Source organism: Benincasa hispida, chromosome 3, assembly GCF_009727055.1.
Source record: "Benincasa hispida cultivar B227 chromosome 3, ASM972705v1, whole genome shotgun sequence".
Lineage (NCBI taxonomy): Eukaryota > Viridiplantae > Streptophyta > Magnoliopsida > Cucurbitales > Cucurbitaceae > Benincasa > Benincasa hispida.
Window position 1 is genome coordinate 41460962 of NC_052351.1, and position 72089 is coordinate 41533050.

Sequence of the window (72089 nt, forward strand, 5' to 3'; positions counted from 1 at the left end):
AATTTATTATAGAATTATAAGTTATAGTACAAAAAATATGCATAAACATAGAATTTATAGCATGCTAAAATAGAAGAGGAAGAAGGGTTAGAAATTGAGTTAACCTTGAAGAAATCTAAATCTTCTAAAAAAATCCTCCCAAATGGTCACGAACACTTCGAAACACCAATCTTCCAAAAATACAACAAACCAAGAAGAAGGATACCACCATTAGGGAAATCTCTGTATTCTCCTTTGGGGTAGGGTTAGAATTCAGAAGTTGTGGGCTCTGAAATCTTTTTAGAAGAGGGAAAAAAATTTCATTGCGTTAGAAGAATCTACCAGACCCTCTGTGATTCTTCAGGGAAGAAGACAGGAAAACTAAAAAAACTTTCAACTACCACTTACTGCCATCAGAGAGAAAAGAGGGGGAGGGAGTTGTAACTCACTTCCAAATTAATTTGATGATGATGATGATGATGATGAAATGTAAGTCTATCTTATTAAGGGTGTTATATAATGAGATTATTCATTTTGTGGTCCGGACTTATACAAACCCCTTTGTATAGACCACCCCCGCTCACATGTCTCTACATGAATGATCAGGATCAGATCATTTGTAGTACTTTACAATAATTGTAACATCTACAAAGTGGATCGTATTCGTTGTGTCACCAAAGATAAGATACCCAGTTTTATCCATCTACTACGGACCATTTAGGTTATCACTTAAACATGATCCACCTATATATCTCTATATGCATGTTTAAGCTACAGAAGATAACTTCAGATGTTAGTTTATTGGTTTTGTGAGTTAATGCTACTAATTATCAAATAAAATACCTCAAATTTTATTAAATAAATAAATTGTTTGTACATTACAATTACAAACTACAGGATTCATGATTTAGGGCATCAACCCTAACAATAACACACTCCACGTACTTTTTTTGATGAAGCATGCTAATATCAATGGGTTGATCAAGTCCATAAACTTTCTGGCTCAAATATCTTCCTTCTAGAAGATGTAGAGAGTGTCTTCATATGCTAATCGGTTTGTAAAGAGGCCCACGATGGATGCCTAGGACGACCCAACATTTGTCCTCAACTATGATTTAATCTAGCTATATTTTAACACAAATGGTTACCAAATAGAGTCATAAGTTTAAAAAACATGTTTTTGTTTTTGAAATTTTGTAAAGAATTCAATTCTTGTATTAAAAAAAAAGATAAAAATTATTATTAAAAAATTAAGAGAAAATAAGTTTATTTTATTTTATTTTTTTTTTAAAAGAAGCTAAGTGTTAACCAATCATATTCAAAATAGCATCAATAGGGAAAAAAAAAGAGTTTGGGGGTTAAATTCTTAATAAAAATGGTGGTGGTTTAGAGAAAGGCATTTATTGTGGGAAAAAGACTATGCACAATAAAAATAAAAGACTTTAATAGCTATGAAAAGCTAGCTATTGGAAAGTTGAGTAGATAATAGGGTCAAAATAGGTAAAATACATTAATCAAATTAAATGAAATTTGAGGTTAGCTTATTGTTGCATTGAATGATACATGAAATTTGAAAAAATATAATGTTAGAATAGTTGGGGTTGGGTGTGGAGATAGGGATTGGGAATGGTCCATTCCCAGGTAGATATTGATAGAGAGTAGTTTATTTATGAATGGACCAATTATTTTCTCTGTTGTACTAGGAACTTTCAAAGTATAAAATACATTATTTTGAATCCTTCATTATTTAATATTCTATTATTGTATATTTTTTAAATATCAATTTGGTAGAAAAAGCTTCTCATTTAACTCCTAATTGATATCCCATTACATTTTGAATATCAAATCTCTCAAGTCCAATACTACTTTAAATGACGATCAGGAATGATTTTACCTTCTATCATCTTGAATATTTAATTGTTAATCTTTTTAAATTTATATAATACAAAAAATTACCAAAATATTTCCACCATGGTTATCGCAGGCTACCATTGTCCTCACTCGACCATCATCGACAACCTAAACTAGTGACCAACTCAAGCATCTGCCTTTGAGAACTATCGCCAAAGATAAAAAATGTCACCTTCAACGACCACCATCGACGGTCAACTCTAGTAACCACCATCACTAACTCCGACAACCAACTCCAATACCACTTCTAAAGGACCACCTCCAGTGATCCAATCCCAACAATCAACACCAATAATCACCTCCGATGATCAATTCCAACAATGACCACCTCCAACAGTCGGTTTTAATAACCAACTACATCGATTATATCCAATGACCAAATACAACAACTAACTCTAATGACTAGCTAGCTAGATCATATGCTAAAAACAATACCCGACTACTGAAAGTGTTTTTAAATTATTAATTCATAATTTTTAATAGTTGTCATTTATAGTAAATTAACATTAATAGAAAAGCTTAATATATAATAAACCAACCTTGTATATAAAAATATTTTTGAGAAAGTGTAACAAAACACATGAGTATATTTTGAAAAAATACTTTTTTTTTCGAGGTCAATTCGAACATATTTTAAGATTTTTTTTTTAGAATAGATGATATTATTATACAACAACAAGGAGAATCCCACCGCCCGAGATCAAGGCATCAAAGCAACAAAGCACAAGCAAAGATAGGGCATTAAAACAAAAACAAAGCCAACAGGATAAGACCAGAACAAAACCAACACATAGACGCAAACTCGCAAACCACCAGGAAGAAAGGCAGAGAAAAGAACCCAAAACCCCACAAACTAGGGGCCACAACAAAACAGAGAACAACGTGAAGTTCAAAAGGAAAAAACATCCGTACATACTAGATAAGACCAAGAAGGTCAACCCGCCAAGAAGTAGCACGAACACGAACCGTAGAGACCATAAGGTAAACCAAAGCAGACACCGACCTCGGTCGACCTCCATGCAGCCGCCGAATATGCTCTTGCCAGATATGTTATATAGACGCACACCAGAAAACACGGAACAACTTATTATGCACCCCCTTACCCGACCTCACTCGGCACAACCAACTTAATTCTACATCCCAACCAGCCACCCGATGCGTCGAATCCAACTGATGCAACACACTAGACCACACCTCTCTTCCAAACCCACACTCAAAAAATAAATGATCTTGCGACTCCACACCTCCTCCACATAGAAGACACCCCCAATCAGACAACACCAACTCCTGAACCAATCCTGTGTACCCAACCTGTCCCTCACTGCTAACCACGCACAGAAGTGATGCGGAATACCACCCCCCGCCCACAAAATACCAGCCCAAGACACCCTAGAACGACGAGGACGTATACTCTCCCAAGCACTAGCGATAGAAAACTAACCACTAGTATCCGACACCTAAAACCAATAATCCTCTCTCCTCACCCTAGGCTCCACTGCCTGGATAAAACCCCATATCTCAAGCAGCTCCCAAGACACCGTAGGCCATCTCCAACATCCCTCACCATCCAAGAACTCCGACAACCACGCTTCCAAACTACTCCTTGCATCATGAACCATTGTAGACCCGTATGAATCCAAAATCGCGCCCCCCGACAGCCAATGATCCCACCAAACAAAACAAGGTCGTTCATTGCCAATCATCAAACGAACCAGATGTTTGAATCTATCTCTACTTCACAAGATAGCCCTCAAACACCAAGACCTCCCAACCTCACTCCGAATAGCCCACAACGACCGCCCACGCAAAACATACGCCTCCTTTTAAGTGTATATTATTAATACAAGGAAAAGCAAAACATACACCTCCTTTTAAGATTTTATTTAATATGCATAGAAGTTTATTAATAGTTTTTTTTTTCTTGAAAAAACTTTATTAGTAGTTTGCTTTGAAGGATTACTATTAGTTATTTTTTTTTTTAGAATAGGTAAAGGTTGTTAGCTTGTTCGATTACTAGTAGTTATTGCGACTACATTGTGAGACAAATTGAATGTGCTTATTAAAATCTAATTTATGTCTGTTTAGTGTTTTACCTGTCCAAATAACGGTGGGTTAAAGAAAAAAAGACTTAAACCATTAATGCTTGATGGGTGTTTTAAATTTCAAGTTTTTAAATAGTTTTTTTGGTATAATATTTAATTATATATTAATTCATAAGGTTGGACCCATTTACATCAATTTACTCCTTGAAGCTAATTTTTTTTTTCTCAAAGCGTGAGATGGGAGGAACCTTAGACTATGAGATTAATAGTATGAATACTATGTTAGTTGAGCTATACTCTTGTTGGCATGAAGCTAATTTTTTCCTCATCAAACTATGAACTAATTTATTATCAATTTAGTTAAATATATGTTTAACTCATCTAACATAAAGTACATATCTTTGATTAAGAATTAGATTATTTGAATCTTACCTAAAATTATTGAACATAAAAATAGTTTTTTCTTTAATTTTTTTTTAATATATCAGTATTAGTGGTGCAAAATCTTTTCTATTTCAAATTGTAACAACTTTGTCCAATCTATTTTATATTAGGGAATAGCAATGGAAGGATTTACAATGAAATTAATCAAGCAATATAATTTTGTTTTTAATCTGAGTGTTTAGATCAATTTTGTGAACATATTGACTAATCTCATGAGGCAACCCAATTGACGCTAAAATATTTTGTTGCCAAAAAAGCTTGTAAAGGATATAAGATTTTAAGTAGTTGATTACCATTGAATTTATTCTCTCTAGATCCTTTATTTGATAACTTTTGTTGATGACAAAATTGAGTCAAACGAACTCACCTGACTTTTGCATATTGCCAACGATAAATTTATAATTTGGAGGAAATGTCACATGCAAAACAATCAAAGTAACACACTGGTGTGGTGCTTACCACAGACGTTACGATACTTAAGTCAGTATTTTACACAAAGATCAAGACAAATAGTTTGATTTTTTAAGAAGTTGAGGTTACCTTCAATAGAACCATCATGTCCTATCTATAGCTGAGTTTTAGAGGTATTTCTTGTCCATTTTGGAGGACATCTATTCCCTTCTCCTATTACGAAATCAGAGACTTAGGGCATGAGCCAGATCGCTGCGGATGTTCCAAATACATGAGGGTCAATCCAGATCGGCCTTATTGGAGAGGTCAATGGGCCTCGGCCTCGACGGGCCTTGGGCTTAAAAGGCCCCTCTTGGCCTGGACCTTGGAGGGCCAATTGGGCTCTCTTTGGCCCAATTCCTTTTTCCTTTGTTCGTTGGTATTCTCCCAAGCCTGCTTCTAGTCGGTCTAAGATCTGCTTTCAAGGTGAGGTATTTCACTCGATTTTATTGGTCCGAAATTACATATAATAACTTTCACTCGTTAAATACGCGTTCAACACACCTTTGGTTGAGTTCTCTATAGCTTTCTTTATTTCGTATATAATATGCAACAATTTTTAATTTAATAATAGATTTAGATGGATTTGATATTTTTTTTTTTTTCTTGATAGACCAACTTATTCTTGGTGATTATTATTATTATTTATCAAACTCAATTTTGACCCCCGAAAACCCAGTCCTTTGTTTCCACCCTATTCTATATCTTTGTTAAAGATGACAAGTAAACAAATCTGTATATTTGCAATATTTCAATTTAATAATAAGTTTATCGGTCAACAGGTCGATTTGAGTCTTCGTCCAATTTTTACTCTTTTTTAGTATAATTGGGTCCTAAAGTGTGGTTTTCAACTCGAGTTTTACCAATTTCTTGATGCAACCGTTTGCAAACTCCATAAAGTTGACTATGCCTCCTAGTCCATTTTATTCATGGTTAGTATTTAACAACATTTTGTTAAATCAATTTAACGATTTCCAACTATTTTTCCAAATAGATAACGATTTCCATTTAAGGCCAAATAGATAATAACGATTTCCAACTATTTTTCAAACATCAAAGATAAAAATAGTTCCTTTCAAAATCTCATGGACTAATGACATGTTTAATTGTGATTTTAAAATTGTCAAAATAACTTTTATCATAATTGTTGAAAAAATGATTTTATTCCTTCAAAATTAAGTTTATACCATGAGAAATGCGTTTAAACATCTAAGATAAACATTGAATTGATTTTGAATGTGATAAGTGTTTCAAAATGATTTTAAACGTGACAAAAGTGTTTTTGATCGTTTCAAAACTACTCTCAAACATGTACTTAATAGACAAATTTACACTTAGAGATATATCTGCAACATTTTTTTCCCCCATTAAAATAAATTGCAAGTGATTATTATTACTAATATCAATTAGAGATATATCTGCAACATTTTGAAAATTCAAAATAATAATTGAGTTAAATTGGATTATAAGGTATTCATAGGGTACCATGCATTCCAAAAAGAAAAAAGTCAGGTCTTTGGGTTATGGGTGATCAGTCAAACTCAATAGTGAAGGATTGTAATAGCAACAATGAAAGCAACAAGGATTATTAAGTACTCTAATTCATTAATTTTGACAAAATATAAAGCATGCTCTTACAGAAACATGTGAGTTTCATGACATACCTTTCTAGAACTTTTTTCAAAGCTCGATCTCCAGCTGTAATCTTCTCCAAATCTCGTTGCAGACTACCTCAAGATCTTTCTCACTATTCTCTTGGTGCTCTAGATTGAGTTGTGGGACTCAAAACAAGTTTGAATCAAGGGATTATTGAGAAGTACTCACATCAACAATCTGGTTGAAGAACACATTCTTTACCACAAATTTTCAGCTAAAATTCTCTTGATTGCATGTCTCAAAATCACTCTATTCTTCTTTATTTATTGCAGGTGAACATGCAAAAAAGAATGTTGCATGACTTGCAGCTCATGCTTGAAGTTAATGAAGAAGAGAAATGAATTTTGTGTGAGCATGAAGAAGATGGATAATGGAACATCTCAATATTCCATTGGTGCATGGTTTTTTCAATTTTCCAATTTATTTGAAAATCAAAACTTGATTTTAAAATCCATTTTGATTTTAAAACTGAAAAATTTTAATTTTATAAAATTAAATCTTACACATCCATCTTTATATATTTAAATCATATTTAAATATAAATTCTCTTGTTGCATTTAATTCTCAAATTAAACACGTAATTATGTCTCATATAATTACTAATTCCATTAATTCTAATTTGAACAATTCAAATTAACTTATTCTAGAGCTAATCCATTTACGAGCTAGTAGGGGAACCTCGTGGACCTACAGATCATGGGCTGGCTCCAACAATCCAAGATTAATTGGCTAAACTCGTTAGACCAAATTAACACCTATTCGTTAATTAATGAGTTATTTCACTAAAGCCCATAGTTGCACTCCAGATATATTATATCCACATGATTTAACCATAATTAGTAAGTCGACCATTCATAGGTTGTTCGTAATAACAACTGGGTCAAATATCTATGTTACCCCCGAGATTACTTCTTGTTCCTTAAGTTCTTACTGATCCTCTAATGAACAACTGATTTGTGATCCAATCACTAAACCAAACTCTCTCAGCCCAGCGAGAGAATGGGCCCCTTGTTCAAGACCTGGATTCAGTACTTGAGAGAAAAACCTTTCTCCTATCCCTAAATTGGATAGGCGTGAACTTCGTCTTGCACCTTATATCCCCAGCTATCTATTAGGTCTTACCCCTGAAATGGGAGGCTTATTGAGCCGGTGTTGTTGAGTCAATCCTCATTAATGCAAATCTAAGGATAATATCAAATAAACAGGAGTTCATAGTTAGATTAAGATCAAGTTACCTACGTCATCTAAGTGAAATAGTCAGTCTTATACAGTAAACAAAAAGTAAGTGTGACTTATTTCTTGGTCCGATCTTATGCAAACTTATTGCATAGGATGTCCACACTTCTCATGTCATAACATATACGAATTAGGATCACATCGTATGTAGCATTTTACAACTCTTTGTAACAACTACAGAGTAGGCCGCATCCAAAAGTGTTACTAGAATAAAACCCAACCTTATTCATGTACTATAAATCATTTTGACTATTTACTCGAACCTGATCTACTCTTATATCTCCACATAAAGTTCAAGTACTCATGTAATAGTCACGAGTCTTAATTTATTGGATTTAGACTTTAATGTAAACAATTTATAAAATCAATAATAAGTTTATTTACTATAGAAAATGTTTATCATCTTACAAACAACGAGTTTTAGGATATAAAACCCAACAAATAGATTATACAAAAATGAAAATAATTGAGCAAACATTATATGTAATCTCAAAGAGGTGTTAGAGGAAAGATCTTATAAATTGTTCCATATCAACAACTCTAAAGGAGGAGGAAAGTAAGTGTCTCTAACCTTCTTTTGGTAATTAGATGAGCTAAATACTCTTTATATTAACTTAGACATTAGAATAAACTAATACTCTTTATACTAACTTAGACATTAGAATGCCGGGAAATTTCAACTATGTCTGAACGAGAGAAGTACCATAGATCCCGCGTGCAGAGTTTCTCACGCCAAAATCTTCAACTACATGTATTTTAAAATTATTGATTTGTAAAACACAAGTTTCAATGGTATTAAAGAATGTGGAAGCATTAAAATTTAGGTACAGAGATGTGGAAGAGTGCAAATCTGTCACATAGAAAATAGAGAAATGAGGAATCAAAGGCAGCTTAAAAAACATATAATTTTAATATTATCAGACACGTCTCACCAACCTTACTTACATTTGCTTTCCATTTAAATCATTGGATAAATATGCAAAATTATCTCATCCTCATCTTTTTAAGTTAATTGACCTATATTGCCATTTTAATAATAACCTACATCTAAATACTTCATAATTATTAATATACATTATAAAAGATAAGCTTAATGGTATAGCAGATATGAATTTATATCTCACGACTTTATAGATTATCCTATTTTTAATGAATCAATTTAGACTTTTCTAATAGTTTATGTTCTTTTTCACTTGAATCTAAATCATCGAAATAAAATTTTCTTAAAAAATTTCTAACAAGAAAAATTTTCTTTTTAAATAAATAGAGAAATATAGAGAAGAAAAAAAATAAGAAAAACTGTCGGGTCACTACTTGATATAATTGTAATTAATTTGTATAAAAAATATAACCATAATTAATTTAGAATTTTAATCGATACATCTTTTAAAATGTAACAATTTAAAATTTTTTGGACTGCTTTCTAATATAGGAAAATGAATTAAAATATTTATAAATATAGTAAAATTTAACTGTCTATTTGTAATAGACTACGATGGATTACTACGTAATCTATTATAGATAGAATGTGATATTTTACAGTTATTTATAAAAATTTTCAGTAGCTTTTTCATTTAAAATAATTTCTTAAAATTTTAATGGATGAAACACAAAAATTGAAAATGAACTCAATGTGTTTAACATGTTTAACCAAAAATTATTGAATAGAATGGTCCCAAGTCCAGTTATTTGATTTATTATTGGGTTTTTCTATCCATTAAATAATTTGTGTTTGATCTAATTTAATACTTAATACGGAAGCTCATGTTTCAAAATGTAATAATAATTTATGAAGCCACAAGCTTCATCTTATTCCTAAATTAATGAAGTTGCTTCATCGAAGGTCAAAGAGCTTATACTTTTTTTTTTTTTTTTAATTAATTGTGATTTATCATATATTGAATAAGAGATCCTACTTCAAACTTTTTGTAATGTCTATTGATTTTTATTTTTCAAACTTTAATTTTCACAAAATGTCAAGTCTATAAATAAAAGAATTGTTTAGTATATATAAGTAAATTACAGGATAATCATTTTAAATAGTAAAAATGTTAAATTTGTTTTATGTAAATGTTTACTTTTACAAAACATTTTGCTATTTTATAAATAAGTTGACTCATTTTCTTCTATTTAAAAATAATCACCATAAATTTATCATTTTGAACTGATTTGGACACAAATATTATTATTATTAGACTAATAATTTAACTATTCAAGCGACAAAGATGGTAATTAATTTGACTTATTTGATTAAATTCAATTTAGTTTACATGTTGCCAATTTGTTGTCTATTTTTACGTTTTTCATAATTTTTTTTACTATATAATAAAAATATTGATCCACATTATATAGATATCAAAATCCTAGACATATAATCGATGAAAATGTAGATATATTGACGAGAATTAAATTTAATAGCATTTTATATTTGATGTAGAAATAATGAATTCTCAGCTCATAAAATATGATTGTAGTCATATAATTTTCATATGAAATAGGTTATAATATTTAATTATAAAATCATTTAATTGATGATATTTATTTGCAACCTAACCCCTACCCTTCGTCTAGAGTCTTTCTCAATAATTTCAAAAGTAATAAATAAATAAATAAATATTTTCCCACCAACCACACCATTTATTTTTGCATGTCCACCAAAGTTCTCTCTCTCACTAAATTTAAAATATATTATAATAATAAAAATGAGTTTTTGTTTTTTTTTTTTAATTTATGAAAAGGTAGTTTAAACTTTAGGGAAAAAACATTTCATAATTATACATATAATGATACCATACGTCACTGTGTTTTTTTTTAAAAAAAAACAAAATTTATATTTTGGAGTTATTTCTTGCGGTAGTGATGAAAATGACAGTGACTGAACCTTTGTGACATCGTTTTTCTCCGTCTCCTTGCATTTTTATATTTTGGTAAATAATAATGTATTTAATTTAGAGTTTTTTTTTTCCTTTCTTCTTTCTTTCTTTCTTTCTTTCTTTCTTTTTTTTTTTTTTTTTTTTTTCAAAGGTATTTGATTTAGAGTTAAAACAACCTTTTTCAGTTGTCTACCTTGAAATTGTTCTATTTAAGTCTTCATATTTAAGAATTCCAAATTAGATTCTCATACTATAATCAATTTCAAAATTACAGTTTCTATCACTTCTCCATTACAAATTATAATTGTATATTCACACATTTTTTAATAGTTTTTGTTATTTTTTTTTATCCCACAATTTTATTTCTATTAAGTTCTTTTTTTTAGGGTATATTGAGATAAAATATATATAAATGTTGCAAAATTGAGGAGCCTAACGAAAATCTGGATATGGAGAAAATATAATAACATAATAAATAAAATAAAATAAAATATCAAAATATAAGAAATTATGTAAATAGAAAATATGAAAAATAGAATTTTGAAGTGAATTTTCTCNATAAATAAAATAAAATAAAATATCAAAATATAAGAAATTATGTAAATAGAAAATATGAAAAATAGAATTTTGAAGTGAATTTTCTCATCAATGTGTGTGTCTACAAAATCCACAAATGACCACTTATTTATAGGGATTTTGGCAGGTAGGATGTGACACACATGGACACTGAACATGAGTTATTGTATGACACATGGTCGACACATGGTCGATTCATGGGGTAATGGAGAAGTGACACTTGGAATTTGAACACTAAGCATGAACATCTAATTTACGCATATTTTATGATATTTTTTTATACTTCCCTTTAGATGACCATTATATATATGAAATATGTCTCATCAAAATCTAACTAGGAAAAACCCAATGGGAAAAAATTTAGTGAATGAAAAAGAGTACATATTTTATTTAATTTATATTCCTAAAAGAATAATTTATATTTGCTCCCCCTCGTGAAAAGACTACTTAAGATCTTTGAGTCGTCACATTCTAATGTTGTGTACTAATTTTTCAAAAGTTGCAATTGGTAATGATTTTTTAAATAAGTTAGGTTATCATTCAAATAAATTTGTTTTAAGTGATGTCACCATTTTCTGCAAGAAGATTTAGTTTTTTTGGATCAGAAATATCTATAATCCGCATAAGCAACAAAATCAAGATTTGATTTATTTGAATAAAATAAACTCCATATCAATCATTCCTTGGAGATAATAGAATATATGCTTAATTCCATTTCAATGTTTTTTCGTTGGAGAAAAATTGTATCTAGCTAATAAATTTACTGAAAATGCAATATTTAGTCTTATATTATTAGCAAGATACATAAGTGCACCAATTGCACTAAGATATGGTACTTCAGGACCAAGAAGTTTTTCATTATCATCTCGAGGTCGAAATATATCTTTCTTTATGTCCAGTAAACGAACTTCCATTGGAATGTTTAATGGATGTGTTTTGTCTATATAAAACCTTTTCAAAACTTTTTCTGTATAAGTTGACTGATGAACAAATATCTCATCTACTAAATACTCAATTTGCAAGCCAAGAAAAAATTTTGTTTTCAGATCTTTCACTTTAAATTATTCTTAAGATATTATATTGTCTTTGAAAGCTCTTCAAGAGTTCCATATTTAAATCTCAACATACACAGTTATAATAATAAATCCTGACTGTGATTTCTTTATAGAAATACGTGGACATATTTGATTGTTTTGATATGCTTCTTTCAACAAATATCTACTCAGGCGATTGTTCCACATCTTTCCTAATTGTTTTGATCCATATAGTGATCTTTGTAACTTTATTGAAAACAATTCTCGACAACTTGATTTATATGTTTCAGGTATCTTAAATTCTTATGAGATTTTCATATAAATGTCATTATCAAGAGATCTATATAAATATTTTGTGACTACATCCATAAGTTGCATGTCCAGACTTTCATACACAGTCAGACCAATTAAATATCTTAGTGTAATTGCTTCTACCACCAGAGAATGTGTCTCCTCATTATCAATGTTAGATCTTTGTGAAAAACCTTGCGTAACTAGCCTTGCTTTATATCTTGTGACTGAAGGAATCGAACTCCCGATGCAGAAGCGATTTATCACTTGTGTCACTGAATTTAATTTAAAAAATATAAAAGTAGAGAAGTACAAAACAAAGTGATAAACATTAAATCTTAGCATGCTTTCTACTAAAATGATAGAGAGGAATGAGAAAGAGAAAACATTTACTCTTGAAGAACTTTTCTTCGCGAATTTCCTCTCTTGTGAGATCACAAACAGAAAATCTCCCACGAACTCATCAATGTGCAGTAAGATGAACACCACAAAAAATATTCCTTCCTATTCTCAAGGTGAGAACCAAAGGCAGAGTGTGTGGGCTTGCCTTCTTAGTTTTGGTGGGGGATAAGGGATTTTTCTTGAGAGAATTTTCACATAGAATCAAGAGGATATAGAGAGGTTCCCAATTGATTTTTCACGTAATGAATGGATCACCACCCTTCATAACTTCCTCTCAACACGTAAAATAACTCTTTTTGGGGTTATTTTACTTTTAGTAACTAACCTTATATTCTTTAATATAACCTATAATTTTAATATCAATCATATTCACATGAATTTGAACCTATATTGTTTATATGAAGCTCATTCATATAATTAATATTCAAATATTTATCTCTCACTAAACCTTATATTATACTTTATCCAAATACATTATATTAATTGTCTCTCAGACAATTAATTCCCTTTAATTAACTCGAACAATTTAAATTATCTAAAATTAATTAATTATCATTAACCCTTATTGAGTAAGCAAAGGGATTTCATGGTCAATGATACGACTTTGATTAATTAAAACCTTTAATTGAATTAATCAATATTCATTAACTGTCAGTCACTCTATTAAAGACCAACAGTTGCACTCTTCGCACTATGGATATGTTTCTGTGACCATTGGATATAACTATTAACAGTAAGTTAACCCTACAAAAATTACTCATAACTACAGCTGGGTCAAAATTACCATTTTACCCCTGTAGTTACATCTAAGTCTTTAAGTACCATTGATCCATGTAATGAACAATTAGCATAGTCCAACTATAACTAGACCTCTCTTTGGCCAGTGAGATATGAGACGCCTCATTGTTCAAGATTCGGAATCAGCCTTTAAGGGAGCAATTTATCTACTTACGTTATGTAATGGAAATGAGTGAATTCATTCTTGTGTAGCCGTATTCCCAACTCTTCTCTCGGACTAATCCCCAAAATGGTACGCTTATTGAGTTGGCGAAACTGGTCATTCTCACCCATACAGATCAAAGGACCACCTTTATAGGCAAGAGTTCACAACTCACTCAGAATTAAGGATAAGTCACATATGGTCATCCTAATAAAATATAAGTCTTTTCAAGTAACGGTGTTACAAAGAAAGACTAATCATTTCGTGGTCCAGTCTTATACAAACTCTTTGTATAGGATATCCCAACTCACATGTCTCCACATGAATGTTCAAGATCAGATCATTTTTAATACTTTTCAACAATTGTAGGAATTACAAAGTGGGTCATATCCATAGTATCACTAGGATAAGATACCCAACTTTATCCATCTACTACAAATCTTTTAGGTTATTATGTAAATATGATTCACTTGTACATCACCATATACATGTATAAACTACATATTTAACCTAGGATCTTAGTTTATTGGTTTCGGTTAAATAAATAATTCGTTTGTACAAATAAATTTACAAACTATGAAACCACGAGATTTAAGGTATCAACCCCAACAATTTCCCACTTGTCCTAAAGCTAGTGGGGTGTACAAATACAAAGCATAAAAAAAGTACAATACACAAAACAATAAACTATGACATAGAACACGCGTCTATTAACATCTCTCACTTGCCTTAGACTAGATTATCCATGTCTTGTAGACCCAAACTCTCCATGTGACCCTCAAACACTTAAGCCGTGAGAGCCTTTGTCAATGGCTCAGCAAAATTGTGCTTCGAAGCAATCTTTGTGACAATTGCGTCCCCTTGATGAACAATCTCCCAGATGAGAAAATATTTGCATTTAATGTGTTTTCCTCTCTTGTGGCTCTTAGGCTCTCTTGTGGCTTTTAGGCTCTCTTGGATTAGCCACAGTACCATTATTATCACTATAAAGGGTGATGTGCTTTAACATGTCTGGAACAACTTCCAGATCAGTAAAAAAATTTCTTAATCCAGATAACCTTCTTGGCAACTTCACAAGCTGCTACATACTTTATCTCCATGGTAGAGTTAGCAATGCAACCTTGTTTTGTGCTTCTTCAGAATTCTTCTCATCCATTAAGAGTAAACACTAATCCTGATATAGATTTCCTGGAATCCCTATCAGTCTGAAAATCAGAGTCAGTGTATTCTATAAGGATTAAATCCTTAGCTTTATACACAAGCATGTAGTCCCTTATTCTCCGAAGATACTTGAGGATGGTTTTAACAGTTGTCCAGTGACCTAATCCTAGATTGGACTGATATCTACTGAATCCCTACTGCATAACAAATGTTAAGTCTAGTACATAATATTGCATACATCAGGCTGCCAATAGCTGATGCATAGGGGATTCATCTCATTTCCTCAACTTCGTGAGCTGTCTTAGGATACTGTTCCTTAGTCCCCATATGAAAGACACGTGTACTAACAAATACAGAGTCATCAACCAAGCTTCTTTCAACTTGAGTCTTTGAGTGGTAGAGCAACAGTATAGTCGTCTTCTGGGAAATGACCGCTAGTTAAGGAAAATTTTTTTTGAAAACCATGAGCTAGAAGCCCAATTAGTGACTAACTTTTAAAATATAAGTATAATATAAAACTGATAATAGAACTTAAAGCTTTAACCGGAAACATAAACATAAGTAAACAACATTCATAATAAACATTATAACATATCAAATCATATCTATGCATGACTGAACTATTCCTCAATTGAGAGTGGCCCTCTTACTCAACTCTCAATTCTTATCTTCCTATCTGAGGCTGGGTGAACCCTCTTATCTGCTCTCTACTGTAAACTTCTTAATTGCTTTACTATTTAGCTGAGAGAAGAAACTCTCTTGTCCAAATCTTCATACTATTTTAGGTTAAGGTGTTCGCCTTTGTCCACTACCCTTCACCTCCTCATACTAACCCAGGTTAAGATGTGTCACCTTTGCCCATCACCTTACCTAGTTTCCCTTATGGTTTCCTAGGATAAAGTGTGTCACCTTTGTCCATTACCTTTTTAAAATATATCATACCTTAAAACATAACTGAACTGGTACTAGGTTGAGAAAAGGAACCCTTTTGTCCAACTCTCATTATAAACTAGGCTAAGGTGTGGACCCTTTTGTCATCACCTATTCACTGATCTTCATGTGAGGGAGAGACTCTTTTGCTCAGCCCTTTATCTTAAGCCTTCATACTTGACCTTCTTGCTCGTATATCTAGCCTGGATCCTGACATCAAGGATCATAACTAGAACTAAGCTCAGATATCTTCTCCTAGTACTTCAGTATTGAGTTGTTCATTCATCAAAAGAAAATACTTTCATAAAAAGACTTAGTGAAAGCATGGTATCATAGATATAACATTCATAAGAACTTTGCACCCAACGCATGCTCATAAACATTAAAAGCTCATTAACTGAATTCATACTCTATACCTTTGTAACCTAGCATGTGGTGAGCTCTTCATAATTGTTAAGTAAATCACTCCATTAACAAGCTTACTTAAGTGATGTATCATAGCACATAACAACCAACACATAACTTTTATGTTAGAAACTTTCTTTTAAAATTAGCATGCGTTGACATTCTTTCTAAACTTGGTTTGCTTGGAAAACTTGCTCTAGAATAAGCTAGCATGAGAATAAACTTTAACTAAAACATTCAGAACATTTATAAAATGTTTATAATCACTCACAACCTTGGTCAATTGAGTTTCTCCTATTGATGTCAACCTTGAGCACATAACAACGTACTTTAGCTACTAGATATGGTCTCCCTTTTGAGACTAGCTTTTGATGAAATATAAGAAAAGAGAGACCAACACACAGTTTACGTGGAAACTCTAAAACAGAGAGAAAAACCACGATACAAATCTTTTTCTTATTACTTTAATTGATACACTGAATACAAGAGAATAGGGTGAATAAATAGACAGTAGAGAACCCTAGGGTAGAAGAAAATTACAATAATACCCTTAGGGAAAAACCTTACTTTTAACACTTCCCTCAAGTTGGGACATAAATATCAATAAGACCCAACTTGCTGATACAGTAGTCAAAATTTGGTCTAAGTAACCCTTTAGTGAGAACATCTGCCACTTGTTGACTTGAGGGAATATAAAGGATGGAAACGCTCCCATTATCCAGTCTTTCTTTAATGAAGTGTCTGTCAATCTCTACATGTTTGGTTCTATCATGCTGGATTGGATTGTTTGCGATGCTTATTGCTCCGTTATTATCACAGAACAATTTCATTGGAAGCTTACTACTTGGTAAAGATCAGACAACACCTTCTTCAACCAGATTTCTTCACATATCCCTAAACTCATTGCCCTGTACTCAGCTTCAACGATACTCCTAGCCACCACTCCCTGTTTCTTACTTCCCAGGTGACAAGGTTACCCCAGATAAAGGTGCAATATTCAGAGGTTGACTTTCTATCAACGACAGAGCCTACCCAATCAGAATCGGTATATGCTTCAATAGTACTTTTTTCAGACTTCCTGAACATCAAACCCTTACCAGGAGTCCGCTTCAAGTATCGAAGAATACGCTCAATCGCAATTATATGCTTCTCATAGGGAGCTTGCATAAATTGGCTTACCACGCTTACTGCATATGAAATATATGTTCTTGTATGGGATAGGTAGATCAACTTTCCAACCAACCTCTGATACCTTTCCTTGTTAACAGGAACTTTGTTGTTTATAACACCAAGTTTTGCATTATACTCCACGGGTGTGTCAGGGGGTTTACACCCAGTCATGCCTGTTTCTTTGAGTAAGTCCAGTGTATATTTCCGTTGCAATACTAAAATACCTTCTCTTGATCGAGCTACTTCTATTCCAAGGAAGTATCTCAGCTTGCCAAGGTCTTTAATCTCAAATTCTCTGGCCATTCTTGTTTTGAGCCTTGTAATTTCACCCTCATCATCGCCAGACAGAACAATATCATCAACATACACTATGAGGACTGCAATCTTCCCGGAGTCAGATCTTTTCGTAAACAGTGTATGATCTGAATGCCCTTGTTTATATCCCTATGCTTTAACAAATGTGGTAAACCTATCAAACCAAGCCTTTGGAGACTGTTTCAGTTCATATAACGACTTTCTCAGTTTGCAAACCCTCTGCTTGAACTGACTCTCGAATCCAGGAGGAGGGCTCATATAGACTTCTTCTTTAAGTTCTCCATTCAGGAATGAATTTTTAACATCTAATTGTTGAAGTGGCCAATCTTTATTTACTGCAATCGACAACAAAACTCGAATAGTGTTGATTTTGGCCACGGGAAAGAATGTTTCAGAGTAATCGACTCCGTAGGTCTGGGTGAAACATTTAGCAATCAGTTTGGCCTTATATCGGTCAATTGTCCCATCTAATTTGTATGTTGGTGAACACCCATTTGCATTCAACTGTCTTGTGCCCTTCAGGTAGAGGCACTTGTTCCCACGTCGCATTTTTCTACAGAGCCCTAATTTCTTCCATAACATCCATTTTCCATTCAGAACTCTCAATTGCTTCACAAATACTACTTGGGACCATGATAGTGTCCAAGCTGGTAGTGAGAGTTTAAATTCGGGAGACAAATTGCTATATATCATGTAGCTGTGCATAGAGTACTTCGCGCATGAACAAGTACCTTTCCTCAGTGCTATTGGAAGATTGAGAGAGGCATCATGATTTTCCAACTCTCTAGGTTTCCAAGCATGATCGGTCATATGTATATCAAGGATTTCAATAGTATCTTCTACTTTCTTATAAAAAAGTGGCATTTTTCCTTTACTGCTATGATTTTTAGTTGTCTTCTCGTCTGTCACATTTTCAGTATTGCCACCACTTCCTTCATCCTTATCTTCCCTGCACTTGTCAGTCTCCATACATATATCAACATCATTAGTTTCTAGGATACACGTACCTGGAACAGATGCAGGGTTTGATTCATGGACCGGAGCCGTCTGTTCAACAGGTGGCGTCCCTTCCTTTATAAGATTCTTCCTATAGTAGGTTATCCATGGAATCTGGTTGGTAGGGAGGACAGGACAAGCTTTTTCAGAACTAGGTAAAGGAATCGGGGTGGATTCCCTAAAGGGATATCATAAGAGGACCAGTTAGGCTCTTCACTTAAGCTCTCCCCCTGAAGATGACTAACAGGGAAGAAGGGCTGATTTTCAATGAAAGTAATGTCCATGGAGACAAAATACTTATGAGAGGACGGATGATAGCATTTATACCCACGTTGGTGGAGAAGGTACCCAAGAAAAATACATTTCTGAGCACGAGGGGTGAATTTTGTGCGATTTGGGCCATGGGAGTGGACAAACGCGACATAGCCGAAGACACGAAGGGGTACATCAGAAATAAGGTGGGTAGTCAGATAGGATTCTTTGAATAGGTCCAAGGGATTATGAAAGTCAAGGACACGAGAGGCCATGCGATTAATGAGGTGAGCCGCAGTAAAAATGACATCTCCCCACAGATAGGACGTAAGAGTGGTATACAACATTAAGGACAGGGCAACTTCCACCAAATGACGAATTTTACGCTCGGCTACTCCATTCGGTTTGGGAGTATAAGCACACGAGCTATGGTGGACAATCCCCTTAGACACAAGAAAGTCACAGAAAGAGGTGTTAAAGAACTCTCATCCATTACCACTCCTCAAAATTCCAATCATTGCATGGAACTGTGTTTCAACCATGGTATAAAATTGTTGAAAGATGGAAGACACCTCAGACTTATCAGCAAGTAAGAACGCCCAAGTGAGGCGTGTGTGGTAGTCTATGAAGGTGACGAACCAACGTTTACTAGTGGAGGTAGTAGTAGGTGAGGGTCAACATACGTCACTATGAATGAGGAAGAAAGGACTGGACAGCTTATAAGGTTGAGAACGAAAAGTAATCAGCTTTATTTGGAACGAATACACACATCACAATTTAGAGACGCTATATTAATATTGAGGAAACAAATATTTTATATATTGAAAGTTTGGATGCCCTAAACGATAATGCCATAACATAAAGTCATTTTCGGAAGTAGAAAAATTTAAAGACATAAAACCAGTTCTATGATCCTCCCTAGAAGAAGCATCGTCAGAGAGGAAGTAGAGCCTCCTATCATGCCGGGTAGTGCCAATCGTCATCCTCGACTTCTGATCCTGAAACACAACAGAATCTGGTGATTAAGTGGCCTTACAATTCAGATCTCTTATAATTTTACTGACCGATAAAAGATCATATGAAATTTTAAGCACATGAAGTGTATCACGTAGTACTAAACCATCAAAAGGACAAGTATTTCCTTTCTCTGCAACCGGGGCAAAAGACCCATCTGCAATTTTAATACGTTCATTTCCCGCACTCGGATAGTATGAAACAAACAATTTTGAAGAGCTGGTGAGATGATCTATGGCCTCTGAATCTAAAATCTAGGGTTTCTTGCCATTAATGCTAATAAGGCCAAAAGATAGAAATGTACCTGATTGTGCAATGGCACTCACCCCGACAACACTCAAATTGGTCTTATTATCGGTTGAGGGCTGATGCTGTGTACTCTCATTAACCGAGTGACTTACAAATGCATGCCCAGAGTTTGATTTGTCATGTGACTGTCGTCGCCTACTGTCTGGAGGCCTGCCGTGCAGCTTCCAACATTGGTCCTTCATATGCCATGCTTCTTGCAATGCTCACAAACAGGTGTGGGCTTTTTATCACCATCGGCATTGGAAGCCTTTGTAACAAAAGCTGTTGCATTAGTGGAAAAAACCACAGGATTGTCCATAGCATGTGACTGATCCTCCCAGTCGAACCTCTGAACAACCTTCTCTAAGAGAAGGAGTAGTCATTAACCCAATATGCGACTCCAAACACTGTCAAATTTTGGTTTCATTCCAGCCAAAAACACATACACCCGATCTGCCTCTCAAGTTTCAAGTACTGGGACTCATCTTATGTGCAGTTCCAGACAACCTCTCGGAAAAGGTCCATCTCTTGCCAATACACTGATAATTTATTAAAGTAGGAAGTAACATCCATGGTCCCTTGTTTGCACTCATGGACCTGTTTGTGTAACGTATACAATCGAGATGTGTTCTGTCGCTTTGAGTACAGATCCCTAGCTGCCTCCTAGATATCTCTAACAGTTGCTGCATACAGTAAAGGTCGATAAATCTGTGGCTCTATACTATTGATGAGGATAGAATGTAATAGAGAATCCACCCTTTTCCAGATTCTTTCTTGAGGATCGCCTAGGATAGGTTTCGGAATTTCTCCAGTCAGATACCCAAAATTGTGCCTTTCTTCTAGGGCCATTCTAATCGACTGGGATCAGGAGAAGTAATTCTGGCCATTCAATTTTTCTCCTACCAAAAATCCTGTAGAATTTCTCATTGAGCTAGTTAAGTAAGTTGTATTGGGCAAAATAGAGAACGAGTTTATCGGATTCTCTGAATAAACTGGTTAAACCGGTTGGGGATTTGCGCCAAACATCGTATCCAAATCTGAAATTTGTTGTTGCAGCCAACCGTTGTCTCACATCGTCTAGGTAATGGACCGAACTAAAAGCGACTGGAAACAAGGTCGCCACTATCGCCGGCTGGGAGATCGTCGACATATGTGAAGATCCCAGCCGGCTGGACTGCTCGAGGTAGCCGCTGGTTTGTTGCTGGTCGAACATACCTAGGGTAGAAAAAGAATGGACTAGATTAGCAAAATCTGTCGTAACCGGATCTACACTGGTCTTGTTCGGCGCTATTGCTTGCAGAACGGACGAACTCGTCGTGGAAAAGCAGGCCGGTGCGAAACAACTGGCGCGAAAGTCTGCGCAGGTCTGGAGTGCTGCGATGGCGCGAAACCTGTTTGTCTTTCGAGGGTTTGCTCGAGTTCAGCGTGGACGTACCCGATCGCGACTGAATCTATCTGACCTTTGTGAGTTCGGCTGCATTCTGCAGAGAAGCTTGATTGGCATTTCTGTTGGGTGAGGCGGCTCCCACTGACGATGGATTTCTGTCGACTGCAACTGGACGACAGAAAGTAAATCTGGTAAGGTTGCTTGAAAACACTCCTTTACAGCCGCTCAAATAGTAGTTTTCATGTTAAAACTCGAAGATCCATCAACAGAAGATGACTGTGGTTGGTTCTCTTCCATAATGGCAAGGGTTTCGTCCCCAAGCTCTGATACCATGATGAAATATAAGAAAGGAGAGACCAACACACAATTTACGTGGAAACCCTAGAATAGGGAGAAAAACCACGATACAGATCTTTTTCTTATTACTTTAATTGATACACTGAATACAAGAGAGCAGAGTGAATAAATAGACAGTAGAAGGCCCTAAGGTAGAAGACAATTACAGTAATACTCCTAAGGAAAATCCCTACTTTCAACAACTTTCATACTTAAACTCATTTATTTCTTAAAACTCAAGTCTTACCTTCCAACGTAAGTTTCCTTATGCGTTGAGTACTTAGGAACAATCCGAAGTTTTAAGCTTTAGCAAGGCCGCAACAATAGTGCCAACGCATGCCCCACCCTCGACCTTCCTTGTCTTAGGCGACCACTTGCTGCACTTTAACACCTAGGCCTTCCCTTGGGCGTCCATGAAACTTATGGTTTGCCTATTATATCCAATGCACAACCCTAACACACGCCAAGCTTGCTTCAGCAACAACGCATGCGTTCAGCCTCAAGCTGCTACCTTGTTCAACTCAAGCAGCTGCTTGCTTGTTCAAAGCATTCTAGATTCAATTTACTCGTTTAATAACATATTTTCTATAGCTTTTCTCAAGAAACTTTCTTCTACAAACTTATTCAAAAATGTCTTAGCAAGCTTATCTTAAAATTTGAGCTCATAATTCTTTGTGGTTTGGCTGGAATCTTTAAAACTCTAGCACTAGCCTTGGATTACCTAAGAGCTTAACCTTCTTGTACTTTCTTTAATTTAAAGCAAGTTCCGTTTTCTTCTTTCGGTAGCCCTCCACCATCAACTAGACCTCTTTAGCTTTCGGGTGACTTTGGAATCTCCTCAAATGGTTGAGTGTTTTATTCAAAACAACTTTTTGAAGTTAGCTTTCCCCTTTGACTTGAATCTGCCATCCATTCATCCTTAATAGGTTGCCACAATACCCACTTAGTGGGCTGATCCCACTAAACCGACCTAGTTGGCCTACTTAAACGGTTCTAAAGACTGATCGCTCATGCAAAATTCGATGCTTGATGGTATACTTGATGGTAAACTCGATGCACGATCTCTTCCTCGCTCACTCATACTCGATGCATGATCCTTTCCTCGCTTATGCATACTGGATGCATGATCCCTCGCTTATGCATACTCAATGCACGATCCTTTCCTNCTTATGCATACTGGATGCATGATCCCTCGCTTATGCATACTCAATGCACGATCCTTTCCTCGATCATGCATGGCTTTTACACGATGCACAATCCTTTCCTTGATCATGCATGGCTTTTACTCGATGCACGATCCTTTCCTCGATCATGCATGGCTTTTACTCGATGCACGCCTAGTGCTTACTTGATGCTTGCCCGCCATTTTCACGGCCAACACTTAACCAACATTTTCTTCTTGCTAGGCTAATTTAAAGATACCCGAGATCCAAGTCTCCAATACTTAAGCATTTTTCTTCTTCATTTCCTTATCCTTTACCCATTTTCCTACAGTTCCACATTAACTCAAATATTAAACCCTTGATTTTACTAATCTCAACAATAAACATATTTAAATAGGGAAAGTAGGGTTCGGGTCTCACACAAACCCTTATCTTTGAAGGAGCTCTTAAACAAGAGAACTATTGAGCGGAAGCAGATCATTCCAAATCCCATTATGAAAGAACATCAACATTTACGGTCTAAAACAGAACAATTATGTATCAAGTAAATTACAGCATTCTTCAAAGATTAAAAACAAAGAGATCGAGTGAATCATACCTTTGAAGAACTATTCTTTAAGTATTCCCTCGAACAATCAACACAACGTTCAAACAAACTTGATCAAGCACGCGAACACAACGAACAACTCAACAAACTCAAACTGATAGATACTTGAACCCAATCGAGTAAAACTCGATTCTCGACCCTCAAACAAGAAACTCGACACTACCACTTGGTTACCTTGGTATTCTCGGTGTGAGAATCCAGGAGGTGTGGGCTCTATGTGGATTTGGTAAAGGAAAAGAGGAATTGAACGATCAAGTAAGTGGGAGAAGGGATAAGTCTATCGTTTATATTGGGTACTTGATCCTTTAGCAACGAGTATAAGTTACTCATTCCTTGATCGTTTTCTCTCTCAAAGCTATTGTATAGCTTTTTCTCTTTACGTGATTGGAATGCATTGGATTCAGAAAAAATGAAAATGATTTTCATTTTATCCATCAGTTATCAAAACTAAATAAAACTTCTCTCTAATTCTGTTATTAGGAGATAAAACTGAAAATCATTTATCTTATCATTGATTTAATTATAAATAAATATAATAAATAATTTATCATATTATATTTATAACCTATAGTTTTAATATCACATCATATGCAACATATAAACTATAGTTCTTTTTCTCCTTTATTGCATCTAATATAAATCATATTTATATTAATTCCTCCAATTAATGTATCTAATAAATCAAATCAATTATATCATAATCGAATCAATTTAATTATATCATATATAATCAAATTCTTTCTTGTTAATTTGAGAAACGTTGAAAAATAATGTTAGATTAAATCAAGAAAATTAAAAAAAATGTTTTCGTTTTTAGTTGGTTTAAGTTAGCTAGAATTCAAACAGAAAATTGTATATTTAATTACAAAAAATTGAACAAATAGCATTAATTAAAATCCCTATCGTGACAGGTATCGGATAAGCATGACAGAATCATCATGTTCAAAATATAAATGTGTATAATGCTAGTACTTCATATGTTAATCGATTGTTATTAATAAAATGAGTTTGTTGCATAATATATTTTAAAATAAATGTCATTAAATTATTGCTCTATCAATGATGACTAAGCTAACAAAATCTAATTATTAAAATTTTTTAAAGTTTAATTTAAAGAAAATAATTATTAGAGTATAAATAAAATCTCACGTTAGTTAGGAAAGAGATCGTCATGGTAAATAATTGAGGACAATTATGTCTATTGATATGAGGCTTTTTGAGTGGTTGCCAAAAACAAAAATACAAGAGTTTATATCCAAAGTGGAGAATATACAGATATGTGAAGGTCCGTAGTCCTTATCAATAATAAGTATTTTATGACGACTATCATATTATAAGTTTAATCAACAAAATTGTTTATTGTTTAGGTTTAATTTACGTACTTTAAGAAGTTTAATATAATAATGTTAAACTTTATAAGGTTGTGCTATCTATTTGGCTATTAAAGGTGTAAACACTATTCATATCATAATTTTGTTGGTTTAACATAATTTTGTCACTAAATACTTGCATTACCCGTTGTAATGTAATTGTTAAGAAAATTCCATCAACAATAAGTTCACATGTTGTTAAATCTAATTAATAACTAATTTGTCACATAATACTTAGATTATTTAATCAACATATATCATGTAACTAATAGATTTGACAAACTTGGGGACATATGAGATAGAAAACAAAAAGTTAATGACTCATTACAAAGTTTTAAGAAGGGAAGATTCGTTGTTTTTCCTAAAAAAAATGAAGATTAAATATATGCAATTTTAAAAAATCGTCAATCAATAGTAAAATTTTTACGTATAGAAACTAAATAAATATAATATGAAAATTCGATGATCAAACCATAACTTAAAAGTTAAATGAAGAAATATTGTTCCTATAGTTTATTTTGGATATGATTTCATTTTGAAACTCTAGGCCAAGCATATGATGAGTTTGACATACTTTTTAGTTGAAGTACTTTTTAAAAGGTATCTTTTGAAATCGCATTAAATGAAAGTTGTTTTTGATTAAAACACTTGTCCCTATTTGGTTACATTTTTCTTAAGAGTAGTTATGATGACAAGTTTCTTATGTAGTGTTATATCTAAAACTGACTCACAAATGTCAAATAACTCGGGGTGGTTTTGAAGTGATTTTTTTTTTTATCAATTATGTTTTATTAAATTTACTTAAAAAAAAAAAAAGAAAATTTGACTTTTAAAAGAGGTTTGGATGGAGAGAATTGAGATGAGAATAAGGGTGAGAACGGATGAGGGATCAAGATCATCTTATTTGATACAAATTTTGTAACTTTTCGCAAGGGAATAAGTCTATATACATGAATGATGTCCATCCAAAAAGGTGAGTTTTCTTCTACATTAATTTTTATTTTAGTTTAATAAATTAGTTTATATATACATATATATATATCTAGACTTATTTTTCAATAAATAGTAAAGAATTAATGCAATAAAACTATTAATTAATTAGTTAGTTATATTTGTAGTTTGTTAATGATGATTAATATAATGAGTTTATTGTTTTTCAATTAATCTATTAAAATTTTATAGAGCTTTCATGATTGATTTTACAAATTAAATACAAAAATAATTTATTTTCATAAAATTTTAATAATAATTCTCATGCACAATCAAATACGGTTATTCTTAACTTCCAGTAATTTTATTTGCAGGTTTTTTATTCTCATGCATCCTTAAATTCTGAGTATTTATACCATGTTAAACCAAAATGTCGTTTTATCTACTCTAAAATGTTGCAAATTTTATGGAGACAAAAGAAGAATACTTCGTTATCTTCCAAAATCACTTCGAAATTAAAGAGATGTCAAATGCACTGTTAATCATACCAAGCAAATTGTCAATACTATGACAATGATATATATATATCTTATTTATTTATCGGATAATGAGCGAATGTTTTCTCTTTCATTAACTGTATCATTTGACAAAAAAAAAAAAAAAGACACACACAAGTAAAAAAATTAAAATAATTAGTAAGGAAGGGTTTGTAATCTAAAAAAAAAAAGAATTGAATTTAGTCACTTTCAATTGTAAACATAATAAATCAATAGTAATATTTGATTTTGTTTGTTTACCTATGTTTCATAATGATAATGAATTGTGAGGCCTTATACACTCCAATTGAGATACAAAGAGTGATAAATTAAATTGCATCTCAAAATTATGTGGAACCAACAAGCCGATATCGTTAATGATTATTATCATTGTTACAACATCAGAAATATGAATCTATCTCATTTATGTTATAATTCAATTTAAATATACAACCCCAAATTCCCAATTTAACCTAATTTAACTTTACCTGGATGGTTTGAAATGAATGGAAAAATAAAACCTTAGGATCATTATCAAATCTCACGAGTTTCACGTGTGCAACTCGTGAGAGGGATGGCGGAAAATTACTACATTGAAGGGGAGCTGGTATTCCTAAAAAGATGAAATAAATGATACCTAAAAAGGTAGAAAGTGTAAATAACAAAATCCCTATAATTCAATTTTAATTTTTAGAGTAAATGTAAGCACCCAAATTTCTACTATATTTCTAGGATGCTACTATATGCATGCATAAGTTTGAAAATAAACTTCTCGAAGAAAAGTTTAATAAAATAAATAAAACTTCTTTTTCTTTAAGTAAAGCTCAAATACTAAAATCCTGAAATTATTGTTCGGGGTACCCTTGACTTTATTTTAGAATAAATTGAGCAAATAAACGAATTAATAAATGAATGAATGAAATAACTAAGAGTTTTAATATGCTAGATTCTAAAAGCCCTTTTATCATTCATCGGTCTATCCTTACTTTTACCTAAAAAATATGAAAGAAAAAAAAGATAGAGTATATAAATATACCAAATAAGCAACCCACTATTAGACCCACTAGGTGAACTATTAGACTTCGAGACTAAGTGCACATTACGAATCGTAGGCATAGGCATAAGCATAAGGGGCGAACCCGGAGGCACGCTTTCATAGGTAGTGACCCCGGAGGGACACGATCATAAACATAAGTGGTGATCTCGAAGGGCACCGTACATAGACATAAAGTGTGAGTCTGAAGGCTCACTACATGCGATGTGCATAGCCCGATAAGAAGGCTAATAACCACAGTAGTTCATCTTAGGTATAAGCATACCTAAATCATGCTTAAAGAGATTTCAAAACAGTCTCTAAATCCATGCATCAGTCAACACATGCATCAAAACATACTAGCAAAGTTTTCATGGCAAAAACCTAAGTTTCCACAATTCCAACTGACCAACAAGTGTGTCACAACATTTGAGACCAACATAGGGACTAGTACTTAATACACTTAGGTTCGAGGGCGAATCGGCAGTAGGTAACTTACCAAAATTAGCCCTTAACTCAAGCGAATAACAACTTAAGCCTCCACCTCTACCTCCTAAATCACCATAAAATCCAAAATTAAAACCAAATCCTAGTGGGTATTCAAGATTAAAAGGAACCCACGCGAACAGTCAACAATAACTTACCAAAAAGTATACGAAACCGTCCAAAACCCTCGTCGAAGCTGTAAGACAGTGACGAGAACGCCTTCAAAACTCCAATTTAACCTTAAACCTTAACCAATCTTAATGGACATTTCAAAAACACCTCAAAACTTACCCAAAAATCCAAGATCATGGTGAATAGAGGCGTTGAACAAAAGGGAAGTGTCGCTGGCCGAAAGAGTGCTGGAACCGTTGAAGGAACCAGGCAGCGAATGGTCAAAAACGGCATCAGGCTGTGGCTGAGGCGCAATTGGGGGTGAATGGCGCAAATGGAAGAAGCGGCTGGACCGACGTGAGCAGCTGGCATGGGCGGTGCAGATGGTTGGGCTGAGGTGGTGCGGCGGATCGGCGACCGTGGTGGCTTCACACGGCTGGAAGAGAAAGAGATGAGGGGGAGGGGGGTCTTGGCGACCACGATGAAGAAGGAGAAGAAATTTGCTTCCCTTTTTTTTTTATTTGCATGCATAAGGCTCGAATATAAATCCTTTTAATCAAAACTTGAAGGGACTGTTTGGGGGCCCAACATGAGATGGTATATCTCCACATTTTCCGTCTATATCATCTCAATACTTGAACATGTTCGATCATACTCGATCAGAACTCCCCACACATTAGAATTCAACTCCCCACATCCTACATCATGTCAGTGCCCCAAACAACCCCTAAATAAAAAATGGTGAAAAAAGGGGAAAAAAAGGGTGGGGCGAGAGAGTGACGCGTGTACATGGCAAAGTGGAAGCTCAGCCACAAGATTTAGAAAGCCTTTTGGAGGTTTCCATGTGGAATTAATAAAACTCCCACCCCAAACAACCCCTAAATAATTATATATATAAATGTATATAATTTAATTCCTTTAACCCTAACTCCCTAAATCTCTCAACCAAACAATTCCAATCAATTTCATTATTTCCAAAATTCAAATTAAAAAATTTTGCTTAGACCTCACAAAATCTAAGGAAATAATTCCTCCCTTTACCAATTGTTTCACAACTCCATGTCTAAAATGTATATGTCTTATTTTGCCATTGTATACACTATTCTTGACAATACCTATGGCAGCCTGTGAATCACAGTGCACAGATATTGATATTGATGCCTCTTATAATGGTACATCCCCTAGTAGGCTTCTAAGTTATTGGTATTCAGTCTCCTGTCCTACTATCCTACTAATTCTAGATTAATAAATTCTGATTCCATAGTGGATCTAGCAATACAAGTCTGTTTTGCAGACTTCCATGATATTGCTCCTCCTCCGAGTAAAAAAACATAACCACTTATAGAACTTATTTCGTCATTATCAGATACCCAGTTAGCATCACAATAACCTTCTAATACAGTAGGAAATTTGTTAAAATGTAAACAATAGTTCACCGTTCCCTTAAGATATCTTAAGGGACGATGAAGAGTACTCTAATGATCCTTATCAGGATTATGTGTATATCTACTCAATCTACTAATCTACTAGTAGCATATGCAGTATCAGGTCTAGTATAGTTCATTAAAAACACAACGCTACCTATAATCTTTGCATATTCAGACTATATACACAATCACCTTTATTTTTTTTTAAGACTTATACTAGCATCATAAGGAGTTCTTGTAAGAGGATCATCAAAACAAATTATTTTTAGTTTTTATCTTAACACCAAGTATTACGTCAGCTTCCCCTAAATCTTTTATTGCAAAATGGGAGGTATTCCTTATCATCTCTATTTTTGTTCCAAAGATGAGCATATCATCAACATACAAACATATAATCACACCTCAGCTCCAAATAACTTTGAATAAACACATGTATCTGAAGATTTTACCTAAAAACCATTGTTTATAGTATCATTGAATTTTTCATACTATTGTTTGGGAGCTTGTTTAAGATCATAAAGAGATTTTTTTTAATTTACCTACTTTGTTTTCCTGAACACAATCAAGACCTAATAGTAGCTATTTTTGTTAGTTGGGAATACGTGTCAAAATAATAAACACCAATATAAATCCTTTTAACCAAAACTCTAAGTAATTATATATATAAATATATATAATTTAATTCCTTTAACCCCCCAAATCTCTTAACCAAATAACTCCAATCAATTTCATTATTTTCAAAATTCAAATTAAAAATCCAAAGGAAATAAAATCTCAACCATTAATCTAATTAAATCAAAAATCAAATTCAATTCTCAATAATTGAACTAAATCCATATCTTCCACAAGGTTAATTTGAATAGATTTGTCACTCCAAAATAAACAAATTCCAACTCCCTAAAATCCGATAAACAAATCAAATAATGCAAGACAAATAAATAAAATTTCTTGAAATTTTAGATCGTTACCGTAAATATCAATTTAACTCTTGAACTTTAGGTATTATGTCAATTTAAACCTTAAATTAATAATTATATCAATTTAAACTCTAAACTTTAGAGTTGTATCAATTTAAATCCTGTGTATCAATTTAAACCCGAACTTTAGTAATTGTATCAACTTAAACCCTCCATGATATTTTATTTGAATACACTTATGAAAGTTCAAGGTTAAATTAATATATCTATGAAAGTTCATGGTTTAAATTAATACCCTTAATTAATATAATTATTAGTTTAAGATTTAAATGGATACAATTCTCAAAATTTAGAGTTTAAATTGATATAACCCTTAAATTTTAGGATTGAAATTGATACAATTCTTAATTTAAGGTTTAAATTGATACAATCTAAAGTTTCGGGATATAGATTGATATTTATCCTAATTTTTAACTATATAAAAGATGGATATTATTGTTATCATTCAATTCGACTCAAAAGATATCACTGCAATCATATTTTTAGAACAAATTGGTTTACGATTCTCAATTTATAAAGAAGAAAAATCAAATGTTTTTTAAAACAAATTTAAGACTAAAAAAATGAAATGAAACTTTCTAAATATAAACAGATCATTTCAAAAGTATATGGTATAACTTAACCAAAATTAATCAGAATTAAAGGTCAGATGGAGGGAGCACGTGTTAGATAGATTACACACGTGTGAAAGGTAAAAAGGGTATTTCCGTTTCTACCCACACGTTTCCGCTAAAAAACGGCCCAAAAATTTCTACATCGTTCACAATTTCCTTCCCCCCCTTCTCCAATTTTGCTCCGATTTCGCCATTCTCATGGTTTCCCCATGACTTTGACGTAAGTCCCGCCCTCCGCCGCCGTCTGATCGTTTCTTCTCAACGTCGACGGCGATGTCGCCCGGAATCATCCCCATCAATATCAACGATTTCACCTACTGGCTGTCGGAGCATCCCGCCATCGTCGGGTTCCGTTGGAGCCACACCCATTCATGGGGTTCCACTTGGTCTTTCCTCTTCTCTTCCATCGCCTTTTACCTCGCCTTCTCCACCGCCGTCCATCTCTTCCTCAGCCTCCTCCTCCGCCCCGGCCGCCCTGTTCCTCTCGGTCCCATTCCAGCCATCCATTGCCTGTCCATGGCCCTAATCTCCACTCTAATCTCCGCCGGCATCCTCCTCTCCTCCGCTGCCGAGATCCGCGACACCCGGTGGTTTTGGCGCCGTTCCAAAACCCCGTTCCAATGGCTCCTCTGTTTCCCCTTAGGAACTCGTCCTTCAGGACGCGTCTTCTTCTGGTCCTACATCTATTATTTGTCGCGATTCTTCCATATGTTTCGAACAATCTTCACCATTCTTCGCCGACGGAGACTCTCCTTCTTCCAGCTTTTCAACCACTCGATCTCCACGTTTATGTCGTTCCTGTGGCTTGAATTTTCTCAGTCGTTTCAGGTTCTGGCGATTCTATCGACTTCGGTGGTGTACGCAGTGGTTTATGGGTACAGATTCTGGACCGCGATTGGATTACGAAGGGCTTGTTTCCCTTTTGTGGTGAATTGTCAATTCGTTCTATTGGGTTGTAATTTAGCCTGCCATGTGGGAGTTTTGTTGCTTCATTTCATGAAAGGTGGATGCAATGGAATTGGGGCTTGGAGTTTGAATTCTGTTCTCAATGGAGCTATTTTACTGCTTTTCTTGAACTTCTATCTCAAAATTCATCTGGGGAAAACAGAGGATTCCATGAAGATCATCAAACCCCACCAACCCTGTTATGGGAATTTAGAGAATCAATCTCTGGGAAGAGTGTCTGAACCTGAGAATTTCAAAGATAAGTATCATTAATTGATTGATCGAATCTGTCTTTTGGGGAATGGTAACTGAAATCCCACTTCTAATTTTGGATTTTACAAAGGAATTGGTAGTGGAATTTGATGAATGTAGAGGGTGAGAAAGAAAGAATTTGGTGTTGTTGGTGCCTGTTTGGAAGCTAAGAAAAATTATGAAATTTTGGTATTGTAAAGAAGTAAGTAAATATATAATGTAATGTAATGTATATTATTACAAAAATTTTAAACGTATATGTGTTGTATAGGGTTTATGGCTAAGGAAAAGTGTAATGTTTAGGAGATACCAGCTCCAGATTAGGGTTCGAATGATGGGAACAATAAAATGAATTCTTATCTCACAATAAAAATGTTCCTTTTCAACTTTGAAATTGATGTTCCTTTTTGCAGGAAAAATTTACAAAAATTAACATGCCACTGAATGTTATGTACCTAAAAAGGGTGAAATTATTATGATATGTGCTTCCTACTTTCTTATTCCCCACTTTATTATACTTTTTAATCTTTTTTCATGTCTTCTCCAAATTTAAATTCTTTTCTTTTTTATACCAACTGAAGATCTGGAATTTCTGTGCATATTGGGATGTATACATCTTTTTGCACTCCATCCTATCGTTTATCACTATAAAAATTCTCTTTTTTTATTTTGAATTTTTAATGTTGTGTTGTTGGAGTAAGGTGAAAAAAAAAATGGAGGCAAAGTGTATGGAAAAAAAATATATTATATTTTTTCTTTTAAGTGATGGAACATTTGACTACAGCATTTTTAAGATTCCATTGTTATTCCTTTTGAGCAACTTTAATTACAAGCAAACGATCTTTATATATATTTTTCTCTCTCTAAACGGAGGTAGGACCTCTCTCTCAAAATTTTTAAGGTTATATAAAAGTATCTTTGATTGAATTCATGTCATATTTAGGCCGGCACGATCAAAATTGATCCAATTATAATAGATTTCGTTTATATGTATTTAGATTAGATATTTGTAATCATAATTTGATTTTCTTTTTAAGTCATTTACATTAACATTTGTAATGGAATGGAATGTGATTACTATAATGCCTTGGAGATATAAAAAAAAAAATACTAAACTTTCAAACATTCAACTGTTTTGCTCATTCAAGCGTCTTCCTCTTGCTATTTCTTACTCAAATGCCCTTCATTTGTTATGTGTTTATCATTTGATAAGTTTATTGTTCAAGTTTTTTATTATGTGTTTAATTTGCTCGATCGGTCAGTTACTATGTTAATATCGTTATTTTGATTAGATTTCGTACTATATCAGTATTCAAAAGATACAATTATCGATATGGATAATCAATATAAATATTGAGTTCAATATCGATATTTAGAATCAATATCAGTATTGACATCGATTGTTATCGGCTCTACATGATTAAAAATTACAAAAACTATATCAATATCACTCGGTTTTAGATTAATATCTATATCATCTATATAGTAATTAGTACAGATATATAACCATATATATATACAAATACTAGTATTGATCTCAAATACAATGAAAATCGTATGGATGGTAATTGAATGGGATGGATGATACGTGTGACCATAAAATCTGGAAAATCCTACAAAATTTACACAAAAGAAGAATGGGTCCCACGTAATAATCAATGATAATTGAATTGGTCACCATTTCATTCGAAATGGGATTACGAATTGAGGTACCACAATCGTAATTAACTGGGCTTCACTTTATTACCATTGATAATTATTATTATTATTTATTTGTGGATAATGAAGGACATAAATGGACATTGTAGCCAATTATAAAAATTGGAAATCATGAATTGTTTTATTTATAATAACAACTTGAACCATAAGATGTTTTCTTTTTAACATCATTCACCCCATCATTCATATAATCATTTGAAAAAAAATAAAAATTGGTGTTGTCTAAATTGCATCTATCTTTATTTAGCCTAAACAATGGCTCAAAACAAATTTATAATGTAGCTTTTTGTTTTTTTTGAAAAAATTTAATTAGTTTTATTTTTTCTATGTAATTAGTAAAAAAAAAATTGCATGAAATTGAGTGTAATCTATCATTACCTTAATCATTTTGCACATAAATTGTTATGTCAATATTCATATAAGTGATATTCTAAATGATGACATGTATGCTTTAATGTTTACAATCAATTATGGTTAATTTTTGTCATCATTTGAACAAAAATCTTTTAAATTTATCTTTTTCAAACATTTTCAAAATTTAAAGGCAAAAATGAACTTTTCGATCTTTAAGAGCATAATTGTAACTTATCACAAAGTTTATAAATATGATGTATAAGTTAATATATATATATTATTGATACTCATTTGCGTTTAAATTTCATTTGAATTCTTAAATTTTGAGTATTTTTTTTTTAAGAAAAGAACGAAAGATCAATTAGCACTTGATATTGTTAAAGATTAATTTTAGGTTAGCTTTGTTGATTGACATAGATCAATTAGCTCTTGATATTGTCAAAGATCGATGAGTATAGTTCAACTGACATAGTGCTTATACTATCGATCTCGAGGTCAGAGGTTTGATTCCCTCACTCCACACTTTAATTACAATAACTTTACGAAAAAAAAAAAATAAAACAAAATAAAACAAAATAGGGTAACTTTCTAGTACCCTCTATGTCATTAGCTATGTCAGAATAATTTAGATAAGGTCAATTTAGTAACATTCTTATTTCTTTCATAAAAAGGAAGTGTGCATTTTCTATAACATGACCTAATCATATTTTTTTATATAAAATGTTGGAAAGAATAGTACCATTTCAAAAACAATTTTTTTTTCCAATCTAAACCTCACTCATTATACTCTAATGGAAAGATTAAAATTTAAAAATTTTCCACTCTCATGTATTGTTGTACTAAAATAATATAAAATAAGACGACTATTATTTCAATCATAAAACAAAAGATTATCTCATAATAAATATATTTAATTTCTTTTGATTCAATTAAAATTAATTTGTTTAATGAAAAAAATCATACTCTAACACATTCTAAAATAAGTTTATAATCCAACCCACAGTAGACATTTTCAACCTTCACTAACTTTTCAGGTTTTTATTCGACTTGTTTAAGTTATGAATGAGTCATGTTGGGAGTTTTGAGTTTTGGGAATTTGACTCCCTAACATTTAAATCAAGAACATTTAATTAGTTAAATTAGATTCTAATTGAATTATTATTTATTCATTAATTATTATTATTAAGGTTACAAAGAAAGAGAAACAATTGACTTATTTAATATATCCAGATTAAATTTGTTATTTTATTGGTTATTTTTAGTTTTTGAAAATCAAATCCACAAACTCGCATTCTACTTTTAAATGTTTTTCTTATTATCAATGTTTTAAAAAATAAGGCCAAATTTTAAAAACTAAAAAAAGTATATCTCATTTGGTAACAATTTCATGTTTTGTTTTTTATTTTGAAAATTAAACTATTTCCCTCTCATTTCTTATGCATCTTTATCGGTACAACAGTTGAGTTTTTAGCCAAATTCCAAACACAAAAATAAAAGGTTACTTTTTTTTTTTAGTTTTCAAATTTTGATTTGGTTTTTTAAACCATGGGTAAAATAAGAAATTTTGGTGGGAGAAATAATGTCTATAGATTTAATTTTTTAAAAATAAAAATAAAAAAATCAAATAATTATCCAATGGGATGTAGTTTTTAAAAATTTATTTTTTAAAAATAAATTAACTAAGAATACAACTTAAGATGCACATCATTATTAAAGCATATGGAGAAGTCTACTTAATTTTTAAAAATAAAAAACTAAAAGTAAAATAATTACCCGATCGGTCTAAACTTTTTAAGATGAAATTAAAGCATTTTAATTTGTTATTGACATGCTCTATCAATTGGATAAGGAGAGCTACTAATGAATTATATATATATGTATATATATATATATTTTGTTAAACATCAACGTCAAATTGTGTCATTTTTTCAACATTAATTTGTCGCCTTCCTATAGCATTAAATTCTAAACTGCTGTCATTAATTGTTGTTTACTAACCATTTTTTTTTTACCGACACAGAGAATTAAACTTCAAACTTTGAAATTAACAATACACGTTGATATTAATTATATCAACTTTTTTATAATAATAAATTTTATTTAAAAAATTTTATATTTGTTGTTAGATTAATTGCAAAAGTAACCTATTTTAAAGATTCAAAATAGCAAATGACATAATTTTGTAAGAAACGTCAAATGACCTTCTATGCTAATGTCATATACAAGTGAAAGTGAAGTTAAAGATGTCCATTTTTTTGTCCTCCTTCTTTCCCACGATTTTCTTCTTTTCCTCCGACATGATTTTGTTCTCCTTCTCCTTCTACGATGGGATTTCGTTTTTCTTCGACGCAACTCCGACAAATGATGCACGACCAACGGTTAAATCTCGGCTCTACTATTTGAAACTCGATTTTGTACTTTGAATGATTTAGGAAACTTGAAGCAGATTAAGGATGATGGGTGTTTGAGAGTTGAGGAGTTGAAACCATGGGTACTGATTCCAATTCAAACAATGTTGTACGAAATCAAGAGTGAGAGTGAGAGATGAAATGACCTGACACAGAGAGAGTGAGAACAAGAGAAAGGATGAGAGTGAGAGCGAGGCAGACAAAGATTGAGAGAGAGCGAGAGAACAAGAAATATGTATATATGTGTGTGTGTATATATATATAGAGAGAGAGAGAGAGTGGGAGATATATATAGAGAGAAAGAAAGCAAGAGATAGAGAGAGTTAGAGAGAGCGAGATGTTTTCCTATATGCATGCGAGTATATTTTGGTAATTTTACCTGAATTTGTTGTCAGCAAAGTGTCATTCGACATTTTTTTTTTCAAAAATTGGGTCGTTTGACATTTTTTTCCCAATTTTTGGGTCACTCTATAAATTTCCCTATGTTATTTTGTTTGATACTTTATATATTGAAAAATCATATCAATGTTTTTATTCAACCATGGAACTAATTGACCATTTAAAACACAAATAAAATCACTCTCATTTAAAAAAAAATATTTTTTTTTCTTGAATTGTCGTGGAATTGAACACTCTTAACCAAACAAAGATTTACTTTCAAATAAAATTCAGTGTTGTGAATTTGAGGAGCACATCAGGAAAACAGATGCTAATAAAATATAATATTAAAATAAATAAATATAATATAAATATATAGAATAAATAAATAAATATTAAAACAAATTAAACATAATATATATAAATATACAAAATAAAATAAATAACCAATTATGGATTTGTCCAATGTGTGTGTCCTTCAAAACATAAAAAATGCCACTATTTATAGGCAATTTGACAAGTAGGAGGTGGATTACATTGACACTAATACGGAGTATTTATAAGATACATGGACACACTTTGAAAAAATGGGGACATGACCATGGTCAATGGACGCTAAGCATGGGTATCTAATGAGAATCTATTTTCTATAATATTTATAATACTCCTCCTTAGATGTCCATTACATATATGAAATATGTCTCATTAAAACCTTACTAGGAAAAACCCCATTGGAAAAAAATCCTAATGAAGAAAAAAGGTATATATTTCATATAATCTAATACTCTGAAAAAGAATACAATATCTTTACTCCCCCTTATGAAAACATCACTTGAGATCTTCGCGTCGTCGCATTCTAATATTGTACATCAATTTTTCAAAGGTTATTATAGGCAATGACTTTGTACATAAATCCGTCAGATTATCCTTGGAACAAGTTTGTTGTATAGTGATGTCACCATTTTCTTCAAGATCATGAGTGTAGAAAAGCTTTAGCAAAATATGCTTCGTTCTATCTCCTCTAACATATCTTTCTTTGTGATGAAACGAACACATGCGCAACGGAAGAAATAAGGATCTAAAATAGTCTAATTAGGTTAATTACAAAGGACAAACATGCAATTAAAACAAGTAAAAGGGGAAGAAGAAATACAACCTTTGTAGACTTTGAATCTTCTTCATATTAGCTTCAATTTCCTCACCTTGGTCCGATCTTATGCAAACTCATTACATAGGACGCCCCTGCTCCTTATGTCAATATATGAACGAATCAGGATCACTTCTTTTGTAGCACTTCACAACAAATTGTAACAGTTACAGAGTGGGTCACATCCGATAGTATTACTAGAATAAGGTATCCAACCTTATTCATATACTATAGACCGTGTTGGCTATTTACTAGACTTGAACCACTCTTATTTCTCCACATAAAGTTCATGTATTCAAATAATAGCCATGGATATTTAGTTTATTGGATTTAGATTTTATAAGTGCATTTCACATATTCAACAACAATTTTATTGAATAAACATCAATAACATCTCTATTGATAATAGAATATGTTTAACATTACAAACTGCGAGTTTTAGGACATACAACCCAATACTTTGATTTGGGATATGCATGTTGTGTTGTCTTCCTTGAAGGAAATCGAATTCGAGATTTCTATGAGCAGTGGAATAGATCATTCAGAATTACAATCATGTATGAACATTACAAATTACAGTCGTAAACAAAATAAACAGTTATGAAATTGTTACAGAAATTACAGCATGATACAATAAGAAATCAAGGAGAAAAGCTACGAACGTTTGTCGACTCGTCTCCACACTCCTTGCTCACGAACGCTCGAACACAGCTGTAGGAATGTATCAACAGTAGCAGGAGCACAAGAATCATCTAAGCACTTAAATTCACTAATTTTGGCAAAATATAAAGCATGCTTTTACAGAGAAAAGTGAGTTTCAAAACATACCTCTTGTAGAACTTCTTTAAAGCTCCTTCACTAGCTACTATCTTCTCCAAATCTTGTTGTAGATCACCTTACGATATTCTCCACTATTCTCTTGGTGCATTAGATTGAGTTATGGGACTCAAAAAAAGCTTGAATCAAGGGTAGAAGGAGAAATGCTCACTGCAAAAAATCAATTGAGGAACTCTTTCTTCAAACCAATTTTTCTCTCAAAATCTCTATAGACTGCATACCCGATTTTAACTCCAATCTCTTCATTATATTGCAGATCAACATGCAAAGAAAAAAGTTGCATGAGTTGTAGCTCATGCTTGGAGAAGACAAGGCAAAGATAATGCCATTTGAGTGAGCTACTTGATGATGGATAATAGAAAAAACTCTTTTTCCATTTTATATGTTTTGTTTGTTTTATTTTTCTTTTTCAATTTTATCTCAAAAAATCGAAATTTGATTTTATTAAATCTATTTTGATTTTAAAATGAAAAAAATTAATTAATTTCCATAAATTGAATTATTAAATAAAATTAATTAATTTAATATCAAATATAAATTAATTTTAACACATATCCATCTTTATATATTTAAATCATATTAAAAAATATAACATTAACACATATAATTATATTCTCATATAATTACTAATTCTCTTAATTCTAATTTTGAACGTTCAAATTAATTTTCACGTTATTCTAGAGCTAGTCCGTTACGAGCTAGTAGTGGGACCTCGTGACCTACAGATCATGGGCTCCAACGATATGAGATTAATTGGCTAAACTCATTAGACAAATTAATCCTCATTCGTTAACTAATGGGTCATCCACTAAAGGCCTATAGTTGCACTCCCTCACTGTAGATATATTATGTTCCACATGATTTTAACCATAATCAGCAAGTCGACCTTCATTGGGTTTGTCGTAATAACAGTTGGGTCCAATATCGTTTTACCCTCGAGATTACGTCTTATTCCCTCAAGTCCCTACTGATCCTCTAATGAACAACTGGTTTGGTGATTCAATTACTAAACCAAACTCTCTTAGCCTAGTGAGAGAGTGGGACCCCTTGTTCAAGACTTGGATTCAGTACTTGAGAAAACAACCTTTCTCCTATCCCTAAATTGTAGGTGCTGACCCGTCTTGCACCCTGTCCTCAGCTATCTATCTGGTCTTACCCCTGAATGGAGTCTCATTGAGCCGGTGCTGTTGAAGCCAACCCTCAACTATACAATCTAAGGGCAATCCCGAATAAAACAGGAGTTTATAGTTAGCTCAGATTAAGATCGAGTTACCTAGGTCATCTAGGTGAAATAATCAGTCTTAAAAGTAAACACATTATAAAAGTAGAGTAACTTATTCTTGGCCTAATCTTATGCACAAACTCATTGCATATGACGCCCAACTCCTCAATCATAATATATACGAATTAGGATCACATCGTATGTAACACTTTACAACTTTTTGTAACAATTACATAGTAGGTCGCATCCAATGGTGTTACCAAAATTAAGGTACCCAACCTCATTTATATACCATAGATCATTTGATATTTTACTCGAACTTGATCAACTCTTATGTCTTCCACATAAAGTTCAGTACTCATAATAATAGTCATAGGTCTTATTTAGACTTTCACATATAATTTATGAGATTAATAACAAGTATATTGATATAGAAAATGTTTATCATTTTACAAACTGGCGAGTTTTTAGGACATAAAACCAAACAACAGCAATCTCAAACGTCGAACAACACGACCGCCTACATAGCTTAAAACACCGCGCACTGGAAACTCCGCGATTTCCTCGGTCACGAACACCCAGCAACACGAATGGCTCCTTATAAGAACTTCGACGGCGTCGAGTTGAGTATGACACCACTCAAGAGGGTACCATGGTATTCTCGATGTGAGAATCCAGAGGGCGGACTCTGTGTTGGACTTGGATTGAGGTAGACGAAAGAGGGAAACATCGATCGGTTACACGATTGGCAGAGTGGGAGATGGCTGAAACCTATCTATAGGTCGATGCCTAATCGTTTAGCAAAAGCTAAGCATCTGTAGCTCAATCGCTTAGTACCGTGTCTGTTCTAACAACAACTACACGATCGTTACCTTTTTGTTAAGCTGTCGTTAGTAAATCGGTATTTACTTCGACAAGCTTCCGTTCCGTGAGATTCTTTTCTGAGAGAAATCTCAAAAACAATTTTTTGCAAAACTTTTCAAAACTTACTAAAATGAGGAAAAACAATTTTCCTTTTATCTCATGGTTACCATGAACCACCAATAACCTCCCACTCAATTGGTTATTAGAGAAAAAGATTTAATTATTCAATAATTAATTATTATAAATATACAATTATATAACAACTTATCATACTATATTTATAACCTATAGTTTTCAATATTTCATCTCACGAAACATATTAAACCATAGTTCTTTTTCTATTCATGTATTATGTAAATCTCATTTACATTAATCCTCCATTAGATGTATTTCATACATCATACCAATTACTCTATCACATATAATCAAATACCTCTTGTCAATACTTGAACATTTTCAAATCAACACCAAGAGTTGATCCTCAACTAATCCATTGAGCTACCAAGGGAACCATATGGACCTGTAGCTCGAAGCTCCAACGGTAGGTGAATAACTGACTAAACTCTTTAGTCACGGAATCCACCATCCGTTAACTGCCAAACACTCCACTAAAGGACCGACAGCTGAACTCTCTTTATCACAAATATATTTATGTGTCCATCTTAACCAATTAGAAATGCGGACACCCTTCACAGATGCTCGTAAGTACAGCTGGCCAATAACCGTTATGCCCCTGTAGTTACATCTGTCTCCTTAAGTACCACGATCCCTCTAATGAACATAAGTCATGGTCCTTACTATGACTAATCTTCTCTTCTAAGAGAGAAGCTGTGGCCACTAATGTTCAAAGCCCCGGACATCAGCCCTTAAGGGAGCAAAGCACCTCTCTACTTATCCCTTTAGCTTCGGAAAGGAGTGAATTCCATTTGATGGATTGAGTTCCCAGCTCCCAGCATCAGAAAGTCCCCAAAAGAGTAAAGCCATGTTGAGGACAATTTGTGGCCGACTCTCACTCCTACTAATCAAGGACGCTCTCAAAAGCAGAAGTTCTCCGCAAAAGACTCAGGATTGAGGCCATGTCACCTATTGGTCGTTTAGGTGAGATTGTAAGTCTCTAGTATGAAACAACGTATATACAGTGAGTTCTAGTCATCTCATGGTCCAGGTCTTATACAAACTTTTTGTATAGGACACCCCCGCTCGCACGTCTCCACCATTGAATGGTCAAGGATTTACCATCTGTAGTGAGTTTACAACACTTGCAAACCTCTACCAAGTCGAGGTCGCATCCGTAGTATCACCAGGATTTCAAATATCCCACCTTAATCCTTATACTACAGACCTATTTAGGTTATCACTTAAGGCATGATCCACTTGTATATCACATATACATGCTTAAGTTCACATAAGATAACAAATGAGCTTTGTTTATTGGATATGAGTAAATACCAAAATTAAATAACACTTATTTTATTCAATGAACAATGTGTAACTTTACAAAACAATGAGACTTAGCTTAGAAATGATTTATCAACTTTGTAGTTTAGGTAAAAAGATCGGACAAAAATTGAATAGAATTAGCTTAAGAAATTTTGATGATGTATCAACTTTCTAGTTTAGATCAAGTTTTTCACATTCCATTTAGAGAAGTCATTACTCCTTAACGTTTGATGATTAACTATATATAAATGGTAATTTCAAACTAGGAGTTTGATTATGATTTAAGGAATGATCTTCGCTTACATAAAGTTCTTTTACAATCTTTGTGGTTTGCAGTTGTGTATGTTGCTTTACCAATAGAATGTTAGTTGTTGGATGATGACTTTTGCTCTTCTGGATACGATTGTTGTTTATAAGAATGTGAGTACTACTACTACACGATGATTAATTATAGTGCAACTAAAATTTGGTTGAAAAATAGTGGGTGAAATTTGCTTATTTGAACCTTTGGGGTTTGGTGTGCTTTCCTTGTACATTGAGGCAATTTAGGTCTTTAAAAGGAAATTAGTCTGGACTAATTATTAGGTCTATATCTTTTCATTTGTAATATTTTCTTCTATTTTGCCTGTTTCTTTTCATTCACTTAGTGTAATGAGTAATGATGTATCAATTTTGAATTTGAACTTTTAGTTTTGTCAAATCAATGCAAGAAAATTCATTTTTAGTGACAATTCTTTAGTGACATAGCCAAAACTTATAGCAAAATGCTAATTTATAGCGACATGTCAGAAAACATGTCACAAAAAGCTATTATTAGCGGTGAAGTGTAAATCAATGTCACTAAAAGTTTTAATGGCATATTAACCCGAGTCACAGAAAGTTCATAGTTTTTAGCAACATATTACTGCATCACAAAAAGATTTGTTTTTCTTTTAAAAAAATGAAATATAACTAAAAAAAAGTTGGTTTAAATTTGTTAGAAAAAAGGGATTGGGATTTAAAATTCAAGAAATTTTGGTATGTGGAATTGGAGAGGGAAAAGGAAAGAATTTTGAAAATTATATATATGTTTATATATTTTATTTTAGGTTTAAAATTAAAAAAAAAAAAAAAAAATCCCTTCTTCAGTTCGAAATCGGCTGGTTGTACCCTAGACCCTTCTCCAGTTTGAAGACGTGTCGCACCTCTTTTCCAGACCGCATCGCTCCGGTTTTTACCAGTTGTCCGTATCCGGCTGCGCCTAGCCGCCGGAAGAAGACGCCGCCAGCAGACAACGCCAGCTGCTCCTACCTTCTGCTTCAATTAAGAACAGTTCAGAATTCATTCTGATTATAGTTTTTGTACTCGACGTTATTGTTTTTGGCCTGGCCGTTGCCACTGATTAAATTAGAAGCACTGTAAGCTTCAGTCTCTCTCTTTCCCTCTCGCTCCATTGTCGTTTTCTCTTGTGCTTTTTACTGCAATTTTTGTGGATTCGGGGTTTAATGCTTTCTGGGTCTGTTTAATTTCTGTGATTCTATTTGTGGGTCGATTTGGTTTTGCTGAAACTGGTATTGGAACATCGAGAATTGATGACAGAGAATATTGCTTTTTCTGAGTTTTTCTCGGCCACCAAACAGTGATTTGTAGGTTTCAGCTTCAATTTAGTTTGTTCATTGTTGATAAATGTGGTGTCAGTCCATCTCCATCCATTAGGGTTAATGAACCGTGGCTTTAGTAGTTAAAAAGAAGGAAAATGGAGAATGATAGTCTATTGGTACGAATACTATGTTATGTACAATGTCAGAGAAATAGTGAGAAGGTTGTTGATATTTTGATGATCTAAAGCAAACAAACTAAGGATGATTTATTTGAGAGTATAATAAATAGAGATAAAGATTATATATTTATCTTTTGAAATAGTAGGATAGATATAAATAGATTTAATATCCCATAAAAGAGTGTATATATATAGTTATTGGGGGCTTGTGGTGTTCGAAGAAGAAAGTTCTTTGCGATTCGTCCAATGGGTAAGAATTTTCCTCTCTTCCTAATTCTCTTAAGCATTTCCTAAACAAGATTATTAAATTTCCAATTATTAAATGCCTATTAATTTGGTTTCCTATTGGAATTAAGAACTTTGAGAAGAACTGTACCCTTATTAAAACGTTGGAAGATTAAGGGTGTGTTTTCAATCATACTTGTTATTTTTCCACTTAATATGACATTGACACTGATAAGATCTACCTAACTTTGATTAGTAATTTGATTTCCTACTTGCAATATACCTAAGACTTAGATTCTAACACCTTGATTTCTAATTTCGGTACTTCACTTTGTACTTGTTATGGATCGTAGTAGGATAAATTTAAGAGATCGAAGGTCTAGTCAATATTTTAATGGTGTTGATAGTTTTATCGAAGTCACGAAGAATTATTTAGATGAAGAATGAAGAACAAGATGTCGTTGTTCAAATTGTGTGGATACTAATTGGAATAACTTAGATGACATAGAACACCATTTATATAAATATGGCATGTTTTCGATTTATAGCCGATGGATATTTCATGGAGATAAAGTTGATATTTCTCCATTTTTAAGGACTAATTCAAGATTTATAGGTGCAACATTTTCAAATTCAGTTAAAAGTAGAGAAGAAATGAAAATCTTAGAGTAAACAATAGAGATCATAGATATAATGTGGAAGATGAGATGCTAAAAATGATTCATGAATTTCATGGTCCAAATTTTGAAGAAACTAAAAGAGAGTCGAATGATGAAGATAGAACAAGTGGAATTTTTCATGAACTAGAAGATGAGCTATATCCAGGGTGGTAAAACTTAAACACATTAAGGTACTTAATCATTGGAGCGATAAATCATTTGATATGTTGTTGGAATTGTTAAACGAAGCCTTTCTAGATGGTGTAAAACTACCTACCTCATACTATTAGGCTAAGAAAAGACTATGTGACCTAGGGATGGGATACTGTTGAAAATAGGGTTATTAACCTAGGGGTATTTATGTAATTGTGTAGATCCCTAGGGTTTTCTACTGTCTATTTATACTTTTATGTATCAAAAATTAAAAAGAATAAGAAAAGTATTTAGATCGTGGTTTTTCTCCCTATACTAGGGTTTCCATGTAATCTTGTTGTTCTTCTCTTCCCTATTCTTTATTTTTAACAGATACAAATCAATTCATGTGTGCAAGTTTGACTGTGCTTTATTTTGGAAAGAGTATGCATCACTAGATAATTTTCCACATCGTGGAGAGTCAAGATACAAATTGAATGATAGAAAAGGGAACAAATTTCACATAAAGTGTTAAGATAATTTCCACTAAAGACAAGGTTGCGAAGATTATTCTTTCAAAACATACTACTGAGGATATGAGGTGGCACAAGGAGAAGAGGCATGAAGTTGAAGGAATACTTCAGCATCCTGGTGATGCTGAGGGTTGGAAACATTTTGATAGTCAATATCCTTGTTTTGCTGTAACCTTTCGTAATGTCAGATTAGCTCTTTCTTCTGACAGTTTTAATCCATTTGGAAAAATGAGCACATCATATAGCATGTGGCCAGTTATGCTCATTCCATACAACGTGCCCCCTTGGAAGTGTATGAAAGCACCATATATTTATATCTTTACTCATCCTTGGTCCAAGGTCTCCTAGTAAAGAAATTGATATTTACCTTTAACGACTGGTAGATGGGTTAAACGAGTTGTGGGTTAATGGCGTTCAAATATATGATAGTTTCAGTGCTTCTTTCTTCCTACTTCAAGCTACACTATTGTGGGCAATCAATGATTTTCCAGCTTATGGTGATTTATCTTGTTGGAGGAAAAAAGATTATAAAGCATGTCCAGTTTGCAATGTTGATACAAGCTCAATGGGACTAAAGAGCAAAATTTGTTATATGGGACATTGTCGGTATCTACCTTTAACTCATGATGGCACAAAAATAAGCAACATGATGGAAAACAAGAATGCGAGCAGCTCCGAATATATTATCTGGACAAGATATTATAAATCAATTGAATTCAATAAGTTTTCCAATGCTTAGTAAGAATACCACAAGACGTGATAACAAACACAAAAGGATAATTATCCAGCACAATTGGACCAAAAGAAGCATTTTTTTCGATCTTCCTTATTGGCAAAACCTTAAACTACGTCATAAACTTGATGTGATGCATATTGATAAAAACATATGTGATAATTTGGTGGGCAATATATTGAACATCAAAGGGAAGACTAAAGACACTGTTAAAGCTCGTGAGGATTTAGCTAACTTGAATATAAGAAAGGAGCTTCACATACAAGAAATCGGAAGTAGACGTGTCAAGCCTCATATATCTTACACATTAACTGCTGCTGAAAAAGTGAACTTTTGTACATTCTTGAAATCTGTGAAGATTCCTGATGGTTTTCTTTCAATATATCCAGGTGTGTAAATGTGAATGAGGGAAAAATCTTTGGCTTAAAAAGCCATGATTATCATGTTTTATTACAATGACTTCTCCCACTTGACATTCAGCCATATCTATGAAGGATATTTATATAAGTATATTAGAGTTGTCTAATTTCTTCCATGGACTATGTAAAAAAACAATGAGTATACCAGAATTAAAGGTGACACTACAACATTTTTACGCCATAAGTAAAGAAAGGTACGTATTTCATTCTTGTATCCATAATCAATATTTCTCATTCTACAACTTTAGTCATAACATGTAGGAATTAGAAGATGGTAAAGAGTTAAGCGATATTGAATTATTTAAAGCACACTCATTCTAATGCAAAGAAGGGATGAGTGAATGATGAGGCAAAAAATAAATATGTAAGTAAACTTTTGTGTTTACATATTTTCTTTCTTATTTTACACCATAATAATGTTATGGCATATTTATTTTATAGGATGAGATTATGGCATTAAAAACAACTTCAGAAGAAATCTATGAACGAGAGTTGGGTAAACGGTCGGGGCATGTGAAGGGCAAAGGTTGGGGACCGAGACCAAGAAATGTTAGGAATGATGCAAGTTATTAGCATACTAAAGAAACAAATGCTCAAGTTGCACATTTGCAAAGTGTAGTTGAATCACAACAAGTCATGATTGAAGAAATCTTAAGAAGGTTGGCAACTCAAAAAGGGACATCTAACACAGAAAGGAGTTCAGACCAATCAAATGATAATTAAAAGGTAATATTCATAAAACATTCTTCTTAAAATTTTAGTTTGTTAAAGTATTGGATTAGATTAAGTGTATTGAAGTACTTTGACCATCCTGCAATTATGGTAGTCTTTATGTTTAAATGTGATCACCCATCTCTTTAATATATTTATTTTTCTGGTCCCTGTACAGTTGTTTCTATATTAATGGGGTTTGTTTGCTTTGTTGATATAACTTTGAGCTCATTTAGGAAATGATTGAAGTAGGTTGATATTACAATGAGATTTTTGTCATCTAAACTTGTGATCAAATTGGTATTTTATTTTGTTTCAATGATAGTGTTTTGATATTTGGGAATGTGTGCATTTTTATTTATAACTTTTTGTTTCCATTTAAAATCATTACTCAATTCTTAAAAGGAAAATTATTTTAAATGGTAAAACTGTTGAAAATATTTCCAAGATGCAACAAAATTTTAGAACTATTAATGTCACTGATAGACAATGATAGAAGTCTATCAATGTCTATCAGCAACTTTCATTGATAGTTCTAAAATTTTGTTAGATTTTGTAAATATTTTGGTTCATTTTTATATGTTTAAAAACAACTGTTCTTAAAATGTTAAAAAGATTATTACATTTTAGATTTTGTAACAGGTTCACATATTAAATTGAGCATTATTTTTTATTCGATAAAATACTTTTAGTAACGCTTTATATAACGTTAGTAAATCGATTTTTTTTACTGACGCTTGTCAATGTCGCAACAGATGCTTGTAATGAGATGACCAGAAATTCACATTTAGCAGCAGTCCTATACATCGCTAAAACTTAACTTTTAGAGACAAACTTGTCACGTCACTATATAAAACTAATAGCAACAAATCGTGCTTGCTAAAAGTATGCTTTTAGTAACGCGTTAGCGTCTGTACAAATCATGTTTTAGCAGCGTGTACTGAAATGCATCACTAAAACTTTTAAGTACGCAGATACCATGACATTCACAGTGACACACCTCTATGCGTTGCTAATACTCTTAGTGGCATTTTTACGCTTTTAGCAACACATTTTATTTGTCACTGAAAGTTATTTTTCTTATAGTGAATTACACCTTAAACTTAAACAACCTTCTTTGAATTTTGGAGTAGAACATTTGATTGTTTAGAGTTTTATGTGGATGATTATTGATCTTATAATGGTTATTGATTATTGCGCATATTTTAGAGAGACTTGCTTTAGAGATTAGGATATTATATACATTTGTTGTTTGGAGGATTTTTTAGTGGTGAGTTCTTTTATAGGTTTCACATGAAGTTTTTCACATTCTACATTAGTGGTGAGTTCGCTGAGGGATTTTGAAGAAGGAAGAAGAAAAAGAGATGAAGTTGAAGTAGAAGAAGAAGACGACTTAAGGATGGGATCACAATAACCTTATTGAGAAAGAACATGGTAAATTTACAATCCCTTAAGTATGAAACTCTCTTAAATCTTTGTTGAAATTTGATAATTTTCTAATCTTGTTCTTGCGTCATATTTTTATTTTTGAAACTTGAATTCTCTAAATGTAGAACTATTTGCATTCCAGTTCTCTTATTTTTATTAATGTTATTTGGTAGGAAGTTGCAAAATTGGCCATTCATTTTTGTTCTTACATGAGTTTATCTTAACAATATCCCACCAGTAATAGTTGTGCTATTTGAGATCATTTATGTTGGGATACTTGGAGGATTTTGTTGGCCAATAGTTGATTTAAGTTGTTACTATATAGATAAATAAAATAGTAGGAGATTGTTATAGTATCTCTAATTATGATCTCTTTATACAACAAATTTGTCTAGGCTAGTTTAGATCTTTTATAACAACAGGAGGAACACTGAGATTTAAAGGATTGCATATTGAGTGAAACTTGAAGTGATAATTAGAGATTATATTGCTTGTGATGAAGCGTTTTGATAATTTTCTTAATTACAGGTTATATTGCTTATGTTGAAGTATTTTAGATCTCAATATCAATTTTAGCTTAAGAGATAATTTCTTCACCAAATTCTCTCCCATTTACTGCTTAATTTGACTTATGATCTAACCTTCACTTCATCCAACACGACAACTCAAAGCTCTTTATCCATAATCTCAAACAAGTTTGACTCAAACATGAAAGTTTAATTCTATGATGACATAATTTTGAATGCTTATAAATTTTGTATTTTGTGAACTTATATAGTTGAAAATTATATTTGATATAATTTTATTCTTGGATAATTTCATATTTTAAAATGTACAAAGGGATTATAAATTTCTATTATTAAAGGAAGTCATGATCTTTGATGTATTACCAAGTATTTCATGTGTGTACTTAGCTAAAAATAAGTAATTCTAATGTAAATTGATTATGAAATTTTGATATGTAAGTTCGTTGTAGCATAAAATTAAACCTATATGTAGGATATAATAATAGCATTAAGAAAAGGTCATTATATATTAAAGATAGCATTAATAAAAAGTTGTTATATGATAAAGATAGCACTAAAAGAAGGTTTTTATATGGAAAAGATAGCATTACGAACAAGCTATTATTCAATAACGATAGCCTTAATAACCAAGGCTATAAAATGTTATAGCAACGTATTAGACTTTTAATAACATGGGCTATCAGGATCTTCAAAAAAGGCTATAAAAGGTCTAGCATATTTTTTTTCGTTAGCTATCGTATCCATTATTTCTTGTAGTGATACAGTATTATGTACAACAGAATAAATAAAATAAAACCTATAAGCATGCTTTCTATGGAGAGTTAAAGAAAAAAGAAGAGTTTACCCTTAAAGAAATCTTTATTCACAAAAATCCTCTACACGAACTCACGATCTCTTTACTACATAAACTAAGGAACACTTTAACATGCCAAACTCAAAATACAAAACACCACCACGCAATTGTTGGGATTGGTGTCCTAATTCTCCTGGGGTCTCATAGTTTATAATCTGTACACATTGTTATGAATAAATTAAGAGTCATTTTATTTGAAATTTACTCATATCCAATAAACAAAGCTCCATTGTTATTGTATGTAAACATAAGCATGTATATGAGATATACAAGTGGATCATGCCTTAAGTGATAACCTAAACAGGTCTGTAGTAAAGGATTAAGGAGGGATACCTGATCCTGGTGACACTACGGATATGACCCGCTTTGTAGAGGTTTGCAAGTGTTGTGAACTACTATGGTAGATCCTGACCATTCATGTGGAGACATGCGAGCGGGGGTGTCCTATACAAAGAGTTTGTATAAGATCGAACCACAAGATGACTAGTCTCTGTATATAACGTCGTTGATACTTGAGATTACATCTCACCTAAACGACCATAGGTGACATGACTTCAATCCTGAGTGCTTTGGAAACTCCTACCTTTGAGGGCAGTCTTTTGATTAGTATGGGTGAGAGTGGTTAGTTTGCCAACTCAACATGGCTACCTTTTTGGGGATTTGTCTGATTTGAGATCTAGGGATTCAGTTACACGAGATGGAATTCACTCTTTCCCCGAAGTAGAGGTAAGTAGATAGATTGCTTCCTTAAGGCCTGATTCCGGGTCTCGAACATAGTGGTCACTACTTCTTTTTGGAAGAGAGGACTAAGTCATAGTAGATGTTCATTAGAGAGATCAATGGTACTTAAGGAATTAGATGTAACTACAGGGGCATAACGGTTATTTGCCCAGCTGTATTTACGAGCGATCTGTGAAGGGTTATCGTACTGTTGATTGGTTGATATGGACACATAATATATCTGTAGTAAGGAGAGTTCAACTGTCAGTTTTTAGTGGAGTGCCTAACAGTTAACGGATAGTAGATTTCGTGACTAAAAAGTTTAGTTAGTTATTCACGTACCGTTGGAGCTTCAAGCTATAGGTCCATAAGGTTCCCTTCGTAGCTCAATGGATTCAAGTTGAGAATCAGTTCTTAGTGTTGATTTGAAATGTTCAAATTGACAAGAGAAAATTCAATTATATATGATATGATCGGTGTGATGTATGAGATACATCAAGTGGAGGATTAATGTAAATGTGATTTACATTAAGTACCATAAAATAGAAAAAGAACTATGGTTTATATGTTTCAAGAGATGAAATATTAAAACTAGAGGTTATAAATATAATATGTTAAGTTGGTTATCATATTTATTTATAATAATATTAATTATTGGATAATTATATTTTTTTCTCTAATAACCAATTGAGTGGGAGATTATTGGTGGTTTCATGGTAACTGTGAGATAAAAGGAAATTTTTTTTCCTAAATTTAGAAGTTGTAGTTGTTGTGAGAGTTTCTATTCTTAGATAGACTCATGGTAAGGCTGTTAAGTGAATATGATTCACTAAACGATAGCTGAAGAGAGACTAAACGATCGTGGAGTGACGCTACACGATTGTTCACTCAACTGGCCATTAGCTAAACGATCGCAGAGCTTTTGCTAAATGATTGGAGAGCATTTGTTAAATGATTGGGCATCATCTATGCGATAGACTTTTGTCATCTCCCACTTGGTCAATCGTTTACACGATTGTTAATCCTCCGGTCTCTTCCTCTAACCAATTCTACACAGTGCCCACACTTCTGGATTCTCACACCGAGAATATCTACGTAGCCATTATAATGGTGTCGTACTCAACTCGACTAAGTCAAGGTATTTGGAGGTCGTTCGCTTGGTTCGTGATCTTGGAGTTCGTTGAGTTCGTGTTCATTGTGATCGTGCTATGTTGCAGTCGTTGTGTTCGAGCATTCGTATGTTACGAGCTTGAAGTTTTAACGAGCGTTCGTGATCGAGGGTGTTTGAAGATGAGTCTTCAAAGGTATGTTTATTATTTCCCTTGATTATCTGGTAAAGCATGCTATAATTTCGTATGTTGCATGACTGGTTAGTTTCCGTTTCTTGATTGTAATTGTGTATGTTCAAATAAGAATATAATTTGGAACGATCATTCCGCAACTCATGGAAATCCTTATGTTTTATTTTCTTCAGCAATGACCTTTAATACTCTTAAATAATTTGAACGATTCAAATATTTATAAAACAACTATCCCTTATTTTATCCTTAGTGAGCTAGCAAGGGAACTTTATGGACCTACAAATTAGAGCTCCACCGATATGAGATTAATTAATTAAATTAATCAACATTCATTAACTGCTAGTCACTCCATTAAAGACTAATAGTTGTACTCTTCGCACTATAGATATATTTCTATGGCCATGGATATAACCAATCAATAATAAGTAGGTCATTCACAAATTGCTCGTAACTATAGTTGGATCAAATTACCATTTTACTTCTATAGTTACATCTAACTTCTTAAGTACCACTGATCCCTCTTATGAACAATTAGTTATAGTCCAACTATAAACTAGACCCTTCTCTGGCCAGTGAGAGGGTGGGTCGCCTCATTGTTCAAGACTGAGAATCAGCCTTTAAAGGAGCAATTTATCTACTTATCCTCAAGATGAGGAGGAGTGAATTCCATTTTGTGTAGTTATATTCTTAGCTCTCCACTCAAACAAATCCCTAAAATGGTAAGCTTATCGAGTCAGCGAATCTGGCCACTCTCACCTATACAGATCAAAGGATTGTCCTCATAAGCAAGAGTTCACAACTTACGTAAGATTAAAATCATTTAACCTATGGTCATCCTAGTAAAATGTAAGTCTTTTCAAGTAACGGCTTTATAAAGAAATACTAATCATTTTGCGGTCCAATCTTATACAATCTCTTTGTATAAGATACCTCCACTCACATCTCTCTACATGAATGACCAGGATCATATCATTTGTAACACTTTACAACTATTGTAACAATTACAAAGTGAGTCGTATTCATAGTATCACCAAGATAAAGTACCCAGCCTTATCCACATTCTATAGACTATCCAGGTTATTACTTATGATTTACTTGGATGTCAACTACATACAAGTTTAAGTTACATAGTTTATTGAATTGGCTTAAGCTAGACTAAATATCGAATAAAATAACAGTTTATTTTATTAAATAAATAATTTATGTACAAATAATTTGCAAACTATAAAACCCACGAGATTTAGGGCATCAACCTCAACAATCTTCCACTTGTCCTAAAGTTAGTAGAGTATAAAAATAAAAAGTACAGTACACAAAAAAATAAACTGGAGCATACATTATACCAGTAACATCTTCCACTTGTTCTAGACAAGATGATGCATGTCCCGTAAACCTAGACTCTCTAGTTGGCCCTAAAAAAATTTAGTCATGTGATTCTTTATAAATAGATCAACAACATTGTGCTCTGAAATGATCTTTGTGATGATCACGTCCCATTGATGCACAATTTCCTGGATGAGATGATATTTACGCTCAATGTGCTTCCTTCTTTTGTGGCTCATAGGCTCCCTAGAATTTACCACAACACCACTATTATCACAATAGAAAGTGATGAGCTTTGACATTTCTAGAACAACTTTCAGTTCTGTCAAAAATTTCCTGAGCCATACAGCCTCTTTAGTAGCTACATACTCTGCCTTTATGATAGAGTCAATAATGCAGTCTTGCTTTGTGCTTCACCATACTACAACTCCTCGGTTCAGAGTAAACACTGATCCTGATGTGGATTTTCTAGAATCCCCATCAGTCTGAAAATTAGAGTCAATGTATCATATAAGGGTCAAATCCTTAGCCCCATACACAATCATGTAGTCCCTCGTTCTCCAAATTCGAAGATATTTGAGGATGGTCTTAACTGCAGTCCAGTGATCAAATCTTATATTTAAATGATATCTACTAACATTTCCTATTGCATAGAAAATGTCAGGTCTAGTACATTGCATACATAAGGCTGCTAATATATGCATATGGAATCTGTATCATTTTCTCAACCTCTTGAGAATCTTAGGACATTGTTTGTTAGACAATACAATTCCATGCTTGAAAGATAATAAACTCCTCTTGGAATTGTGTATCTAATATCTGAAAAGTAGCTTGTCAATATACGATGCGTAAGACAAGGCTAGAGTTTTATTATTACGATCCCTGATTATTTGGATCCCCCTCACTCAAATTTTTCATTTGGATTTGAGCGGCTATCCATTTCTTAACATCTGTTTGTAGAACTACATCATTTCCAATGAGTAGGATATCATCCACATACAATTCTAAGAAAGATACTAAACTATTGATGATCTTCTTATAAACACAAGGTTCATCAACATTTTGGTCAAAGCTATAAGACTTAAACATGGTATCAAATCTTATGTTCCAAGATCGAAATGCCTGTTTGAATCCACAAATGGACCGATTAAGCTTGCAAACCATTTGCTCTTGACCTTTTTAATGAACCCCTCTGGTTATTGCATGTAGATGGCCACCTCAAGATTACCCAATCAAAAAAACAGTTTTGACGTCTATTTTCCATATCTCATAGTCGTAATACATGGCAATGGATAGGAGAATCCGAATAGACTTAAGCATGGGAATAGGTGAGAAAGTTGCTTCATAGTCCACTCCATCAACTTGGGTATAACCCTTTGCCACCAATCTAGCCTTAAAGGTTTGTACCTTTCCATCTACACATATTTTCCTCTGATAGATCCATTTGCAACCTATAGGTTTTATCACATTAGGTTTATCTACAAGATGTCCTACTGAATTGAGGTACATAGACTTCATTTCGAGATCCATTGCCTTAACACATTCATCTTTGGCTTTATCATCCATCGCCTGTTTATAGGATAATGGATCCTCAACGTTGCCATCTAATATGACGGTTAAGATTTTTGTTAAACCCATATAACGAGCAGGTGGGTTAGGAATCCTCCCAATACGTCGACGCATCCTCAACGCTTGAGGTGGATGTGCTTGACTAATGAGCCAACATCAACAACTTTTATCTCATTCCTCTGGCTATTCACAACAGACTTATAGTAGATAAGGAAAATGAGTTCTGTAACTTCCTCCCACACGTGTCAAATATACCTCCTTGTAGTGCGAAGTTATATTAGTAAATTAATAATATATTATATATAATATTAATGATATAACATATGGTTGATTAATTAACCATTAATAAATAAACCATATATTTTGCATATTGATCATATTAAAATGCAACTCTTCCTGATAACCTATAGTTTTAATATAAATCTTATTCATATTAATTGTAACCGGTAGTTTTATATAAATCTTATTCATATAAATAATATTTGAATCTTATTCAAATATTCACCTCTCATATATTATATAGTTTTCATTGTATATTATACTTATAGTTAACTATATACTATAGTGTATAAATATACATTATAATTAATACCTTTAATTCCCTTAAAAAGTTAAACAATTCAAATTATTCTAAAAACAATTATTGCTTGTTTTATTCACCTAGCAAGGGGACCTTATGAACCTACAAATTAGAAGCTCTAATGATACGAGATTCATTAACTAAACTCTTTAATTAAATTAATCAACATTCATTAACTGTCAGTCACTCCACTAAAGATTGGCAGTTACACCCTTCTCACTATAGATAAATTCTTGTGTCCATAGATATACCAATCAACAACAAGTTGACCCATCACGAATTGTTTGTAATTATAACTGGGTCAAATTACCGTTTTACCCATGTAGTTACATCTAACGCCTTAAATACTACTGATCTCTCTAATAAACAACTAATTATAGTCTAACTATAAACTAGACCCCTCTAGTGAGAGAGTGGAGTGTCTCATTATTCAAGATCCGAAATCAGCCCTTATGGGAGCAGTTCATCTACTTACCCTCAAGATGGGAAGGAGTGAAATCCATCTTGTGTAACTGTATTCCTAACTCTCTACTTGGATAAATCTCCAAAATGGTAGGCTTATTGAGTTGACGAGTCTGGCCACTCTTACCCATACAAATCAAAGGATTGCTTTTGACCAAAATGGTAGGCTTAGTGATTATGACTTATTAATCCTTTCTAAAATTCCTCTCAAAATGTTTGGTTTTAATATCTCAGAACCTTTAATAAATCCATGGTCTCTTCTTTTTCTCATTCTTATCCATAAAACAACTTTTAACCTTATACTTGAGTACGTGGCCTATGAAGGAATTTATTTATACTAACACCAATTGCGCTACTCAACAAAAAACATAACACTAGTCCTCCATGAATTCTTATCTAGACAATTTTATTCCTCAGCTTAAATATTTAAATACCTTTATTCCTAAATTGTCATAAATCTACATAGTTTCATCAACCTTTAAGATTTCTGAACCGAGGTATATATTTGATTATTTCAAACAAAATTTTCATGAGATAAACAAATGCCAAGTGACCTCATAATTTTATTTTTTTCTCCTTTTGTAGTGTCGTATCTGAATAATCCGCTTATAATAACTTCTAACGAGTCACTGACCTAGCATTAAATATAACTAGTGCATTTAAGCTAAACAAATATTTTAATGCACAACTACCATAAAAATTTTAATTGATAAGACATACCTGGCGATGACGAGGAATCCGTTCATGGGTCATAGGGACAATCTTGACTTACATAGTAAGTCAGTCTACAGAACCCAAAATATGGACTCTGATATCAATTGTAATGACTCGACCCCCTAGGACTCAAGCTAGGCCGTTACTATATACATGCATGCATGAAACTTAAAACGACACCTTTTTATGGTGAAATAAATGCTAAATAAATAAGATAAGTTCAAAATCCCTTCATTAAATTTAAATATTAAAAACAACAATAAGGTATCTGGTGAATCTCAAAGAAAACTTAGTATGTGGTGAATCCCGAAGGAAACATAATATCTGGTGAATCCCGAAGGAAACACAATTCCTGGTGGGCATCTAACTAATCAGTAAAGACACTATCATTGTCTCAACATCACAATTATCACAATGTGGTTTTATAACATACATATACACGTCAACATCATGGCTATACAACATGCATATATGCCACAATATCCTCATATCAAATACAACCCCAGTGAATCAAGTATCATCTCTTACTAGCATGTAAGTATCTACGTACATAAATAGATCTTTCAGATTCTCATACAATAACATATATCGGTTATACTATACTATCCATTTATCATACTATCGTTTTGTTCTGACATTCATCTATCATGCTAGAATATATCTAGTGTCGGCCCGTGGGCAGTGCCAGTAGTAAGATTTCTTACCTCGATACTAGATTCAGATATCGATCTAAACAGCAGTCTTCAATAATCAATCTTTGAATTCAATACCCCAACGAAGCCTGAGCAACAACCACCCTTAAGATTCCAATCTCCAAAATCTTCCTTTAATCAGACCCTGCTTCCAACTTTTAATCCTTTTCTCCCGTAACATTTTCAATTCACAAAGAATTTAACTCTCCCCCTTCCACAATGAAATTAATTCTTGACATTAATTTCAAATTAAATTTGTGTGACATAACCCCTTTCCAAAATGAAATTAATTCTTGACATTAATTTCAAATTAAATTTGTGTGACATTAAAAGTCCAATTTTCATAACTTCCCTCCAATTAAACCATTAAATTGAAACACCCCTTCCTTTTAAAATGAAATTAATTCCTGCCATTAATTTTTAAATTGAATAATTTCAACGTCAATTCATTAATTTCCAAATTGAATGATTTCAACATCAATATTAAATTCCCGCAATTACACATAAGTCCAAAAATTCCAAAAATGTCCTCAATTATTAAAAATTACTGAAATTACATAAATAATAAAAATTCGGGGTGTTACATTCTTCCTTCCTTAAAGAACTTCCGTCCACGAAAGTTCATTCTTGAAAAAGCTCCGGGTACTGGGCCTTCATCTCATCCTCTCGCTCCCAGGTAGCTTCCTTGAACTGATGATTCTACCACAGGACTTTCACAAATGCAATCTCCCTGTGGCACAATGTCTTTACCTCTCTGGCGAGAATCTCTATAGGTTTCTCCTCGTAGCTCAAGTTGTCATTCAACTGCAAGGGCTCAAAGTCAACTGCATGGGACGGGTCTGTTACATACTTCCTCAGCATCGAAACATGGACGACATTATGAACTGAAGTAAGTGATGGAGGCAATGTTAATCAGTAAACTACGGGGCCAATTCACTCCAAGACCTCGAAAGGCCTAATGAACCTCGGACTCAGCTTCTGTTTCCTGTCAAACCTCAGAATACCTTTCATAGGTGCCACCTTTAAGAACACTTTATCACTAGTCTCAAATTCCAGGTCCTTACGTCCCACATCGGCATAGCTGTTCTGTCTGCTCTGAGCTATTTGCATATGGGTCCTGATCTTCTGTATTGTCTCATTCGTGGTCTGCACTAGCTCAGGTCCTAGCAACTTTCTCTCTCCTACTTCATCCCAACAAGTAGGAAACCTGCAACTCTTCTCATATAATGCCTCCAATGGCAACATGCTAATACTAGTATGGTGACTATTAATATAGGAAAACATCATGAGATGCAAATGAGAGTCCCAACTCCTCGAAAACTCCACCCACAAGAACATAACATATTCTCCATTTTTTGGTTCAAACACTTTATTTGACCATTAATCTGTGGGTGGATAGTTGCAATAAATTCTGACTAAGTATCCAACACCTTTTGGGAGACTCTTTAAAAAAAAAATAGATGTAAAATGTGGGTCATCGTTTGACATAACTGAAACTAGTATCAAAAGAGGTGTGTCAATCCCCTTCCATATATAACTATGAAACTTAAAATGCCAAAAACCAACAAAAACATATATCTGAGCTTACCATTCTGTCACATGGAAAACTTCATATGTGTAGTGGAGAAACTGATCATGCTATATAATGCGTCATCTGAAGATACGTACAAAAAAAAATCTGCTCAACTTAATACTGCTTCTGCTCTAAAAGCGCCAATTATGATGTCTCTGTCAGTGATCCACCATCTATTAACTGTCAGTGATTCCATTAAAGACCAACAGCTGACTCTTCTTACCATAGATATATTTCTGTATCCATCGGATATAACTAATCATGACTACGATGACCCTTCACAGATGCTCGTAAGTACAACTGGGCCAATTTACCGTTTTGCCCCTGTAGTTACATCTCACTCCTTAAGTACCACTGATTCCTCTAATGAACAATACAACATAGTTCAACTTGCCATAGTTCACTCCTTAAGTACCACTGATGTCTGGACAAGTACAAAGCATCACATACATCAAATTGCCAACGGTAGACGCATATGGGACCCGTCTCATCTCCTCAACCCCTTGAGGTGTCTTAGGACACATGTCCTTAGACAAATTGACTCCATGCCTAAACGGCAGTAGGCCCCTCCTAGAGTCCTACATCGAGTACTTGAGCAAAATCTTGTCAATGTACGATGCCTGAGACAGTGCTAGCACTTTGTTCTTAGAACAAACTGAGCCTCTCCCAAATCTTTCATTTGGAATTGGGTGGCTAGCTAGTTCTTAACTGTAGTCAGTAGACCTATATCATTCCCAACAAGTAGGATATCGTCTATATACAACACTAAGAAGACTGCTGAAGCGTTGATGATCTTCTTGTAGACACAAAGTTCATCAACGTTTTGGTCAAAGCCATATGACTTGATCAAAGTATCAAACCGTATGTTCCAAGATCGAGACGCCTGTTTTAGTCCATAAATGGACCGATTCAGTTTGCAAAACTTTTGTTCTTGACCTTGGGCTATGAATCCCTCAGGTTGCACTATATAAATGGTCTTCTTAAGATTGTCATTCAGAAAGGTCGTCTTGACGTCCATTTGCCAGATCTTCTAATTATAAAAAGTTGCAATGGACAGGAGGATGCGGATCGACTTTAACATGGCAACAGGCGAGAAAGTCTCCTCATAGTCGACTCCCTCTACCTAGGTATAACCCTTTGCCACAAGTCGAGCCTTGAAGTTCTATACCTTCCCATCAGTACCCAGTTTGCACTTGTAGATCTATTAACAACCTATAGGGCGAACCCCATCAGGCTGATCTACAAGATCCCATACTGAGTTGAAGTACATCGTCACCATCTCGAGATCCATGGCCTTGACCCATTCATCCCGGTCAACATCCTCAATTGCCTTCTTATAAGATAATGGATTCTCAACGTTGCCATCTGCTACCATAGCAAGGATTTCCGTGAAATCCAGATAACGAACGGGTGGGTTCGCAACCCTCCCACTATGTCGAGGTTCCCTCAACTTTTGAGGTGGAACTGAGCTACTAGATGAACTCTCATCAACAACTCTTTTTGATGTAACAGGCTCTTCAACAACTCTTGTTGAAGTTTCAGTAGTTTCATTGGAAAGCTCACACAACACGACTTTTCTTCATGGACTATGCTCCCTTATATGATCCTTCTCCAGGAAAGTAGCATTTGTTCAAACAAACACCCTATTTTCCATTGGATCATAAAAATAACCCCCTCGTGTACCTTTGGGGTAGCCTACAAAGAGGCACAATCTCTTCCGTGGTTCCAACTTCTTGGGATTAGCCTCAAGCACATGTGTAGGGCAACTCCATATGCGGAAGTGACGTAAACTAGCTTTACGCCCATTCCACAACTCCAGAGGTGTTCTTGCAACACTCTTGGAGGGAACACAGTTGAGTATGTACACCATAGTCTCCATTGCGAAATGCCCAAACGAGTCCGGTAAGGAAGCATAACTCATCATCGAGCGAATCATGTTTAACAAGGTCATATTTCTCCTGTCCACTACACCATTCTGCTGAGGTGTACCCAACGCTGAGTGTTGGGAAACGATTCCATGTTCTATCAAATAGTCCTGAAATGCCGAGACCAAAAGCTCTCCACATCGATCCGATCGAAGTGTTTTAATCCGTTTATCCAATGTGTTCTCAACTTCAGCCTTGAACTCTTTGAACTTTTCAAAGGATTCATACTTCCGTTGCATAAGATAAACATACCCGTACTTAGAGTAATCATCAGTGAAACTGATAAAATACTCATAGCCACCTCGGGCTCGCACATTCATAGAATGTATTAACTCAAGAGGCTCTTTGGCTCTAGAACCTTTTCCAGTAAAAGGTCGTTTAGTCATCATACCCTCAAGGCAAGATTCGCACACAGGTAAAGAATTTTCTTCTAACTCACTTAGAAGTCCATTCTTCACCAATCTCTCAATCCTATTGAGATTGATGTGTCTTAAACGTAGATGCCAAAGTTGAGCATTTTCTTTTGGAGAAATTCGTCGACGTTTTGATTGAGTTACGACAGTTCTGAAAATTTCAGTATTATGGAGGGAATTAATGGCTAACGGCCTTAGCATATATAAATTCAATTCCAGATTCACTTTGTAAATAAAAACACCATCTTTATGAATAAACGTTTTGTTCAAATCAAAAGAAACAGTGTATTTACATTGCAATAAACACTTTATGGAAATAAGGTTAGGTTTTAGTTTAGGAACAATATATACATCTTTTAAAATAAGAAACCTATTCTTTAAAGCAAGCTGGAATCCTCCCATTGCCACAGCTGAGACGACGTACCTGGTGCCTACGCGCATCGTCATCTCACCAGCCTTCAACTGTTGCCAAGATCTAATCCCCTTAAAAGAAGAACGAACATGGTTAGTGACGCCTGAATCAATTATCCAGGCAGAATCATCATTCTCCACTAAACAAGTTTCAAGCACAAGTAAATCACATTTACTTTTATCCGCCTTGGCTGCTTTCTTCTCCTTCAGAGACCAAGGACAGTTTCTCTTCCACTGTCCATCTTGTTTGTAATGGAAACACTTTCCTTTAGCAACTTATGGACGCCTCCTTGGGGCGACAAGTGGTGGGTTAGCAGGTGCCTTCCCTTTCCCCTTACCACCCTAATTCTTCTTCCCCTTTGTAGAGTTAGAAATAGAAGGTGCAGACTTCGTTTCTGAGGTCGAACCTCTCTGGAACATCCTAGAGAATGAAGCAACATTTGCCTCACCCTTCTCCCTATCCTTACTTTTCAGTCAAGATTGGTACGTCTACAACTCGTTGAGGAAAGTTGTAAGGTTATACTTCACTTTATTAAGAATCACATTACTAACAAAGTGCAGGAAGCTCTCTGACAAAGAATGTAGAATTATGCTAACCTTGTTGCCCTCATTGATGGTAAACCCATTCAACTCTACCACATTAAAGTGAACCATCATGTTTAGCACATGTTCATGAACAGAGGTGCTTTCTTGCATTTTGGAGTTGAATATGTGTTTAAGAGCTTCATGCATAAGCTATTCAGACGGTTGTCCAAATATCCCCGCAGGGACTCCATGATCTCACGCGCTAAGACCATAGGCTCATGTTTCTTGGCCAAGACTTCAAAAAGACTTGCCAAGATATAGGCTTGGACCTTCTCATTAGCCCTTGTCCATTGCTCGTATGCCTCCCGAATATTTCGAGCAGCATTTGGAGTTGGAATAGGATGACAAGCCTCCGTGAGAGCGAACATGAGATCCTCGATGATTAGGATCGTCGTGATCATGTGTTTCCATGTTGAAAAATTATCGCCAGTTAGTTTTTCGGCGCTTAACAACGATAAGATGGTTGTTGCCATTTGAAAAAGTAGTTGAAAATACGAATAAAAATCTATGAGATTTTACTAAACCACTTTTAAACCAATCAATTTTACAAAAAAGTTTCAAGTACCCTAAGTTATAAACTTCAATTTGTCAATGATGCCCCAGTGATTCAGGACAAACGCCACCGGTGGGATGATCAGTTGCCCCTTCACTGGGATGAGACATTCTTAACCATTAGACAGAACCAACTCTTGGAACTGAACCTCACAACCACCATATTTTTTGTCCAAAATCGTTAGCCTTTAACTATTCCGCATAAGTGTAACCTCTCGCTTCTGGTGCCAGAGTCCTGCCCTAATGCACTTACCATAGGGAAAAGACAGATTAGGACAAGAAACTAAGTTACCTTATCCTCTTACAGGAGATCAAATAAAGAAACGCGAAAAACTACCATCTTTTAAGGGGACACTCCCAGGGTGCCTCGAGGTGATGCGCAGTAACTTTATTCAACCTAACGAGGGAGGCCGAGGGATATGCTGTCGCACTTCCCGCTCCCGCTTACTATGAACATTCTCTCCATCCACCTTGATATTGACCTACCCAAACACCATCCGTTGGGGGGACACGCCAAAGATGTCGTGAGGCCGAGGATAGATCTCACGATGTGGACAATTTAGGAGAAAAATGAAGGGTTTAAGTGAAGTGTCTTATGCCCCAAGTACCTCCCACTGAATGTTCTACCTAGGGATTCATTAACCTAGACAATCCGGCTACTGATTTTAGTCTAAGTCATCTTTTTAAACTCTGCTCATAAACAACATTTGTCTATGAAATATGAACATGTTCAAGTAGTGACATTTAAACACTTTAATGGACTGTCTTTAACTTGCATGCATGCATCAAATCTATCTAATTCACCTTTTCAGGTAAGTTCCCAGGTAGGGGTGTTACGTTTACGTCCATTTAAATACCCCAGCCTAGACAAAACCCGCCTTAGACAAAAGGTCCCTTATAGATAGATTTGTTACACTTTAACCTTTTATTTGCCAATTTAATCCTATTAAACTGATTAAAAGATTAAAGCCTTAGGGTTTCTAATCATATTAGAATCAGGATCTTAGGTCTATGTGAACCAAGTTTTAAACATTTTAAAACCATGAATTAAAACTAAGTGAGCATGCATGTCTTTCTTATTTCTTTTAGTTCTAATTTCTTTTTAACTCTTAAAAAGAAACAACTAAAAATATTGCGCACAATGAGGCATTTATAATATTTATAAAATAACCTGTGTCATGCTTCATACAATGATCGGTCATTACTATATATAACTTTTATATAGTTCCTAACAACCAAGTAAACATGTTATCATTCACCCTTATACTATAACAATTATAATATAAAGATGATGCATGTCAATGCTTTTTATGCATGCATAAATGTAACTATTATATTATATGATGCATGAGCATGCTCTTACAAAATTAAAATCATGCTTCTCTAAATTATAACAATTACAATAAAGAGATGATGCATGATCATTGCATAACCTAAGGTGGGATCTATTGTATGTGCATACCATATGACATATAAAACATACATCGCATGTAATAAACAAATGATTAATAGACGGGGATGAGCCTTTACACCAAAAAACCGGAATGAAAAACCCTATCTATTACATTTTTCATCAAGCAAACCAGTTCATAGGCGAACCAGGTCTTGAACCGCCAGAAGGTCTTCATCGTGTAGCAAACTCCAGTAGGTAGACGATCGTTCAGCCACACTAGATGATAAGAGCATAAGAAAATGATCGTGTAGACGACGAAGAGGCTGTGATGCCTGACCGTCCATGCGATCGTGTAGCGCGACGACAGGTAAACGATTTACCTTGCATTACTAAGTAATCGTTTAGTCAGTTACATAGCGATGAAGCTTGCTAACCTAAACGATCGTCTAGCACGTGCGCTTTAAATGATACGCGAGCGTCTTATCGTCTAAAAGATGTGTGGTGACTTGGTAAATCATTTACCTTGCGATGCTCAGCAATCGTTTAGTCAGTTACTAAGCGATGAAGCTTGCTGACCTAAACGATCGCCTAGCACGGGCTCGCATTAAACGATGCTCAGCGATCACGTACACGATCGTCAACCCGATGCGACCAACTCTTGATTGCATTCCCCATCATTTAACCAATGCATTCATCTGCAATCGCGTACTTCTTCATCTTTATGATGCGATGTACAGCGATCGCGTAGAACCTCTTCTGTACGATGCGATCAACTCTAGATCGCCTCCCTCCTCGAAGAGCTGCAACCTTTGCCCAAAACTTCGACGAGCGACTCAAGAATTTAAACAAACTTTGAATACAGACTCGATAATGATTATTAATGCCCAAAACGCAAGGGCCTTTACAAACAACCGTAAATGTAAAAGGATTTAAACAAACCAAGGCTAATCATCCCGAAAACATCCATTAATCCGGCACATCCATAATAAATTTTACAATTAAAAGAGCGTAGAAACGCACCCACCATAAATGTATATGTTATTTCGTTGCAACAGATGAAATCGGAGTATCAAAAACCTGTCTCTAATACCAATTGAATTATATCATACTGAGAGTTCCATGAGCGTGTTCAGGTCACTCTGATTTCACAGTGACTGAAACACAAAAGATATACATTCAGCACATATAGTTATGTACATTATTCTAATTATCGACATACTCAGAACACAATAAATAACAAGGAAAAGGTTCATACCAGTTGAAGACTCTCTTCGAACTTTTGAACCCAATGTAGCGGAAACCCTCCAATAAATCTACCAACACACAGCGGGTATGTCGACTGTAACAACACAATCAGTACGAACACGAACACTGCAGTGGGGACGACACCACCACTAATGAAACCTGAGTATCCTCGGAGTGAAAACCCAAAGAGTGGGCTTTGGTGAGTTTGGTAGAGGACGGAGGACAACAATTCATGTAGACGATAAGAAAGTGGGAGAAAATGCAGTGCTATCGTATAGCGAAAGTGTTTATTGTATAGAAGAGTTACACGATCGTGTAAGAAAGGTTGAACCATCGTTTAGGGAAAACATATATGATCGTTTAAACAAATCGTGAGGTAGACGATCGTTTAGACGAAAGAGCCTCAATCGCATAGGTTCTCGCGATCGTTTTCACAAATTCTTTTGGACAAACGAAATTAATGAATGCGCTATATGAAAAATGATAACTCTTTTCATTTTTTAGCCCATCGATTACCATAACCAACGCTGGCCACTACCCACGTCCAAACGTGGATGAATTGGTTAATTATCATATAATTAATCAATTAATTAATTAATTAATATAATCATACTATATTTATATCCTATAGTTTGATATCACATATTTGCTATAGTATTTTTCTCCTCTACTTGATATAAATCATATTTATATCTAATTTCTTCCAAAATAATGTATCTCATACATTTAGCCAATTATATGATATATAATTAACTAGTCCAATTATATCATATATAATTGAACTTCCTCTTGTCAATTTGAACATTTCAAATTAACCCAAACATCGGTTCTCAACTTTATCCAAGCTACCTAGGGGACCTAATGGACATGTGGCTCGAAGCTCCAGCGGTACGTGAATAGCTGACTAAACTCTTTAGCCAAGAGATCCACCATCCGTTAACTGTCAGTGATTCTACTAAAGACCAACAGCTGAACTCTTCTTACCATAGATATATTTCTGTGTCCATCGGATATAACCAATCATGTGTACGATGACCCTTCACAGATGCTCGTAAGTACAGTTGGGCCAATTTACCGTTTTGCCCCTGTAGTTACATCTCAGTCCTTAAGTATGTGTGAACACCTCTCGAGCTAAGAGAAGGTGTGTGGCGCCACATCGTTCAAGCCTCGGAATACCCTTAAAGGAGCCATCTATTACTTACCCCTGCCTCGAGGAAGGAGTGAATTCCATCTTGTGTAGCTGAGTTCCTAGCTCCTAAATCAGACGCAACCCCAAAATGATAGGTTTGAATCAACGACCTAGCCCCTCACACCCATACAAATCAAAGGGCCGCCCTCAATTGCAGGAGTTCCCAACTAACTCAGGATTGAGGTCATGTTACCTATGGTCATCCTAGTGAAGTGAAGTCTCTGTCATGAACAGTGTTATATAATGAGACGTTAACACTTCGTGGTCAGGTCTTATACAAGCTCTTTGTATAGGACGCCCCCGCTCGCATGTCCCCAACACAAATGATCCGAATCAGACTATCTGTGACAAGTCACAACACTTGTGACCATTCCACAAAGCGAGCCGCGTACATAACGTTACCAGGATAAGGTTTCCCTTCTTTATCCATTTACTACAAACTATTTTGGTTATCACTCAAGACATGATCCACTTGTATGTCACCACATACATGCTTGAGTCACATACAGATAACCAGGGATTTTATGTTTATTGGTTTGTGGTAAAGCAAATAAAACAATTAACCGAGCAAAATACAAGATGTGAAGTTTATATCATATATTAACAACACAAGTGTTCGTACATACTATTTACAAACTATAGGACATGTGGGCATCAACCCCAACAGTAATAACCGTAATTGATCTCTGAAGTTAGTTTTTATGATAAAACCTTCTTGATTCATAAGTCATAGCTTGAATTACTCATACTCCCTAGAGCTAGTTAACTCATTGCCCATGCAAGGGAAAACATACTATCCTGTACTGCTCCAAACCTATCTATAGCAACTTTTTGTCATCAACTCAACTTTATTAAAAGTCTATCCCTTATACCAATGGTGATATTAGAAGATCCAACTTACTTACTTTTGTGTATATACCACTTTTGTCTTCCTCGAGCTGGATTAAGTTCCTTTTTCAATCAAATTGATGGTCTTTCTAGTTCATGTTTCCAACTTGAACACTACGTCAAAATCCTTTAAATCTTACTAATTCCCTCAATGATTTGCCTTTTAACTAATGAAGCCTCAACATACCACGTCAATAGTTCTTGAACATCTACGTTACTGGTAACTCGATTTTAACTTATCCCTTCTCAACCTTTTATTTTGGTAACAGATTCTTGTGTTAAAACAAAGTTCCATACCAAATTCCAAAAGAGTAAACTTTCTTGGATATTTTTTTTTCCACTTTCCAAGTGGAACATAATCTCTCTACTAAAGTATATTTACTTAACTCTTCCATATGTCTTATCTCTCTCACTAAGAATTTTCATCTTGTAGAATTCTCCTTTACCAATTTTCATGCTTTTAAACTCCAAAAGACTTTCGTTTGTTCAAATTTGTCCAACTTTGATCTCCTCATCACAATAAGGCTATGGATTTAATTAATCTAGGTACTATAAAATAATCCTTCAACCAAAACAAGTAACATTTTGCTTTATCCCCTTTAAGTCTAAACTCATGTCCAACTATTTTGGCTTCCTTTAATGACATCAACTTAGCTAGATCTTCCAAAAGAATCCTTCATATCACTACACATACTTTACCTAGTCCATCAAGTCATAGTATTACCAAAGTGATTATGACTTATTAATCCTTCCCAAAATTCCTCTCAAAAGGTTTTGTTTTAATATCTCAGAACCTTTAATAAATCCGTAGTCTCTTCTTTTTCTCCTTTCAATCCATAAAACAACTTTTAACCTTATACTTGAGTACGTGGCCTGTGAAGGAATTTATTTATACTAACACTAATTGCGCTACTCAACAAAAAACATAACACTAGTCCTCCATGAATTCTTATCTAGATAATTTTATTCCTTGGCTTAAATATTTAAATACCTTTATTCCTAAATTGGCATAACAATACATAGTTTCATCAACCTTTAAGATTTCTGAATTGAGGTATATATTTTATTATTTCTAACAAAATTTTCATGAGATAAACTAGTGCCAAGTGACCTTATAATTTTATTTTTTTTTTCTCCATTTGTAGTTTCGTACCTGAATAATCCGCTTATAATAACTTCTAACGAGACACTGACCTAGCATTAGAATATAACTAGTGCATTTAAGCTAAACAAATATTTTAATGCACAACTACCATAAAACTTTTAATTGATAAGACATACCTGGCGATGACGAGGAACACGTTCATAGGCCATAGGGATAATCTGGACTTACATAGTAAGTCAGTCTACAAATCCCAAAATATGGGCTCTGATACCAACTGTAACGACCCGACCCCCTAGGACTCAAGCTAGGCCGTTACTAAATATATGCATGCATGGAACTTAAAACGACACCTTTTTATGGTGAAATAAATGCTAAATAAATAAGGTAAGTTCAAAAGCCCTTCATTAAATTCAAATATTAAAAACAACAACAGGGTACCGATAAATCATAAATGTTAATAAATAATTCTTAATAGTAAGTTTCGAACATCAAAACTAAAGGTTAAGCAAAACATGACAAGAAATCTAAATCTCATGAGCGAAAGCATAAAACTGGTCCTAGTGGCTCGATCATGAATTCTGCTTGTCAATCATCGGTGCATCTCTACCTTTACCTGAAACAACAACATGAGAAAGAATGAGTATAAAATACTTAGTAAGTAACCCACTACTGGGGTCGGGCTAGGCATCTATGTCCTCTAGATGCCTACCTCTGGCAGAACATAAAAACTGCTCTAGTCCTCATGGGACACATACATACATGAAAATTTGATTTATTTTCTACTATAGTTAAATATGTCCACTACCTCTGGTGAATCCCGAAGGAAACACAATATCTGGTGAATCTGGAAGGAAACAAAATCTGGTGAATCCCAAAGGAAACACAGTATCTGGTGAATCCCGAAGGAAACAGAATATCTAGTGAATCCTGAAGGAAAAACAATTCCTGGTGGGCATCTAACTAATCAGTAAAGACATTATCACAGTTTCAACATCACAATTATCACAATATGGTTTTATAACATACATATACACCTCAGCATCATGGCTATACAACATGCATATACGCCTTAATATCCTCATATCAAATATAACCTCAGTGAATCAAGTATCATCTCTTACTAGCATGCAAGTATCTACGTACACAAATAGATCTTTCAGATTCTCATACAAGAACATATATCGGTCATACTATACTATCTATTTATCATACTATACATTTATCTATCATGCTAGCATATATCTAGTGTCGGCCCATGGGCAGTTCCAGTATTAAGATTATTTATCTCGATACTAGATTCAGATATCGATCCAAGCGACAGTCTTCAATAATCAATCTTTGAATTCAATTCCCCAACGAAGCCTGAGCAATAACCACCCTCAAGATTCCAATCTCCAAAATCTTCCTTCAATCAGACCCTGCTTCCAACTTTTAATCCTTTTCTCCTGTAAAATTTTCAATTCACAAACAATTTAACTCACCCCCTTCCACAATGAAATTAATTCTTGACATTAATTTCAAATTAAATTTGTGTGACATAACCCCCTTCAAGAATGCAATTAATTCTTGACATTAATTTCAAATTAAATTTGTGTGACATAACCCCTTTCCTTTGAAATTAATTATTGACATTAATTTCAAATTAAGTTTGTGTGAAATTAAAAGTCTAATTTTCATAACTTCCCTCCGATTAAACCATTAAATTGAAACACCTCATCCTTTAAAAATAAAATTAATTCCTGTCATTAATTTCTAAATTGAATAATTTCAACGTCAATATTAAATTCCCGCAATTACACTTAAGTTCAAAAATTCCAAAAATGCCCCTAATTAATAAAAATTACTGAAATTACATAAATAATAAAAATTCGGAGTGTTACATAAAATAACCTCGGATCTTAGTTTATTAGATTGGGTTAATGCAAACTAAATGTCAAATAAAGTAACATTATATTTTATTAAATAAATAATTCATATACAAAATTTACAAACTACGAAACCCATTAGATTTAGGGCATCAACCCCAAATCTTTTCCATTTCTTTAACTTCTAGATTGGTTTTGAGGCATTTATTAAGATTGAATTTGTCTCCTTTAGCGATAAGGGTGTCAATAGCTTTACAATCATGCATCCCAAATCTTTTCAATACCTTATCAATATAGTTCCTTTGTGATAATCTAAGAATACCTCGAGAACAATCTCAATTTATTTGAATTCCGAATACAAACAAAGCCTTCACCAAGATCATTCATCTCAAAACTTTTAGATAGAAATCTGTTAGTGTCATGCAATAATCTGTATTATTTGTGGCAAGTAGTATTTCATCGATATACAAAATTAAAAGTACATATTTATTTCCACTGAACTTGTGATACACACAATCATCAACAATATTTATTTCAAAACCAAATGAGATGACCACTTGGTGAACTATGTAGTAACACTAACAAAAAGCTTGTTTAAGCCCATAAATGATTTTTTTTTTAGTTTGCATACCATTCTCTTTAGGTTTCTTAATACAAAACTTTCAGGTTGTACCATATAATCGTATCATCAATGTTA

At 33.8% G+C, this 72089-nt stretch overlaps 1 protein-coding gene and 1 long non-coding RNA gene across 2 annotated transcripts; one reads left to right on the plus strand and one right to left on the minus strand.

Annotated features, from left to right (window-relative positions):
- Window positions 1-28169: 28169 nt before the first annotated feature.
- LOC120072611 lies at window positions 28170-28822 on the minus strand. The gene is made up of 3 exons (XR_005480550.1): window positions 28505-28822; window positions 28372-28409; window positions 28170-28280 (listed from the first exon to the last, which is right to left on the minus strand). It is a non-coding gene; the product is annotated as an uncharacterized LOC120072611 (long non-coding RNA).
- A 2634-nt stretch (window positions 28823-31456) lies between these two features.
- On the plus strand, window positions 31457-32937 carry LOC120072636 (elongation of fatty acids protein 3-like). Its single transcript, XM_039025056.1, has one exon. It carries the CDS (start codon window positions 31616-31618, stop codon window positions 32558-32560), a length of 945 nt encoding a protein of 314 aa, XP_038880984.1. The 5' UTR covers window positions 31457-31615; the 3' UTR covers window positions 32561-32937.
- The last annotated feature ends 39152 nt before the right edge of the window (window positions 32938-72089 follow it).

What these genes read in the sequence shown, in the direction of transcription:
- LOC120072636 (XM_039025056.1), top strand. Translation starts at nt 31,616, where the DNA reads ATGTCGCCCGGAATCATCCCCATCAATATCAACGATTTCACCTACTGG.